This window comes from Schistocerca piceifrons, chromosome X (genome assembly GCF_021461385.2).
Source record: "Schistocerca piceifrons isolate TAMUIC-IGC-003096 chromosome X, iqSchPice1.1, whole genome shotgun sequence".
Lineage (NCBI taxonomy): Eukaryota > Metazoa > Arthropoda > Insecta > Orthoptera > Acrididae > Schistocerca > Schistocerca piceifrons.
In genome coordinates this window covers 671238608-671310696 of record NC_060149.1, presented here as the reverse complement: position 1 = coordinate 671310696, position 72089 = coordinate 671238608, and the positions used below count along the sequence as shown (strand labels likewise).

The window sequence follows — 72089 nt, the reverse complement described above, 5'->3', positions numbered from 1 at the left end:
CATGGGTGTGCGTGTTGTACTTAGCGTAGGTAAGTTTAAGTTAGGTTAAGTAGTGGGTAAGCCTAGGGGCCGATGACCTCAGCAGATTGGTCACATAGGAACTTACCACAAATGTCCAAATATCCCTTACTACGGCGCTGCGGCACTTAGACGTGGTACACACATTTAATATTTGATCTTAACCCGCCTCATTTATCAGTAAACATTAATTTTATACCATTAAAACACTATTTTCAAAAATCCGCGGGTTTTCCATCCCTTGCAACGCGGAAACTGTTAGTCATAGAGAAAATATGAATAGAACCTTTTCTGTAGGAAATATTTTCTCTAGAAGCCGTGGTTTCCGAACTGTTCACGAAAAATGTAAAAGAAGCCTTTAAACCAGTCCCCACCCCTTACGCTTTTAACGTTACAAGTAGCTGGTTCGATTGCCGCTGGGCGTACTGATCTGACAGGTCAGCTGTGGGCCGACGTGAATGTTTGTTGTGCCAGCCAGCTGTCGGACGCATTGTGTCTGGTCAGCTCAGCGCAGGTAAAGGTGGCTAGCAAGCCACGACGCCCAGCGATTATTGGCGTCTTCTCGGGCGGAGACAGGGGTGTGTTCCGGCGGCAAAGCGAATATGGAGGGACCGGTGACTTGGAACATAGAGTCAGTAATATAATTTTAATGAAAATACGTAAAATGCCTTACAAGCATACTAGAAAGACATCAACGACAGCTTTGGAACCATGGCAATGGGACGAGTTCATTGAACAAAAAACCATGTTTGAAGCTGTAATATTTAAAAAGTTGTAAACATTATTGCCGTCATTGCTTGTAAGAAATTGTAACAACCGAACTCATCACTAAAGTCACACTAGCAAAACATCAATCTGATGGATGGATGGGTGGATGGTGCCCAACAATATTATGAACAGAACACTTTTCTAATCAAACAAATATACAAAATGTTATTAACAATTTAATTTATTTACGTAAATAGTGCTATAGTTATGTAATCCTCCACAGAGACCCAAATGTTCTTAACAGCTTGACTTTCCTTCCTTAAAATTCCAATAACTTTCAATTTATACTTATTAATTATTGTTGCAATTTATAAAATAGGATAAGTCAGTATTTCGACTCAAGTGTCGAATATGGCGATTTATATGTTTGAGATTTGTTTAAAACTGTTGAATTAAGACATAAGTTATTTTATTAAGAGGTCTCCAACTAATCGCAGAGATTTTCTGTATGTTTTATCATAAGTATCTATATGAAATTATTGTAAAAATTATGAATGGTGGTGAGGATGATGGTAAGTGCATTGAACCGAGAATTGGTCACGTTATCGAACTTTTAAAGAAACGTGCAGGGCAGAGCTCCTGGTCTTTCGTCTGTCATCTTGAGTCTGGAGTTTTTAGTTTCATCTGGAGTCAGTAAAGTTATGAGCGGTGTGTATGATGCATATGTTACGTTCGTGTAGCGGGACTGAGAATAATTTTGGACGCGTGTGATGATTTAGAAATCTCGGGACTCTGATTTCAAACTTTAGAGGCAGTTTAGTTAGTGACGAGATCTCGCATGAGCCGACTTTAGTTTCTGTTGTATATCATTGCAGTTGTGAACATGTAAAGACATGTGGTTTAACAGATTTATATTGTGACTGACTTGAACTCATTTCGTTGCAACAGCACTAGAGACTATAAAATTGAGATTCGCTGTGAATGATAAAACTCATGCTATAGAACGTTAAGATACAGTTCAGATTTTCAAGAGTTTATTGCACTGATGTACTTTATTATTTAGCGCATGCTGCTGGGTGTAAATGCTACACCTGCACAACGTAATTCCAAAATTTTTGCTCCGCTGATAGATGCCGAACAGTTGCTCAATGAATTATTTGTATTGTAGACGAGTGTGCAAGGGCGTACAGCATTGTGATATCATCACTGAACAGACTGAAGAGTTTAGTTCTATTACTGATTTTTAGAAAACTCAAACGTCTTGCTGTTTTTGGTCAGATTAGTTCGAAGAACTTTACTTTCGAATTCATAGAACACCTCTCACATTGGTCTCCTTACGCTCATTTTGGCTTCTTTCAGCTGTTGTTTGCCAATAAGACTTCTACTTGGCCTGAAACAATAGTGAAGTTCTGTTTGGTTCAAATGGCTCTGAGCGCTATAGGACTTAACATCTGAGGTCATCAGTCCCCTAGAACTTAGAACTGCTTAAACCTAACTAACCTAAGGACATCACACACATCCATACCCGAGACAGGATTCGAACCTGCGACCGTGAAGGTCGCGCGGTTCCAGACTGTAGCGCCTAGAACCGCCCGGTCATTTCGGCCGGCGAAGTTCCGTTTGCTTCCATGGCTATTGAACTATAGAGAATCTTTCACATACCTAACAAACTTGTTCGATATGTTCTGGTCTAAGACCTATTGTAGGCAGAGCAGGCCTAAACTGCAGGTGAAACAGCGACTGTTGAAATTAAGATTTTCAGGATTGTCACAAGTCGCGCTCGGTCTCTTTGCTGGCCGGTTTTGGTCAATTTAACAAGGGCACCGTCACAGACGGTGTAATTTACAGTTCATAGTAGTTGGCTGATTAGTTTGTGCAGTGGTTTTGAATTTTATCTTGTTGTACTCTACATCTTCGTCCGCAAGTTTGCATATTTGATATTGACTGCTCACTTAATTTACCATTTGTCTTCTGATAATCTTTCGAAGTAAAAATATGTACCTACCCTTATAAACATTCCTTGTTGATAGTCACTGTTACTGTAACTGCTTTACCGTCACTTCTTTCCTATTCTTTGTCAACTGGTTCGAAAATTTCGAGTCTGTTGGTTACCAAGAACTCTAAGACATTGTTCTCACAAGTCGGTTATCTACTTAACATCTTGTCCTACTCCTCAGGAGAAAGTAGAGAACAATTTCACATGAATCCCTATCTTTGGCACCAATTTTAATCGCAAGGATCTATTGCTGCTCAATTACTCGCGATATTCTCCATGGTTTTTCGAAATCGCTCAGCTACTACTGTTCCTCAAGCATATGGTCTATAATGTCATCCGATTACCATGTTTCATCCACCGTTGATGCCTATCTTTCCCCATATCATTTCACATTCGGTATCAGTAATAACCTCAGTTAGTAAAAAATGGTTTAAATGGCTCTAAGCACAATGGGACTTAACATCTGTGGTCATCAGTCCCCTAGACATAGAACTACTTAAACCTAACTATCCTAAGGACATCACACACATCCATTCCCGAGGCAGTATTCGAGCCTGCGACCGTAGCAGCAGCGCGTTCCCGACTGAAGCGTCTAGAACCGCTCGCCCACAGCGGCCAGCCCTCAGTTAGTAGTGTGGAGATCCTAACGGGAATAACTAAAACGCCGCCATTAGTGTTTAGCATACTCTTGAGATACACATCCCAATTTTTAGTGTAGGATTTCGCTGCTATTCGCCTTCGGTTTCAGCCAGCTTTCTGTTCCTGTTGCTACGTGGATGTTATTGCCTTTTATAAGTGCGACTATTCTGAATTTTCAACATGTATGCTCCTGCAGTTTACTGGTACCACATTAAAATTTTGTCGTACTGGTCTGTAAAGTCATATGATCTTCTGCGACATTAATGTGACTGATCTTTCTCCGGTCACAGCAGGCAGCTCATCACTGAACCTACGTAGAGGTTGCTCTGATCTGAAACCCCCGCCCTTGAGTACATCACACGTATATTGATACGAGAGTAGGAGCTTCTGATAACTCTTCGGCTGCAAATCAGAAGACACGGGACCGTTTTTGGGTCAGATGCTCCAAACATTCAGCCGTGCTTCCACTCCTCCTCACCAATGCAGCCATTATTTTAAAGTAACAAGCAGGGTCTCGGATCCAGCGCGGCAGGACATCATTCGTGCAGACATAAAATACAATTTTCAGTCGGTTGAACCCAGTACGTTCATGGATAGCATTCCAAGAATCTTATCCTTCAACCTCTGCAGTATTTTAGATGTGGGAATGACTGTTTCACAGGAGACGTGGACTGACACATGAAATGTATTCCCAGTTGTGAATATGAGCGACCAGCAGCTGTATAATGGAATAACGACAGTGAAAATTTGTGTAGTTTATCGTGTAAAGGAAATTTAACGGATTTCTTTTCGTATTCATGTGGAAGATCTCACACTTTTCCTTATTCGGAGACAACTGCCACCTTTTGCACAACACAGATATTTTGTCTAAATCATTTTGCAGTTGGTTTTGATCTTCTTATGATTTCACGATATGGCAAATGGAAGCGTCATCTGCAAACAAGCTAAGAGAGCTGCTCAGATTGTGTCCTGATCGTTTATATAGATTAGGACAAGGGGCGGGTCTACAACATTTCCTTGAGGAACGCCGGATATCACTTCTGGTTTACTTCATGATTTTCCACCGATTACTGCTACAGTGACATTTCTGACAGGATATCACGCATCATATCGCCATCAGCGTTTTAGAGCTATCGAATACTGTTGAAATCAATTTTAATATTACAAAGGGTACCTGTGAAGTATTGAAGTAAAAGACTAGGTAAGGTACGTGTCCACAAATTTTCAGACCATCGTAGGAAAAACAGTTATGTAGGATATGGCAAAATTTCTTTCTGTGTTCCGATAGCACCAGCAATGAGCCACGTAAGTCTGTGGATATATATATATATATATATATATATATATATATATATATATATATATATATGTTGGGTAGTCGTGGTCGGGTGTACGTGAGCAATACGACGGTCAGACAAATAAATGAACTGAGCACGTACTTGTCATCAGTTTTTGACATTTAATAACAGGAGTACATTAGATGTTATTTTTTTTTAATTTACGCTTTTCGGGCGTGGTTCATCAGAATAGCAGAGGAAAAAACGTAATTCAGAGTACCATGTCAACTGGTACCCGTCATAACGCTGGTGCACAAAAAAAGTTTTATTTACTACGATGTGTTGTACTGTTAAATATTCTTATAGCTTTAACTATTAAGAGCGAGGTGTAAAGTAGAACAGAATATGATTTCCGGTATAGAAAATGCAACGTAGAAGAGTTACTCCCACGGCTGCGTAGACCTATTGCCCACAAATATTCCTACAGCTAAATGTACATTTTTGTTACGACTACAAAGTCATACAACGGCGGATTGGTACTACGTGTACCACTCCTATCCAAATCGCTAACAGTTCCCAGATTCAAATGGTTCAAATGGCTCTAAGCACTATGCGACTTAACATCTGAGGTCATCAGTCCCCTCGACTTAGAACTACTTAAACCTAACTAACCTAAGGGCCGGCCGCGGTGGTCTAGCGGTTCTGGCGCTCAGTCCGGAACCGCGCGACTACTACGGTCGCAGGTTCGAATCCTGCCTCGGGCATGGATGTGTGTGATGTCCTTAGGTTAGTTAGGTTTAAGTAGTTCTAAGTTCTAGGGGACTGATGACCACAGATGTTAAGTCCCATATTGCTCAGAGCCATTTGAACCATTTTGAACCTAAGGACATCACACACACCCATGCCCGAGACAGGATTCGAACCTGCGACCGTAGCAGCAGCGCGGTTCCGGACTGAAGCCCCTAAAACGGCTCGACCACAGCAGCCGGAAATAGTTTCCATGAAGTACGACTGCCGGTAAGCCTCCGTGCGGGCTCGTATTTTTCTAATTTTATCCTCATCGTGTTTTTTGCGAGGTATACATAGGAGAAAAGATTATATTTGTTGATTCTTGAAGGGAAGTATGCAGTCGGAACTTTAACAGTAAACAACACCGTGATGCGGAACGCCTCTCTTGTAGTGTCTGTCATTGAAGTTGGTTGATCATCTCTGTGACGCTTTTGTGCTTATTAAATTAACCTGTAACTATACGTGTTGCATTTCTTTGGATCTTCTCTATTTCCTCTATCTCTCACCGACCCCCCCCCCCCCCGACCCCCCAGACGAACAGTATTGATGTATTGGTTGAACGAGGGCTTTGTAAGCTACCTCCTTTTCTCATGGGCTACATTTCCTGAGCACTCTTCCAATTAATCTCATTCTGCCATTTGTCTCTTCTACCATTAGTTTTATGTGCTAGTTCCACTTAAAATCATTCTGTACGCACACTCTTGGATTTTTTAAAATATGGAGTAGCTGCTTCCAGCGGTGGTTCTACAATCGTGTATTCATAAAATAATGGGTCTTCCTCTCTATGTACGCGCAATACATGACATTTGCTTGAGAGTCAAATGCCACTCCCTGCACCAAGCTGGATCCTCTGCAGGTCTTGCTACAATCTTCTAGCGACGCGACTTCTCTGTATACACTATACGGCAGAATCAACAGCGAAAAGTCTCATGGAACTCCCGATGTTGTCTACAATGTCATTTACATATATATTGTTAAAACTAATGGACCTATTACACTCTCTTGGGGGTAGGTCCGAATTCGTTTCTACGTCTGAAGACTTCTCTCCACTGAGAATGACGTGCTGTGTTCCGTTTGTTAGAAACTCTTCAGTAAAAATCAGACAGTTGGTCTGATATCAAGTACGCTCGAACTTCGTTCATTAGGCAGCGCGGAACAGTATCGATTGCCTAACAGATGTCAAGGAACACGATATCCATCTGGACATGTACCGCCTTTTGGGTCTCGTGGACGAACAGAGGAAGCAGCTGGGTTTCACATGATCGTTGTTTTCTGAACCCATGTTCATTCCCAAAGAGGATATTTTCGGTCCCCATAAATGTCATAATACGTCAGCGTAGAACATATTCAAAAATTCTACAGCTGACAGTCGTTAGAGACATAAACCTACAGTTTCGTGCGTCTCTTTGGCCACCTTTCTTGAAAACGGGAATGTCTTGTACTTTTTCCATTCAGCGGGAGTACTTTGCTCCACACCTGCCGCACATTTCCGCTAAGATGGCCAAGTTCTTTCGCATACTCTGTTTAGGTCAGAACTGATATCCCGTCAGATCCAGTGGCCTTTCCTATGTTGAGCGATTTCAGTTGATTTCGATCCTATAGTCACTTATTTTTTCCTTCGTACGACGATTGAAAGTAGCCACCACAGTGCGATCTTCCTCCGTCAACAGTTTTGGAAAAAGACGTTTAGAATATCGGCCTTTTCTGTGTCGTCTTCCGCGTTATTGCCATTATGTCACAGTGTCTGGACACATGGCTTCGATCTGTTTCTGATTTCAAGTAAGACCAAAACTTCTTAGGGTTTCCTGTCAAGCCGGCGGACAGAATTTTACTTTTGAATTTGTGGAACGCTTCATGCATGGCTCGGGTCACGCTGACTTTAGCTTCGTTTAATTAATGTTTGTGTTTGAGGCTTTGGCTTCGTTTGAATTTGCAGTGAAGCTCTCTTTGTTTTCGTATCAGCTTTCTGACATGGCTGTCGAATCAAGGCGGGTCTTTTCCATCTCTTACAAGTTTTCTCGGTACAAACCTGTCTAAAGCGTATTTTACAAAGCTGTTGAACGGTGTTCACTGACAGTCAAATTTGTAAGTGCTGGAGAAGGAATTTCGTGTTGATCGATCAGATAATATGTTTCTTGTCGCTCTAGCTAAGCAGAAAGATCTTTCTGCCTTTCTTTGTATTCCTATTTAAAGCCGTATTCATCGATGGTGTAACGCCATTACGGTAACTGATCCCCTATTCTACGTTAACTGGTCGGAAAAAATGGTTCAAATGGCTCTGAGCACTATGGGACTTAACATCTATGGTCATCAGTCCCCTAGAACTTAGAACTACTTAAACCTAACTAACCTAAGGACAGCACACAACACCCAGCCATCACGGGGCAGAGAAAATCCCTGACCCCGCCGGGAATCGAACCCGGGAACCCGTGCGTGGGAAGCGAGAACGCTACCGCACGACCACGAGATGCGGGCAACTGGTCGGAAGTTCGGGTCTGTTTGTACCAGCAGATCTAACATGTTACCTTCACGAGTTGGTGCTCTGATTAACTACTAAAGCCAATTTTCGGATAAGGCATTTAAATCGATTACACACCATCCCTTGTCCCTGCTATCCGCCCTAATCACTTGTTTCCCACTGTCGGCTCACCCCGTCGGAGGTTCGAATCCTCCCTCAGGCATGGGTGTGTTTGTCTTGTCCTTAGCCAAATTTAAGTAGTGTGTAAGTCTAGGGACCTCAGCAGTTTGGTGCCCTAGGAACTTACCACAAATTTCCAAATTTTCTCCCACTCTGTATCTGGTAAGTTTAAATCTCCATCTAAAACTACACCACGACCAGGAAATGTTTGCGAAATATTCTCCAAGTTTATGTCCCGCCACTACTGCTCCTCAGCCATGGGATTTATAAAATCATCCGCTATTCTTATAAACCCCTGCCTATATAGACTGACATGAAAAGTTAGCAAAACGAGAAACTGATGCTATTTAGTATGTAGCACACAGCCCCACATGTGCCTCAAACTTTATTAACAACCCGTTTAGGTAGTCAAGCGTCCATTTTCAATTAGCGACGAAGCCACCGCTTCTCTGCAACGAAGTAGTGACTTCATCGCTGTTTGAAACTTGAAAATGGAGGCTTGACATCGAAACCGGTTGTTAATAAAGTTTAATGTGCATGTGACACTGCGTACTATGTAACATATTCTGCCCTGCTGTTGCAGGTCCGTATTCATGTTTTTGTTAGAATACGAATGCTATCAAGTGTTTACCCATTTCTAATTGGCTTCTGGCGTTTCTTTCCGGACGGAAATCATGTAGCGGGGTCAGTCCGGAATTCTAGCTCTTATACATGGATCCGTACTGAAATAAACTGTATATGTGATTGGAAGAAGAATACTGCCGACTATAATGTTGCAGTGGATGCAAATTACGAAAATTCGAAATTAAAAATAAGTGAATGTTGTGTAATAAATTTGATAATGACCTGACGCGAAACTTCTCATTATTATTTTCTAAATAAACAATTTGTAGCTATAAGTTCCGATGGTAAAACGCATGCAACTTCTACTAATTTTTTTAACAACATAAAATAAGTATGGCCGGCCGGAGTGGCCGAGCGGTTCTAGGCGCTACAATCTGGAACCGCGCGACCGCTACGGTCGCAGGTTCGAATCCTGCCTCGGACATGGATGTGTGTGATGTCCTTAGGTTAGTTAGGTTTAAGTAGCTCTAAGTTCTAGGGGACTGGTGACCTCAGAAGTTAAGTCCCATAGTGCTCAGAGCCATTTGAACCATTTGAACATTCCGTCGACAGAGTCGTCATTGGTGATGGATTACAAGATCGGATTACGAAAGGACGGGTAGAAATCGGCCGTGACCTTTTCAAAGGAACTATACGGTATATCCCCGGTGCGATTTAGGGCAATCACGTAAAATCTACATCTGGATGGCTGGACGATGATTTGAACAGTCGTCCTCCAGAATGCGAGTCCAGTGTGCTAACCACTGCACCACGTCGCTCGGTAACTTATAAACAGACTGATATAAATGGCGGAGGGAAGTCTAAGACGACATGGGCTGACAACTGAAGGATGTAAATGTCAAACGTTGTAAGTATCAAATCTCACGTTTGTCAGGATATTCAAAATCAATGTATCTCTGTTTGAAGATAATTTATTTGAAACCAAAAAATTAAGTGGTTATTCTGATGCCACACATAATTATCCTACTCGCCTCATCAATGCAAAAAACTATAGAAATTAGAAAACAAATAACTTACTAATCATGTACTAGACACGGCATATGTAGGTTATAGTGCACATATCTAACACCAGAAATTGATAAGACAAAGGTAATTTCAGGAACTGATAAAATAAGAAAGGTGTATTACACCTGAGGGAACTGGATGAAACCCCACCCCCTCTGTAGAGCAGCCATAGCCCAAGCAACAGAGGCAATTGCGCAAGGTTATCCAGCGAACCACCCACACCCATACCTCATCCCCTCCCCACTGTGCAAATCACACTAACTTGGGAGCCACCTTAAATAGAATTCTGGCATTTCAGAAACAGTGTTCCAGTACCAATTTGAAGACCAGTGGTACAAATAATTTAAGCACATTTGACTAACAATTATTGAACCTCGAAAAGTACCGCGTAACACCGCCTCTACCAGTAATGTTTTCGCTGTTATTGTTTTTGTTGTTGTAGTTGCTGTGTTGTCGTCCGAAGAACGCGGTACTGTGGCAAAGTTGGTACCTCACGACGAAACAACAAGCAAGCACATTCGCTGCCAGACACAGCGACGAATGAGAGACGTCGACTAGACTCACTCTCAAGAGTTCCATACGCCACTGCTGCTGAAGACTTACGTAGTTACGTCAGAGCGGAGTGCTGTTCAGACCTACCTGCAATCATCGCCGAAGACAACAGCATCGTCTCACTACAGAACCAGCAGCGTGAGAACTTTATAAGACAGAACTATGCGGCAAAGTTTTTAATCAGTTGTACATGGAGAGGAGAGACTACTATCTTGTACTGTATCAGGTAATCTGTTATTGTACAATGACAATAACAGATATACATAGACGGTCCTGTGCACACGGATTGGCTCTGAGCACTATGGGACTTAACATCTGTGGTCATCAGTCCCATAGAACTTAGAACTACTTAAATCTAACTAACCTAAGGACATCACAGACATCCACGCCCGAGGCAGGATTCGAACCTGCGACCGTAGCGGTCACGCGGTTCCAGACTGAAGCGCCTAGAACCGCACGGCCACACGGGCCGGCGCATACGGATTGTTTCAAAGCATTTTATCTTGTTCAAGTTATAACAAAGAGCTCTAATATTTTATGTATGTTGTAGTATCTGCCACCACAATGCCGACGAGTGGTTTTTCGACCGGCACAACCGTTGTTGTTGTTGTTGTTGTTGATGTTGTTGTGGTGGTGGTTCTGGTCTTCAAAGTCTGTTGATGCACCTCTCCAAGCTAGTCTACTGTAGACAAGCTTATGAGTCTCTACGTAACTGCTGCAACCTACATCCATTTGAATCTGAATGCTGTATTCAAGTCTTGGTCTCCATCTACAGTTTTAACCCTCGACACTTACTTCCATCACCAGACTGGCTGTTGCTTGGAGTCCGGATGTATTGTACCAACCGATCCATCCTCTTAGTCAAGTTGTTCCAAAAGTTTCTTTTCTCCGCATTTCGGTAAATCTCCTTATTAGTTATCCGATCTCATCATATAACCTCCAGAAATTTCTTGTAGAACCACATTTCAAATGCTTTTATTCTGTTCTTTTCTGAACTGTTTAACGTTCACTTTTCACTTCCGCGGAGGCTACACTCCAGACAAATACCTTCAGAAGAGACTTCCTAGCATTTAAATTTATATTCAACGTCAACACATTTCTCTTCTTCAGAAAAGTTTTTCTTGCAGATCACAGTATGCGTTTTATATCCTCTGTACTTTGCACGTGACCAGTTATTTTGGTGACCAAATAGCACAATTCATCTACTAGTTTTAGTGTGTCGTTTTCTAAACTAATTCCCTCAGCTTCGCCTGGTTTACATCCACTTTTGTTGATGTTTATTTTATAACCTCGTTTCAAGACGCTATACATTCCGTTCAACTGCTCTTGCAAGTCCTTTGCCGTCTCTGCGAGATATACAATGTCATTGGGAAATGCCAAAATTTTCATTTCTTCTCCTGAAATTTAATTCCCTTTCCAGTCTTTTCTTTACTGCTTCCTCGGTGTACAGATTGACTAATATGCACGATATGCTACAAACTTTTCTCACATTCTTCTTTACTACTGGCCCCCCTTCACGTCCTTCGACTCTGTAGTCTGGCCTTGAAAATAGCCTCAGTGAGCCAAGGAAGAGAGTCCACAAGTTCCTTAAAATGAAGCCCCTTATTAACAATTAGATCTGTAGAGCTACCAAATTGCAGGGACGTTGATTGCTACGTTTTAACCGCTGATCTAAGTTGCCCCAGATATTTCGTAAGGATTAAGTATATTAAGAGTGTGTGCCTGACCGACACTCGAACTCGAGAACTTTGCCTTTCGCGAGCAAGTGAGCTATCAACTGAGATGCCCGAGCACTGCTCACGACACCTCCTCACAGCTTTACTTCTGTCAGTAACTCGTTTCCTACATTCCAAACGTCACAGAAGTTCTCCTGCGAAACTAGTACGGCCGGAAGAAAGGATATTGCGGAGACATGGCTCAGCTGGTAGAGCACTTGACCGCAAGAGACAAAGGTCCCGAGTTCGACTTTCAGTCCGGTACACACGAAGTTTCCTATTAGCGCACACTCCGCTGCAGAGCGAAAAAATCGTTCTGGGAACATCGCCCAAGCTGTGGCTAAGCCATTTCTCCGCAATATCCTTTCTTCCAGAAGTGCTAGTCCCGTAAGTTTCACAGGAGAACTTCTGTGAAGTTTAAAAGGTAAGACGGAAGTGCAGATATGAGGAACGGTCTTAAGTCGTGCTTGGCTAGCTCAACTGGTAGAGCACTTACCTACAAAAGGCAAAGGTCGCGAGTTCGAGTCTTGGTACGGTACACAGTTTTAATCTGCCATAAATTTCATATCAACACACACTCCACTGCAGAGCGAAAAATTAATTTAAGTGTAGGATTATTTAGCGGAAATATCTAGGTACGACAGGGTGCCTGCTAATATTTTGTCCAGTAAGCTTACTTAGGACATCAACTGAAACAACGTAGGGTTCCAGAGGATCATCTGTGATAACCACGGCTTTGATCATTTATTTCTCAATGGCTAGTATGGTGCCACATTGTCTTTTAAATCGGTACAAATCAAGAATTTAGGAAATAATTTTTTATTGTAAAAAAACTTTCTATGCGTGGACCGGAGTTTTCAGTATACAATTACGTCACGATAAATTGGCGATATAGTATTAAAAGCTTTTTACAATATTTTTTTATTCATTTCATAAACTACATTACGATCGCGATCTCCTCCCAGACATGTCAGGCGTCACAAACTTATGAAGAAAGTCGACTGTGCCCTCAATACGAGCTACAGACCAACGTCTGACTGTCTACGACCACTATCAAATCAGAAACATTATTAGTTGTCTGGCAATGAACCTCTACTAATCAGAAGTAAGCGACTGTCTTCAGGAAGAGAGCGGAACTATCTATTTCCACACGACAATCGCTTCATCACATACGAGGCACTGTACGATGGAAGTTGAGATACAATCTTGCAAAAAACTGCTTCCCCACTGGTGAGTGCATAAAACCCCAGTAATAGCATAGGTTGTCACCATTAGAAGATCTCGCAGCTGGATACGAGGTGAGTTAGACTACATGGAAATCTATGAGCCGACATAGGACTGATGTTGCCAGATGCAGTGGAATTCTAGACGACGAGGGTTTGCTTGATGCTGCGAGTGTGGTGCTACGGAGACAGTTACAAACAAGTACTTCCGTCTTCTGTGCCCTGGGCAGTGTTCCTATAAATACCCTGTATCTGTGTTGCCCAGTGGGGTGGACTGTTTCGTCTATGAAATTGTATAGTTCTTGAACTCGTGATCATTTATTACTTGTTAGTCATTTATGAAACCTGTTGTGCAATGTATGTGAAGTTCCTAATACGTGTAACAATAAAAACTGGTAAACCGCATCAATCAAAGGACGATGAGAAGAGAGAATCGAATATTTGTAAAATAGAAGACTGAAGGAACCGAAATAAAGAAAATGGCTCCCAGACCTGAACAGAATTCAAGAACGAAGTACATTTTATCATTCAGACCGAGTGACGAAATATATAATGGAAGACCAGGAAACGTCGCACCAACTTCCTCTTTGTCCAGAAAATCGTCTACACTTGAAAGAATAAGATGGAAAAGTATTGCTCGCAAGTAAGCCACGTCTTCCCTGCTACGTAAATAATACGGACTGAGAAAAATTAGATGATGCAGCCGTAAAGGGAATGGTTAGTTGTTAAAATATAGTTCAGCCGGCTTACACAAATAATGCAAGTGCGAAGAAATAGAGACAGATGTGCTCTTGCATCACAGCACTTCATGTTTCACGCATTGTGTGTGAAGCGGATGTTGCAGACCGGCTCAGCAGTGGAAAAACCGCTTCCAGGCAGGCAGCCGCTCTACCGTCCGTGGGAATCTTGCTCCGCGTGACCGAGGCGACGAATTTTCAGTAGCAAACTAATCGCTTTGGAAGTACTTGTTTTTATTCATTTATCACACTGTAACATGTTACCTACAATTTAAGTACAGGCTGTATCCATTCGTACTGAAATTGTAACTATAAACAGTTAAATAACAAGTGAGGGTTTTCTTCTGTGAGTATTGTCCCTCGTCATTCTATCTGAAAGTGGCTTCCTCATTCCACAATATGACATTCGCAAAGTCTATATTGCGACTTAGCAACCAGGTGCCAAAGATGATTCTCGTCTGTAAATCGTGGACACTTAATGCCTGGTGAATAAAACGCGCTGTAGTTAAGAACCAAGGAAAGAGTCGACTTTTCGTCGCGATGTACAACCGAGGACGAATTATTTTCTCGTTACTTTCGTGGCTCTGCATGACGTTGGTGTTTGTTTTTCGGTGTGTGTGTGTGTGTGTGTGTGTGTGTGTGTGTGTGACGGGGGTAAGGGGTGAGGGGTAACTTCCCGTAAGCAGGGGTTATTGGGCTCGTGTAGCATGAAATGCCTTCTTCATAGCACACTACTTATCCCACTTAAAAGTACATATGTAGCTTATGTGGTTTGTGTAATGTAGCTTTGATTATTTTTTACTTAGGTTTATGACCTGATATCTCTGGACATACAGGTACGCCAGCACTAAGAATTTATACTTCATTATCGAAAGGTAACACAGTATTGTCACTCACTATAACAACTGAATATTTTTCTACAATGGGATTACCGTTGAATTACTCTGTTCCATGTTACATTAACCGCTACACTGGAAGTCTTTCAGACACAAAATCGTTTTATTTTCTCAAAATGTGAGATGTCCAGCCTGCCATCAGGAAAGTTTTCTTAGTATCAGATTCGTGGCTCCACACCGTCAGAGTGGAACATCTTCATATGACTCAGCAGGGGCCATTTCTTCTGGAACGTCTCAGGAGAATACGGCACTGGAATGACCGACCCCGACAGCTCAGTGAAGTTCTCAATAATCGTCAATTAATACAATAGCGCAGAATTCTGTGGCGTTGTTTGTGATCTTCGGCACTGTTATTTTGATACTACGTGATCAACTTCCACGCATGTTACGTCACTGAAGTCCTCTTCGAAGGCTATTTCCAGTTCCATTCCCGTAACAAACAAAATCATTTTTAATCGGAATTTTACGTGCCCGTTCGCTGTACGTGTCCCAGGTTAGTCTAGGGCGATATTCGTTTTATACATATGTATTACCAGTAACAGTACACACGGAGAATAATCAGTACTCCAACAACGACCGAGTAGTGCTGCTGCATGGCGGAAGAAGACAGCGTGGGGCTGGGCGGCAACCGCGACGGGGTGAGTTGGGCAACGACTGCTTCTGGAGTACCGATAATTCTTCCTGCTTTACTGTTCCTGTTAATACATATCGATAAAACGAATATCGCACAAGACAAAATTGGAGACCACTCTACCTAATGGGCTCTCCGCTTGAAAAATCATTTTGCTTCTACCAGGAAACAAACCGATACTTCCCGTTAACACCGGACATCGCATGAAACATGTCATGAGCAGATTTGTTTCGCACGACTACATCTACACATTGCAAAAACGCAGCTGCAGATAGCTGAAACACCAGAAACAATGTGTCTGACAACTGTCGAGACACACAACGTATGCATTAAAAAAAAGTCGGTGTCATAACTTGGGAGTGATAAATGTTAAAAATTATTTATGTACGGTACAAAATTCTTCCCATTTTCCGCTGTAACTTAGTGGGAATAGCATGCGATATATTTACTCGTTCTGAATAAATCTGGAGTGACCGGTCTTAGCTGCTTCGCCCTGCATCATAATATCTCTGTATGCTATCAGTGCACGTTAAAACAAGAGGTTTGAATGTGAGATCAAACGGCTCAGTGAAACGTTGGTGGCTGTGTTGACAAAAGCATACACTACAGTATTAAAAGTATCACAACTGTACTTCGCACTACACGTAACATGCATATTTTCGAAAATAACAGACGTTTCTTCCTAAATACACGGACCATACATTTACGCTGTTGTTTTCAACCTGGGTTTATCCTTGCGTTTCGAATCCTAAGTTCATTGCTGTTTTCCATTATAGGGCAGAAGATGGTTAATAGTCCATTCTGTAAATGCAATGAACCCATCTGATGATGAAAAAGTGCTCTAAACCAGCAATGGCAAGAAACAACAAAATGTTTAAATATATGGCTTCAATTTAGTAATTGTCTCCTGTCGTAAAAGTGTATATTTTAAATATAGTTGTTTCTGAAACGATGTTGGAGAGACTTGGTGGTGGGTGGAGAGGAAATAAATCGCCTTTTAACACGGTCTACAGGCCCTCTTTCAGAGAAGAGCTGATAGCGACTTTTTTTTTGTTACCGGAACGCGGTAATCCGTGACCTCGGGAGTTTGCCCCAACGACGTCCTGCCCCTGATAGGATTAACCCGCACTCCGCCGAGACCGCCACGCAGCATTCTAACACTTCCAGAAACAGCTGCAAAACAAAGACAGGCTTCACCTAGGTCACATCGTAACAGAAACGGAATTAACGTCCACAGACGCTATAGACACGAAGGCGGCACTGTACTGCCAGAAGAAACCATTATCTTCTATCCTGATTTTTCTAAACAAGCCCAGTCTAGATCCTCCAGTAATCTATAATATGACTTAACTTTATTCTACGACAAGTTTCGGTAGCATAATAATGATAATAATAATAATTATTATATAAAAATAATAATTATTATTATTTCTTTCCTTTCTCAGACGTTATTCCTCGTTAAAAATGGAAAGCGACGCGACCTTGATCAAGCGTACTTCCTTTTAACTGTACGGTATATGTTACATTGCATTTAGGAACTTTCGGGTAATTGAACATGTATCAATAATTACAGATTTCTGTAGTTGTATATATACGTTTGGATGTAGCTGTATTGCGTTGATGTACTGGTGGATATTGTGTGGTATGACTCCTGTAGTTGATAGTATCATTGGTATAATGTCAACTTTATCCTGATGCCACATGTCCTTGACTTCCTCAGCCAGTTGGATGTATTTTTCAATTTTTTCTCCTGCTTTCTGTAGTATATTTGTTGTATTGGGTATGGATATTTCGATTAGTTGTGTTAATTTCTTCTTTTTATTGGTGAGTATGATGTCAGGTTTGTTATGTGGTGTTGTTTTATTTGTTATAATCGTTCTGTTCCAGTGTAATTTGTATTCATCGTTCTCCAGTACATTTTGTGGCGCATACTTGTATGTGAAACGTGTTGTTTTATTAGTTTATGTTGTATGGCAAGTTGTTGATGTATTATTTTTGCTACATTGTCGTGTCTTCTGAGGTATTCTGTATTTGCTAGTATTGTTCATCCGCTTGTGATGTGGTCTACTGTTTCTATTTGTTGTTTGTAAAGTCTGCATTTATCTGTTGTATTGGGATCTTTAACAATATGCTTGCTGTAATATATGGTGTTTAGTGTTTGATCCTGTATTGCAATCATGAATACTTCCGTCTCACTGTATATATTGCCTTTTCTTAGCCATGTGTTGGATGCGTCTTGATCGATGTGTGGCTGTGTTAGATGATACGGGTGCTTGCCACGCAGTGTTTACTTTTTCCAATTTACTTTCTTCGTATCTGTTGATGTTACGTGATCTAAAGGGTTGTATAAGTGGTTATGACATTGCAATGGTGTAGCCGATGTATTTATATGAGTGATTGCTTTGTGTATTTTGCTAGTTTCTGCTTGTTCTATAAAGAATTTTCTGAAATTGCCTACCTGTACATAATGTAGGTTTTTTATGTCGATAAATCCCCTTCCTCCTTCCTTTCTGCTTAATGTGAATCTTTCTGTTGCTGAATGTATGTGATGTATTCTATATTTATGGCATTGTGATCGTGTAAGTGTATTGAGTGCTTCTACGTCTGTGTTACTCCATTTCATTTCACTACTCCAAATGAGTAGGTCAATATTGGTATAGCATAAGTATTTACAGCTTTTCTCTTGTTTCTTTCTGTCAATTCTGTTTCCAGTATTTTTGTTAGTCTTCGTCTATATTTTTCTTTTAGTTCTTCTTTAATATTTGTATTATCTATTCCTATTTTTTGGGCATCTGTTTTTTCCATCGCTTCTATGCAGTTGCTGTGGTTATCCAATAAGTAATCTTCTTGTTTAGTGTGTTTTCCCTTGACTATGCTATTTTTATTACATTTGTCTGTTCCAAAAGCCATATTTATATCTTTGCTGAATACTTCTGTTATCTTTAGTAATTGGTTGAGTTGTTGATTTGTTGCTGCCAGTAGTTTTAGATCATCCATGTATAGCAAATGTGTGATTTTGCGTTGGTACGTTCCAGTAATATTGTATCCATAATTTGTATTGTTTAGTATGTTGGATAGTAGGTTCAGAGCAAGGAAGAACTAGAAAGGACTTAGTGAGTCTCCTCGGTACATTCCACGCTTAATCTGTATTGGCTGTGATGTGATATTATTTGAATTTGTTTGGATATTAAGTGTGGTTTTCCAATTTTTCATTACCATGTTAGGGAACTGTATCAATTTAGGATCTATTTTGTATATTTCCAATATTTGTGGTAACCATGAGTGGGGTACACTATCAAAAGCTTTTTGGTAATCAATGTATGCGTAGTGTAGCGACCTTTGTTTAGTTTTGGCGTGATATGTCACCTCTGCATCTATTATCAGTTGCTCTTTACATCCTCGTGCTCCTTTGCAACTGCCGTTTTGTTCTCATTTATAATTTTGTTCTGTGTTGTAAGTGTCATGAATTTCTGTGTAATGACTGAAGTTAATATTTTGTATATTGTTGGTAGGCATGTTATGGGGCGATATTTAGCTGGGTTTGCTGTGTCTGCTTGAGAAGTTATTCCACATGTAAGTGTATCAGTGAATGTGTATGGGTCTGTAACTGTTAAATAATTTAGTTAGATGTGAATGTGTTGAGGTGAACTTCTTTAGCTAGAAATTTGCTATTTTATCTTTTCCAGGGGCTTTCCAATTGTGCATAGAATTAATTGCTCGGGTGACTTCATGTTGCAAAATTATCACTTCAGGCATTTGTGGTATCATCTTGTGTGTGTCTGTTTCTGCTTGTATCCACCGAGGATGTCTGTTATGTTGTACCAGGTTTGACCATATGTTGCTCCAGAAGTGTTCCATGTCTGTTATGTTTGGTGGATTGTCTATTTTAGTGTGTGTGTTATCTATTGTCCGGTAAAATCTCTTTTGGTTTGTGTTGAATGTTTGGTTTTGTTTCCTTCTATTTTCACTTTTTTTGTATCTTCTAAGTCGTTTGGCCAATGCTTTTAATTTCTGCTTCTTTTCATCTAATTGCTCTATCGCTTCCTGTTATGAGATTTTACCTAACCTCTTTCGTTTTTTGTCTGATATTTCATTTCTTGTAAATTGTGTTAGCTGTCCGATGTCTTTTCTCAGTTTTTCTATTCTGATCTGTAGCCTGTGTTGCCATGCTGGTTTTGTGAGTTTCTTCTGTGTTTGGTTGGTTCTGATCTCTGCCTAGCGTGTATATTTAGTGTAGTGAGTGCTCCTATATAAACCAGTAGTTGTAACTCTTCCATAGTTGTGTTTTCATTTATTTTGTTGTGTATGATTGTGTTGATAGTTTTTATTGTTGTTTCGACTTGTGGGTTATTTGGCGGTCTATGCAAGAATGGTCTAATGTCTGTATTTGCGTCTTTGTATTCTATATATGTCAGCTGAAATTTTTCTTCTATCTCTAACATGTGTGTCACTTCGTGTTCTATTTGTGCTTGTTCTGGTGGCTGTCTTAAGATTTCGTTTTCCTCTGATTGTTTAATTGATGCGTGTTGTTCTTGGTTTGTTTGCTCTGGGATGTTTGAGCCCATTACTGTATTTTCTTCTTCTTCTGACTGCACATTATTTTGTTCCAGTATTTGTTGTACTTGTTGTTTGATGTTTTGTAATTCTGACTGGGGTATCCTGTTATTTTTTATTATTACACGGATCTGATCAGCAAGTCGTTGTTCTGTTAAAAATTTTAATTCTGGGTATCTGGTAATAAATGTTGTGTGTACTTGAGATCTGTATCCAGTTGTCTTGGTTCCTAAGTTTGCTGCTTGGTAATAGTAGAACATGAGGTGTCGGTTAACTTCATCTGATCATCTCATCCTCTGTCTTTGTTTTCCTTCTAGGGTGGTTGCAGGAAGCATATCCTGCAAAACACCTCTATTTGGGTTTAAATCATTTTCCGTGTGGCCAGCAGTGTCGTTACCATTGTGGACGGGCATAGGGTACAAGCGTCGTCCCCGACCATGACAGCGCTTGTCCGAGGCTTCTTTAGTTCTGTCCTGAACCAACTAATCACACTAAAAGGGGGGTTAGCCTTATTAGTGGTTTGTTCTTTTAGTCGCCTTTTACAATTGGCAGAACATACCGGAGGCCTATTCTTTACCCGGGCCTCCACGGGGTTTATTATTATTATTATTATTATTATTATTATTATTATTATTACTATTATTATTATTATTATCTGATCATAGCTCTTAACACAACATCCTAACTTAGAAAGGATTCAAAGGGTACGTAATTGACAATACCCAAAGACATGTTGAAACTTGATGTAACAACTTTTGTCACTGAGTCTTAGTGGTTAACTACGACGAATCATTTTCATCATGTGACACAAATCATTAAATACTTTTAGAATATGTTTTAGACACGTAAAGGTTACAATTTATAAGAACTTATCCATATTTTTAAAGAAATTTCCGTCATTTGACTTAGTTGTTCATTAATTTTACAAAATCACAATTTCGGCTTTATAGCCATTCTTAAGTGCATGGTGAAATGTTAATATACGTGGGCGAGTCAAATGAAAACCTTAAATATTTTTTTAAATATTATTTATTGTGCAGAAGTGGTACAAAGCTGTATCACTTTTCAACAATCTCCCCCACGCTCAATGCAAGTCCTCCAGTGCTTACAAAGTGCATAAATTCCTTTAGAAAAAAATTCTTTTGGTAGTCCGCGCAATCATTCATGCACCGCGTGGCGTACCTCTTCATCAGAACGGAACTTCATTCCTTCCGTTGCGTTTTTTGGTGGTCCAAACATATGGAAATCACTTGGTGATGAGGAATGGCGCCATTCCTTGCTCGCTCTCTACGTTTCCGGTTGGTGGAAGTGAAGTCAGGTTTCGTCCCCAGTAACGATACTTGCAAGGAAGCCATCACCTTCTTGTTCAAAGCGCCGAAGAAGTTCTTCACTAGCATCCACACGTCGTTCTCTCATTTCAGGAGTCAGCTGCCGTGGCACCCATCTTGCAGACACTTTGTGAAACTGGAGCACATTATGCAAAATGTGGTGTGCTGACCCGTGACTAATCTGAAAGCGTGCTGCAATGTCATTCAGTGTCGCTTGGCAGTTTTCCTTCACTATGGCCTCAACTGCTGCAATGTTCAGTGGAGTCACAACTCGTTGTACCTGACCTGGAAGAGGAGCATCTTCCACTGAAGGCACACCATTTGCGAACTTCCTACTCCATTCATAGACTTGCTGCTGTGACAAACATGCATCACCGTACTGAACCTTCATTCGTTGATGAATTTCAATAGGTTTCACACCTTCACTACGCAAAAACCGAATAACAGAAGCTGTTCTTCCCTGGTGCAAGTCGCAAGTGGGGCGGCTATCTTTATATTGATACTGCGACGGTTTGTGTCCATCTGCACTATGCTGCCACCTACAGGCCATTCTGCACGCTGTTTGTAGCACTCTTACCAACTTACAGGATAACGGCGCGAAATTCAGATTTGTTATCACAAATTTAAGGTTTTCATTTTACTCACCCTCGTATGTCTGACATAGTTAAACATTTCAACAAGCACGTTCATTACATTCCCAGTAATTAGAGAGACACATAATAAAAGTTATTATTAGAGAATTTAATACACACTGCTTTCGCCTCTGCTCTGTGCTTCGACTGGTGGCATCCTGCCTGTCTTATCAGTTCTCTGCTTCCAGCTGTTAGCACCTGAATATGATCACAGGTGCGACCGGCAAGTAGGAATTCTGGGCATTCACTGGTTCCTCTCTCGATTTTTAACGGTCGTGGAGCTACTATTTCTCTCTCGCCCGGTGCTTGCGTGATGTTCAGGCGCTATGGCATCGCGGCTGCTGCAATTCTAGCTGTGGCGAGTCCGTTACTGGTGGCTAAAGGTGGCCGTGTGTCCCCCACACGATTACAATATACATCGCGCAGAAGAAGATTGCATATGCATTTTTAATTAGTTTTTGAATAAAGCGCATGTCTATCCTATCCCCAAAGTATGGCTGTGAGGAAATAGCTTACAGTGTGAATTTAACGAAGTTTTGTAGATATACATTCTCGGATTTTCCATATTTATTTACATGTATACTATAATACTATCCCGCCAGACATCTCCAAAGTTTCTTTATAGCGAAGTCACATACTAATAATGCAGCGATAATGTACCGGATGATCAAAAAGTCAGTATAAATTTGAAAACTTAATAAACCACGGAATAATGTAAATAGAGAGGTATTTGTTTAAATAACGTGTTGTGGTAGGTCAATTGTAATTATTTTTATTCTTTCTGGGGGCGCTGGCTAATGGCTGCTGCTGCTGCTGCTGCTGGCACTGATGTTGATCTTCTCCATATGGTGAACAGACCTCGAATAATACGGCCCATGAAATTGCTCTAGTAATAGAAGAGGGAGGTGGGTGCTTTATTCTTATTGGTCAAGAGACAAAGCGTCCCCAGGAGCGGGGAAGGGGTGGTACCTTGAATATATCTCACGCAGCTGCCTGAGGTGCAGAAGTTTTATCAATGGAGATCTTATCTTATCAGTGAACTTGATATAAGATCTTTATCTGCGTCTGTACCGGCACTGCCCCTCTATTCACTCTCTAAAGCAATATTTTGTGTCAATAAGTGCGGCCACATGATGAAAATGCTATCGAAACGAATCACTGGATAAAGTAACGTCACACTGCAGCACCCCGGTGGCTTAGAAACAATATAGTATCACTTGCACCAAATATATTGAATCTACTGTTTTACTGACATGACAAGTTTCAGATGCACTAGGCAATAAAGTAAAATAATGAAAGAGGAAAAGTTACATTCCATCATTATATTGTAAAATGGTATCCCACTTCAGATGTTGCTATATGTAACATACCTTATTCACCGTCGGCCGCTGTGGCCGAGCGGTTCTAGGCGGAAACGCGCTGCTGCTACGGTCGCACGTTCGAATCCTGCCTCGCGCGTGGATGTGTGTGATGTCCTTAAGTTGGTTAGGTGTAAGTAGTTAAAGTCTAGGGGACTGATGACCTCGGATGTTAAGTCCCACTGTGCGTAGAGCCATTTTTCTTATTCACCTTTTCGTTTCGTAACATATGTACCACTAACGGAGAGCTACTTGCTATTTTGTACACGATTTAGCGTCATCCATTATTGCTACAGTAGTAATGCCTCATTGCTCCCGCACATTCATCTTCACACACAACCACTGAGTCATACTCCATTTTGATGACGCCCGCCATCTAAGGCCAGTGACAGCTAACTACTTGGCAAAATTTAGATAATTATTACTTATAAATAACAATACTTATAGCTAACACGAATTATGGACAGTATTTTTTTGTTTCAATAATTTACATGTAGTTCTGACATCAACTTTCCTCAAGGAAATAACGGGTTCCAGAAGAACAAGAAGTAGAAAAACCTCATTCAACGTCATTCTGTAAAGCGATCAAGTCATTATGGTGACATCATCTTACCAAATGAAGATTTCACGTTACATATATGATTGTAAGGTGCTTTAGTTGTAAATAAAAATTATGTCTCAGGAGTGGGTTTTAGACGTTTCGAGGCTAACCCATCACTCGTCAACCGTAATATGTCCGTAAACACGAGCACAGCTGGATTCTGTTTTCTTTTTTTTTTTTTTTTTCAGTTTATTTTACCTGTGGTGGTTAGGGTCACGGGGCTTTCTGTTGCATCTAATTAGACTCCCTTCACTGGTTCCATCATCTTCAAAAATTACAGTATATAAAAAATTACAATCACAAATTTCAGATCTATAAGACACAGCTTAGTACTAACAGATTATAAATAAACAGTTCAGTTTTGCAATACCGAATTTTATATTTCGCCCACGCTTTTAAAGAAAGAAAAAATCAAAATTTCTAGTGAAAAACGTTTTCTGCTGCACCGTATAGAACCAATTAACGTAACACTTAACCTTTATTTGTAATGGAACTTCATTTTACGCTTGTGTCTTCGCATATTACAAGTGTTGATTTTTCGTAACATATCGTGGCGAGAGACTACTGGCCCCTAAATAAATCATAAATCGTTTACATTAGACATACATTTTCACATGGGTATTGCACTGCAAGTCACAGACCAGCTTCTAGTTTGCAGATGTTTTTCGAAAGAGGTTTCTCTGCAGACGAACATTTTTGCCAGCGGCTAGGACCAGACAAGAATATATAGCTTTCTACGTGCCACAAATGTTGTCGAGAAACACCTTACACCGGTTTAAAAAATAAAACAAAAACTACGAGGTAGTTACAGATTTGGTAATAAACTACAGCCTAGCTACTGTTACGTGAACAATAATGATGATAACGACTCCTACAGTGTGAGCTAACGTTTCATTAACAGAAAATATACGTTGCCATAAAAAAAAGGCAAGCACATTTTGTATTACAAAGCAGAGTAACAGTTTGTTACCAAATCTGCAATTAATTTGTGCTCTGCGCGTTAATTTTTAAGCCGCAGGAAGTTGTAATGTCTCTCGAGAACAGCCGTGACACTGTGCAAGGCGTATAGAATCTGACGCACGGACGCTGGTAGTGAAGTTTTATTCAGACTATACTCCTTCGGAAAACAACGAGTACATTTAAGGACCTGTTCTGTCTATAGAAAACACCAAAATCAAGAGTGGAAACGTGTGTACGCTGCAAACAATTTATGATTGAGTGGACGGCCAGGAGTCAACATATAGCAACGGTGGATGATCAGAAAAAAAAGCAAGAATCACGGAACACTTTTGTTTTTCTCCTCATTGTTCCCTCTTTGCAGAAATCAATGTGGGATTTGTGAGTCTGCCGACAAGTAAAACACTGGGTTTAACTCCTGCTAGTTTCGCGAGGCTTCATCTTCGCAAGGCAGTTTTCAGTGTAGAAATACATGGGATGTACAGTGAAAGATAACTTGATTTCTGATGTTGTTTTGTCGCTAATTGTTTGCTCAAGTGTTTTAACACGTTTCATTTTTAAACTGTTATATGACGTCTTTCACCTACAGTATGTCAGCTTTATAATGAGCACTTATTATGACTGTAATTTTGCGTTAATTTAATCCAAATAAAGAGATTAAGAACTTAAGACTGCAGTCTCATGTTAAGGCGAACCTTATACCTTAGTTGTCGCATGTAATTTACGTCGAACTTTTGGTAACTACATTGCATTATCGCCATTACATGAAAAAAGTAGCTACAACATGCACTGTCACTGCCTGTTTTGAACAGGAGGTCTGACGAAGGCCTGTTCGAAACGTGTTATTATGTGAGTGATACTATATTACACTACTAGCCATTAAAATTGCTACACCACGAAGATAACGTGCTAAAGACGCAAAATTTAACCGACAGGGAGAAGGTGCTGTGATATGCAAATGATTGGCTTTTCAGAGCATTCACACAAGGTTGGCGCCGGTGGCGACACCTACAACGTGCTGACATGAGGAAAGTTTCCAACCGATTTCTCATACACAAACAGCAGTTGACCGGCGTTGCCTGGTGTGGTGAAACGTTGTTGTGATGCCTTGTGTAAGGAGGAAAAATGCGTACATCACGTTTCCGACTTTGATAAAGGTCGGATTGTAGCCTATCGCGATTGCCGTATATTGTATCGAGACATTGCTGCTGGCGTTGGTCGAGATCCAATGACTGTTAGCGGAATATGGAATCGGTGGGTTCAGGAGGGTAATACGAAACACCGTGCTGGATTCCAGTGGCCTCGTATCAGTAGCAGTCGAGATGAAAGGCATCTTATCCGCATTGCTGTAACGGATCGTGCAGCCACGTCTCGATCCCTGAGTCAACAGATGGGGACGTTTTCAAGACAACAACCATCTGCACGAACAGTTCGACGACGTTTGCAGCAGCATGGACTATCAGCTCGGAGACCGTGGCTGTGGTTACCCTTGACGCTGCATCACAGACAGGAGCGCCGGCGATGGTGTACCCAACGACGAACCTGGGTGCACGAATGACAAAACGTAATTTTTTCGGATGAATCCAAGTTCTGTTTACAGCATCATGATGGTCGCATCCGTGTTTGGCGACATCGCGGTGAACGCACATTGGAAGCGTGTATTCGTCATCGCCATACTGGCGTATCACCAGGCGTGATGGTATGGGATACCATTGGTTACACCTCTCGGTCACCTCTTGTTCGCATTGACGGCACTTTGAATTGTGGACGTTACATTTCAGATGTGTTACTACCCGTGGCTCTACCCTTCATTCGATCTCTGCGAAACCCTACATTTCAGCAGGATAATGCACGAGCCCATGTTGCCGGTCCTGTACGGGCTTTTCTGGATACAGAGAATGTTCGACTGCTACCCTGGCCAGCACATTCTCCAGATCTCTCACCAACTGAAAACGTCTGGTGAATGGTGGCCGAGCAACTGTCTCTTCACAATACGCCAGTCACTACTCTTGATGAATTTTGGTGTCGTGTTGAAGCTGCAATGGCAGCTGCACCTGTACACTCCATCAAAGCTCTGTTTGACTCAATGCCCAGGCGTATCAATGCCGTTTTTACGGCCAGAGGTCGTTGTTCTGGGTACTGATTTCTCAGGATCTATGCACCCAAATTGCGTGAAAATGTAATCACATGTCAGTTCTAGTATAATATATTTGTCCAATGAATACCCGTTTATCATCTGCATTTCTTCTTAGTGTAGCAATTTTAATGGCCAGTAGTGTATAATCCTGTTAATCCCACCAGAGTGGTGAGACGTGAATCAAACATACAACATTTAGAGCAGTGTGGCCACCTGCCAGTGGAACAAAGGCTGTTGTATAGAAGCGGCATGTTACGCGACTGAGATGTCGTCAGACCTCGTGTTGGTCGTCGAGGTGCCAGTAGAGAGCAGGACCACCAAAACGCAGCAACGTCTTGGGTACACAACATGTGGGACACTCTGCTGCGAGGATACTAGACTGACATTCGGGAGGACGAGGGTTCAGATCAGAGTCCGGCCATTCAGATTTAGATTTCCGTGATTTCCCTGAATAGTTCCAGGCCGATTTCCTTCCTTGTGCTCCGTCTCCAATCACCTCGATGTCGGCAGGAGCGAAACCATAGTCTTCCTTTCTTCCTTCCCTGCTTCCTTCTACTGCGAGGACTAACATGCTACCGTGTCAAGGATCTGCCGCGAGTCCCTTGATTCGGGAAAAACGCGACTACTAGAGTCAGATGAATCATCTGACTGAGGGGATACTGTGCAGCATATCGCTGCGGCGAACGACAACTACTGTTGACCAAGCATGCCATTCAGTACAGAAGTTATTGGTCCACACCTGTCACCATGCACTGGAGCAGCAACAACAATGAATGCTCGAAGTACGGGAAGTAGGTCAACAGGATGGAAGAGCTGCAAACTACCTTGTTTCACGCAGGCAGTTGTGTGTAAGTCCATCATCACATGAAGCGATTTATTCTACTTCCCATCAGAATAGTGTTTTGGGACGAGTAGCTACCTTCGTAAGAGGTACGTTCGCATGGGATAAAACTGAATCCCTGACAGTCTACCACCATCTCCCAGTGGAATCATTCAGAATCATATTTTCTTGTTAGTTGAATACGTTTATTCGCACAAAGGAGGCAGCAGGAAACCTACCCCTAGGAAGACAATCCACATCCAGACACTTCCGTACTACACCAGAATGATTTAAAAACAGTCGACGGACATGACAATACTTGTCCCTTCTCCTCTCAGACTACATGACTTCATCTACATCTAAACCTACATGATTACTCTGCAGTTCACACTGAATTGTTTGGCAGAGGATAAACAAAATCACTTTCAGGTTATCTCTCGACCGTTCCGCTCTCGAAAAGGACGTGGGGAAAATGAACACACAAATCATTCTAGGCCAGCTCTGATTTCTACTATTTTATTAAAATGACCATTTCTCTCTATGTAGGTTAGAATCAACATGTTTTTGTATTCAGAGGAGAAAGCTGCTGATTGGAATTTCGTAAAAAATTTAGTCACGATGACAACCGCCCTTCTTTTAATGGTTGCCGTACCAACTAGCTTGTATTACGGGCAACTCAGCCATCTGAAGTAAACCGTGGAATCCTTGATTAAAGGAGCACCGTATATATGAATTAAAGGCTACAGCAATCGATTAAAAGCTATATACCGACCCAGTATAGCTTTGAGCTACCAGGCAACCAGTCAGAACGTATCGCAACGATCTATTTACAGAGTTAATGATAATTTTCAAATGAAATTTCTGTATGTAGAGCAACATTCTTGAACCTCGACAAACCTGTCACAGGCATAATATGAAACACGCTGCTGTTTTCCAGGAATTATTCTTGTCAGCGGGATTCCCAAGCATGCCATTATTTTACACGTAGAACACTGATTCAGATTTTGGCTAACGCTCTAACCCGACAGCCGTGGTGTCTCAGGCAAGAAGACGATCACAAACAGTTCTCAGCGTATTAAATTGCAGTAACATTATCTTTAAAGAGTGTTATGTGTGTTCCCAAGGTTTCGTTTATTGTCTTAGACAAATGTGTTCATGTCAGTTTGGGAGAGAACAACTCTTGTTGTTGTTGTTGCTGCTGCTGCTGCTGCTGCTGTCTTCAGTCCGACGTCCGGTTTGATACAGTTTTCCACGTTAATCTATCATTTTAAGCCTCTTCGTCCCTGCATATTTACTGCACCTAACATTCATTTGAATCTGCTTGCTGTAGTATTTCTCTGTAATTGTTTTCCCTCTAGCATATTACTCCCCCCCCCTCCCCCTGCCCTCCCACGCACATTACCTTTCATTATCAAACTAATGAGTCACTGATGCCTCAGCGTGTGCCCTGTCAATCAATCCCTTCTTTTAATTAAGTTGTGTCATAAATTTATTTTCACCTAATTGAAATCCGCACCTCTTCAATCCGACATATACATATAATGTTCAGCATTCTCCTGTAGCATCACATTAAAAAACTTCCATTCTCTCCTTCTTTGAATTGTTTATCGTACAAGTTTCATTTTCGTGCAAGACTATACTTCGCATAAATACTTTAAGAAAAGTCTTTCTAACATTTAAATTTATATTCGGAGTTACAAATTTCTCTTTTACAGAAAAGCTTTCGTGCTGTTGCCAGACTAGATTGTATATTATCTCTACAGCGGCCATTGTAAGTTACTTTTCTGCCGCAGTGGTAACACCGGATCCCGTCAGATCACCGAACTTAAGCGCTGTTGGGCTGGGCTAGCATTTGGATAGGTGACCATCCAGTCTGCCGGCCGCTGTTGGCAAGAGAGGTGCACTCAGTACTTTGCGCAAACTGAGGAGCTAGTTGATTGAGAAGTAGCGGCTCCGGTCTCGTAAACTAACATACGGCCGGGAGAGCGGTGTGCTGCCCACATGCCCTGCATATCCGCATCCAGTGATGCCTGTGGGCTGAGGATGACACGGCGGCCAGTCGGTACCGTTGGGCCTTCATGGCCGGTTTGGGTGGAGTTTAGTTTAGTTTTTGCTGGCCTGATAACAAAACTCATCTACTACTCTTAGTGTCTTAGTTCCTAATCTAATGCCCTCACAGCCTTAATTCGAAAACATGCCATTACCCTTATATTATTTTTGTTGTTATTTATCTTACTACCTGAAAAAAAATCAGCTACGCTTGTTCTTTATTTTCATTTGCTTTCTGAGAACATTCCATATCACTCGAGAACATTCGATAGCATCAAAATTAACATTCAAAAATCATAAATATGTTAGTACTTCCCGCTCAAGTACTTGCAAATCCACTTAACTCAATAATGTCGTATTGAAATGTCCTACTGGTTGCTGTGGAGTCAGATTTTAATTTTTTATATATCAGCCAGGACGATTGTTGGGTATCTAGGCCTCTAAAGAGTGTTCTAAATGTAGAGCAACACCATACTTTTTACAATGACATACACTTTCACTTCTGTTTTCTCTGCAACCGCACCTCTTCATGATGTAAATGAGTTAAGTATTACACAATGCCCTAGTTTAAAATACTCTGACACTCACCTATTCACTTCTTTGTAGAATACCGAGAACATTTCAAACATTCCAGAACTTTCGAAAACATTCATAAATATTCGAGAATGTTGAATAAAACTCTGGAAGTTTCTACAACACTACAGAACATTCCGAAACATTCAAGAACTTTCGACAACGTTAAAGACTACTCCAGAATAATTTATAACACTCAAGAGTATTCTAGAACATTAGGGAAAGTTTAAAAACTTTCATTACCATTCATGAATATCCGTAAAAGCTCGAGAACATTATATATAAATCTCTAACTTTTCCCCTTGAAATATACATTAATGCGAAATAACCACAACAACTACCACCAAAAATGGTTCAAATGGCTCTGAGCACTATGGGACTTAACATCTATGGTCATCTGTCCCCTAGAACTTAGAACCACTTAAACCTAACTAACCTAAGGGCAGCACACAACTACCACCGCACAACCACTATAATGCACAGCAAGGGTACCAAGGGTAGCACCAAACATAAAAACCAGTGATTGGGAGTGGGTCAAATCTCCTATAAACAGCAGGAGCTACCCTCGTCTCGCTCGGACAAAGCCAGCCAGCTCCTATCAAAAGTGAGCTTAAAAAATTAAATTTTAAATACAGAAATTATAATGTTAAACTAAATCATCATATTCTCATTACAGTTGTATTTAATTCAATGAAAGTAAACTCTGCTTTATTAATCCTTTATTTTATACTTAATTAAGTTATTCTATTACAACACTTTCTTATGAACTACCTTTGCCATACAGGGTGATTCAAAAAGAATACCACAACTTTAAAAATGTGTATTTAATGAAAGAAACATAATATAACCTTCTGTTATACATCATTACAAAGAGTATTTAAAAAGGTTTTTTTTCACTCAAAAACAAGTTCAGAGATGTTCAATATGGCCACCTCCCGACATTCGAGCAATATCATCCCGATACTCCAACTCGTTCCACACTCTCTGTAGCATATCAGGCGTAACAGTTTGGATAGCTGCTGTTTTTTCTCGTTTCAAATCATCAATGGTGGCTGGGAGAGGTGGCCGAAACACCATATCCTTAACATACCCCCATAAGAAAAAATCGCAGGGGGTAAGATCAGGGCTTCTTGGAGGCCAGTGATGAAGTGCTCTGTCACGGGCTGCCTGGCGGCCGATCCATTGCCTCGGGATAAGGTTTCATAACTAACCTTTTTCGTAGGACTCTCCATACAGTTGACTGTGGAATTTGCAGCTCTCTGCTAGCTCTGCGAGTCGATTTTCCTGGGCTGCGAACAAATGCTTGCTGGATGCGTGCTACATTTTCATCACTCGTTCTCGGCCGTCCAGAACTTTTCCCTTTGCACAAACACCCATTCCCTGTAAACTGTTTATACCAACGTTCAATATACCACCTATCAGGAGGTTTAACACCATACTTCGTTCGAAATGCACGCTGAACAACTGTCGTCGATTCACTTCTGCCGTACTCAATAACACAAAAAGCTTTCTGTTGAGCGGTCGCCATCTTAGCATCAACTGACGCTGACGCCTAATCAACAGCGCCTCAAGCGAACAAATGTACAACTAAATGAAACTTTATAGCTCCCTTAATTCGCCGACAGATAGTGCTTAGCTCTGCCTTTTGTCGTTGCAGAGTTTTAAATTCCTAAATTTGTGGTATTCTTTTTGAATCACCCTGTATTATTGGGTGTTTCATATAGAAATTCTTTGGTTTTATCATCCCAGAACAAGCTACATATACGTTAGTGATCGTGAGAATGCTTGATTCTGCTAATACCACAGTATCTTAAATTTCTTTCTTGTGCCTTATTTACAGTGATACTTAATGCTGATCTTACTGGAAACTGCCGTCTTTTGAACCGAAACAGCAGTTCTGTGGATATAAACAGAATCCTCGGAACAAATACTGTTTATCTTTTATCATTTCCTGACACTGATTTTCTTCCAGTTTTGTGTTTCGTAATCTGCTTCACTGTTACACGATCTTGGTAGATTTAAATTTCTCAAGAAATTAATTAGTTGTTCTGTTTTTAATCTTAACCGATTACATGCGTCAGAATTCTCAAGTGTTCTAGGAATAACATTCCGGCCAGACTCAGCCACATGGCTACTCGATTACTAGTTGCTTTACAGACCTTCCATAAGAACTCCAATGGTGCGATGCCCTCTTTTTTTCAGCTACAAATTTTAACCAAACCCCTGCAGTTCCAAATGAAACCACCATTCTGGATGTGGAATGAAGGCCTGTGATACCACATAATCGCCATGGGGCTGCAGAAGTCGGTTGTGAAGTTACGTTGGCACACACGGACAAACAACAACATTATTTATTACAAGGATTGATAACCTCGTCTTACGACACTACCCATTTCATATCGCTGATCCTCCAAGTCCTCTTCCATCTCTAACAGAATTATAATGTCGTCGGCAAACCTCAAAAGTTTCAATTTATTGAAGCTTCCTGGCAGATTAAAACTGTGTGCCGGACCGAGACTCGAACTCGGGACCTTTGCCTTTCGTGGACAAGTGCTCTGCAATCTGAGCTACCCAAGCACGACTCACGCCCCGTCTTCACATCTTTACTTCTGCCAGTATCTCGTCTCCTACCTTCCAAACTTCTTTCAATTTCTTCTCGCTGAACTTTAATTTCCTTTCCAAATTTCTTCTTGATTTCCTTCACAGCTTGATCAATGTACAAATCGATCAGAATCGTTTTTCAACTACTGATTCCCTTTCATGCCCTTCGAGTCTTAAAACTGTTGCCTGGTTTCTGTATAAGTTGTAGATAAATTTTCGTGCACTGTATTTTATCCCTGCCAACAAGCATTCGTCGTAAAATTCAAGCTAATTTTTAAGTTTCATCATGTCTTCATTTCAGGTATGAGACTGGGCACTAGGTTCGTATTTCAATTATTACATACTTACTGTTGTTACAGTATTACGAAAGCAATGTGTCTTACAGAAATGCCGAATAGTGAATCAAATGTCACATACACATACGAGCAATCGAGTTAGACACACCTGCGCAGCACCGTATGGCACCCCCTTTCTACTGCTGATTGCAGTCATTCTGTCTGAAGGAGAGATCACGATACACCGAGGGTGTCAAAGAGCCTTACTGATCCATAACGGGTCAGCCGCCATTGAGAACTAACTGAGACTGGTTGTAAATTAGTCCAAGGCGCGCAAATATCGCTCGATTGCATCCCAGATATGCTTCACAGGATGATGGAGGGCCACACAGGTACCCTGTCGCCAATTTTCTCATAAGATTCAGCAGGTATACAGTGGTTCATGGTCTTGTTGAAGGTACAGGTCACCTGCGGTATGCTATTAACGAATAAATGGGTGTACATGATCAGATATTACGTTTCCTTATCGTTCATCGATGATAGGTGAGCGCGGGACCTCAGTTCATCCCATTTAAGCATACACCACACGAGAATTCCTCGAACACTTTTTCCAACGGTATACTTTCTGCAAGCATGAAAAATCTTCTCATACAGTTTTTCACGCACTTGTATTCTGTCATCGGTGTGTAATTCCGTGAACCATAACTTATCAGTTCTGAAGACCTTTGTCTTCCTACCAGAGTCCATAGATGGTGTTCCAGCGTACACGTTAATCTCTGTGCCCTACGACGTGAGGTGATCAGAGTTACACACATTGGGCGATAGCTTCTGTACTACGTTATGAGATGGCAGTGGGTGGTTTAACAGGTCATAAAGTGTTGTCCTACAAAGAATTTGGGAGTCATATGGTCTACTGTCACCCATCTATCCTTGCTGCAATCCGCAGGAGTATTCGGTGATCCATGTCATTATCACGTTGTGACATCCCTGCGCTCATGAGAAACGACCACTAACTGACAGAGAAAACGAGTAAGGTGCTGAAGTAGCACACACTCCACTCTCATTCTGTAAGCGGCGGTATAAATCCCCATTCGACCCTCCTACATAGGTTTGCTATGCTTTCCCGAAATCGCTTAAGGAAAATACTGGGATGGTTCCTTTGAAAAGGACACGGCCAGTTTCCTTCCCTGCTCTTCCCCAGCCCGAGCTTGTACTGCGCCTTTACTGATCTCGTCGGCTGCGGAACAAAACTCGTAATTTGTAGTCACACTGTTTAAACAGGAGACAGGTGTGAAGACAGTAGCTACTTCGGTACTGTCGGAAATTTCACACAGTCTAATAAGGAAATAAACACTTGAATTTTGTGAAAAACTGTCAGGATATTTTCACGCCTGACTAGTACATGTGAAAAAATAGCTGTCAGAAAATATTACCTTAAAATCATAATAAATGTACACCACCTTCATGTAGTGATTCACTGCTGAATCGTTTAAAAGCAAGTTTGAATCTTGTGGGACTAGCTGCGGAGGATATGCAGGTTTCCTGTATGGCAGTTACTCACAGACATTACTGGAGCCAAGTTGCCCCTTTCGCGGACTCATTTATCATTGAAAAAACCGGTAGTGTCCTTGAAGCGAAAGAAATCAGCGTACAACCAGAGGTTTGCCTTACAAACTGCGGAACGTAACGGTCCTACTAATTTAAAACACACACACAAACAAACTTCTCAAAGAAACCGGAACAGAAGCTGCCACCCTGATAACCAACCACTGATGAATTGACGGGACTTAACCTTCCGACTGAAATTTAATTCAGTTTCCTGTTATATACAAGCAGGCAACTGTGCAAGTTGTTCTTCCACTCTTGGCCTTTACTAATTTTTCACTAATTTAACTGCAACAAAAAGAAAGAAAATGACTAACTATATCAATATATTAGTTTGAAAAATAGACAGACTGTGGTGTCACCGACAGACACTACACTTGCTAGGTGGTAGCCCTTAAATTGGCCGCGGTCCGTTAGTATACGTCGGACCCGCGTGTCGCCACTGTCAGTGATTGCAGACCAAGCGCCGCCACACGGCAGGTCTAGAGAGACGTCCTAGCACTCGCCCCAGTTGTACAGCCGACTTTGCTAGCGATGGTTCACTGACAAATTACGCTCTCATTTGCCGAGACGATAGTTAGCATAGCCTTCAGCTACGTCATTTGCTACGACCTAGCAAGGCGCCATTATCAATTGCTATTTATCTTGTGATGCATGTACCGTCAGACCGATGTTCACCAATTATGGATTAAAGTTAAGTATTCCAGAAGCTACGTACTATTTTTGCTACTATAAAGACCTTGTCCTGTTCCAGACCTCACGCCATCCTGCGTGAGCTTAAACGCGTGCCCTTCGGCCTCCCGTCCTAGTGGATTGGCTGTCTTGCCAGTCCACAAAACAGACATTGTATTGACACTAAATAATTATAAGGTCACTAACAAGCACTTTTAATTTCATCATAACAACTTCACTCAATATCAGCGTTTTTGTAAACATGAAGGTAGTATCAATAAGGATTCCAAGTGCACACTCTCCCGTTAAAGGATAAGTTTTATGAATGCCGATTGACACCAATTAGCAAAAGTTCAAACACAACATACGTTTCCTGTGCTAGAGACACCGGATGGTCACAGGTGTCACAATGCAGTCGTACATGTGGTCTATGATTTCCAAATTATTCTTCTTCCACGAGCATTAATTTTTAATTCACCAGTTAAACAACATTAGTGCTATTTATGCGACACAATAAAAAAAGAGAATTTTCATCACATGTTGAAGACTGTAATGATAGAATCGATACACGAAGGGCATGCGCGTCTTTACTCTTCCTGAATCTGCTTATGATATTATATCTTGCTGCGTAGAACTTTAAACGGGCTCTTGAAGTTTTCGGCAAATTACATAAAAAAATGGTTCAAATGGCTCTGAGCACTATGGGACTTAACTTCTGAGGTCATCAGTCCCATAGAACTTAGAACTACTTAAACCTAACTAACCTAAGGACATCACACACATCCATGCCCGAGGCAGGATTTGAACCTGCGACCGTAGAGGTCACGCGGTTCCAAACTAAAGCGCTTAGAACCGCACGGCCACACTGGCCAGCGAAATTACATCAATACAGCTGCTGACCATAAAGGCGGGAATCCATAAAATATGGTCATCAATGCACATGACTGATAACAGAAGACAAAGCTAACCATAGTACAGACGAACGCAACACAGATTTATATCAGTACTCACAATCGTAGCCTGGTTCGAACAAGCGCCCCTTTGTTAGATAGATGTACGCATTAGTGAGCACGCTAAACGCTGTGCCAGGGAGTCAGGAGCCTTAAATTAGGAAACGTCGGAGGTGGGACGAGTTCCTTCTCTCTCAGGGATGCTCAAGAAATTTCAAGTGCTAGTATTCATGAAGTATTCCGGAATAATTAATTCGCTCTCATCGTATCTGCTGGATTATAACCGTAATGAAAATTTGTGAGAAGCAAGTGAAAGCTAGGGGCTTTTTCGCTACTTGCCAATCTAAAAATAGTTTACAGAGTATTTCTAAATTCCCCTTGCAAACGCCTAGTATGTTTACAGAGACTGACACAAACTGTTGCTTTGTTGGAGGGAAAGAGGTGTACAATAAGAGGTTTCGCATCCCTGCCACCATCTACTCCATGAAGCAGCGGTCGCAGTTCACCGAGACATATAATTTTTAAATTTTCAATGGTATCAGTAACGTAGTAATATTGTTAAGATACGGACCATCAGCAGAATGAGACACCGTTTGTCTAATTTGATGCTTGATTGCTGTACCATTTTGCCGGATATTGTGTCTACATTTGTTAATTGGATAAAAAGATTATCAGCTATCAAGATTACGGTGCATTTCTCTCGGGCGTGGTGGTATAGTGGTAAAACGCGTGCCTGGAAACCAAGAGGTTGCCAGACCAAACCCGGTCGGACCGCGGAAATTTTCAGTCTGCTTTTAATCTAGCCTTCAGCACTCAACGACGTGAGGAGTCGCCACGAATGACACATGGTTTTGATTTCAAGTTAAACGGTAAGTCCCTTTTCCTCGGTTGGATAACTGGAGTAGCTTAGGAACACACACTTCGCAGAAGTGGCGTCCAACTGAAACACTTGCACCAAACCACTGAGACACACACTGTAAGTTATAGCATGCTTTCATTCAGCAGGTCCTGCAGTGTAGAAAAAAACGTACACTCTTGCTCTTGTATCACTTAAATGGTTCTGCGCTCAGGAGCCCAGGAGATACGTTAGAGTCTAATAATTTCTAAGAGGAATTGGTGAAGAAACAACAAATAAAATAATGATCTTTATTGGTGCCTTTGACGTCGTTGTCGGGGTGGCGCTTTCCTAGGCGGCAGTATCCGGATCGCGAACCTCTAGCCTCCACGGCATGGCATCCGGGCTGTCGACGACCGCACTTCCCACGCTCAGACAATAGCCTTGTACTCTTCCGTCTTAATGACTCTGCGGTATAACCCTTCTACAGGTTACGGTGACCGCAAGTATAAGGGAGACTCGTCATCTTCACTATGAAAATAGCAGACTATCAACTGCTTCTTCAGTTAGCAAGAGAGCTTTGGGTGATTCTACGTACGCCTATAAATCGGTGACTCAAGCGTCAGATCATCTTTATTTTAACAGTAGAGTTTTCAGTACCTTTAGCGAGCAATATTGTTCTTTGTCTTATTCTAATCATGTCATAGTTCCTCGCTTTTACATGGAGCAACCAGAGAGAGACAATGCTGTGGAGAGGCTACCCAACCATGCCAGCGAAGACAGTTGAAATACGTTTCGCTATTTTTTATTTAGTAGAAAAAATGAGTAGAACAAGTAAAATCAGAAGCTGATAAGGCCCGTTAATTTTTAGCAAGCACAGACAGGTACGAAGTTATCTCTGCTTGCAGTGGAAGAACACTTCATGCCGTGAACAAGTGAGCAGCGACAATAACGAAGCTCCTCTCAACGAATAAGGAGACAGAAGTCTCTGCTAAAATCACGTTTCGGGGAAATACGAGTCAAGTAAATGTGAAAGTGACATTACATAAAAATGGCGAGCAAAAGGTGTAATCAATAGTAGCAGTAAGAGATACCCACCAGAGATACACAACAGGACGAAAAATCTAACGTTCAAAACACTATCCACGAAAATTTAGGCTTCAAAAATGCACAAATTTCTTCATGATCGATTTGCACATAGGGCATGCTGTCAAGCTGACAAAAATGGTACAAAAACCGATCTGTAAAAATGGATTTTCACTGGCAATGTAACTTAGAGGCGTGCAATCGAAACAGATTAAACAAAATATATGTTTGATTTTTTGGCCTGAAATAAATAAATGATTATAAATTTTGTGTCATACCTTACAGCAATAAACTTAACGCACAGAAGATGGCACACAGGTGTCGAAACAGGTGTGGGTGAATAAAAAGGAACAGTGTTTCGCATAAAGCGGATTTCAAAAAACGCAAATGGCCATTTCTTCTGTTTCATCTTAAGGGGAATGTTAGGTTTAGATGATGCGCTAGCTGACGACTAGAGTGAGCAAGGGCCCCGTCATACCGGAATACACCCATCCATGCAGGCAGAGTAACCTCTTACAACAATGCTGAAAGGTCGTTTTCAAGAAAGAATGGATAAGGGGCCCCCTAAGGTGATGCGATAATACAACATGACCAATCGACTGATTGTCTATCGTGCCACACCATATACATACAGAGAAGCGTTCCTGAAAATGTCTCCACACAGGCATGTCGCGTTTCGTCACCCCACCGATGTGAGTTACAAGTGTTAATGATTCCGTCACGTGTGAATGTGGCTTCATCAACAAACAGTGTTCACGGGATTACTCATCAGTTTACCATTAACTAAAACCAATTGTCTCCCTTCATCTCCTTCTCAAAGATGTTAAATCCGCTGTAAATGTTAGAAAAGAGGTCTTGAATACGTCAGTCCACCAATTTCTTGAATGTGGAGCACCAATACGTGTAGAAATTCTGAGCATGCGTGTTGAAAAAAGGACTTCAATCTATCAACTCAATAACGTCTTCAACTTCGTCGCACGTTCAGATGAAATAAGACTGCCGCGCACTGCACCTTTCTAAGGCAGTTTAGTGAAAACATGAGTAAACATTACTGGTACTTGGACCCTACATTTAAAACGTCTACTGTATTCTCTACAAGCAGAAGCAGTGTTTCCATTACAAAACCTGTTCACAAATCCTAATCAGAATTTGTAAATACGTTGTAAGGTGGCTATAATTTCGCACCTTACAAGCACTCATACACATACTTTGCCGTGAACTACAACCACAATTAGGTATCATTTGATAAGTTGTACATCGTATATATGAATATTTAAAGGAGACTGACATTGTCACGTACGCCTTGTAAATAATTGTTAACGCTTATTGCATGAAAGGTGACGGATTTTCTTTATTATCAGAAGAGCGTAATGAATGATTGCCTACACTAGTAAAGGTTGAAACGCCAGTGGAGATGGAACGGTAGGCAGAACTCAAGCTCTGGGTGGAAGGCCCGCACAGGTGTTGGTCCAGCTTAAAAGCAGGAAGTAGCTAGATGGACGTCGTGGCACCTGAGCTCTACATCTACATCTACATGACTACTCTGCAATTCACATTTAAGTGGTTGGCAGAGGGTTCGTCGAACAACAATCATACTATCTCTCTACCATTCCACTCCCGAACAGCGCGCGGGAAAAACGAACACCTAAACCTTTCTGTTAGAGCTCTGATTTCTCTTATTTTATTTTGATGGTCATTTCTACCTATGTAGGTTGGGCTCAACAAAATATTTTCGCATTCGGAAGAGAAAGTTGGTGACTGAAATTTCGTAAATAGATCTCGCCGCGACGAAAAACGTCTTTGCTGTAATGACTTCCATCCCAATTCGAGTATCATATCTGCCACACTCTCTCCCCTACTACGTGATAATACAAAACGAGCTGCCCTTTTTTGCACCCTTTCGATGTCCTCCGTCAATCCCACCTGGTAAGGATCCCACACCGCGCAGCAATATTCTAACAGAGGACGAACGAGTGTAGTGTAAGCTGTCTCTTTGTGGACTTGTTGCATCTTCTAAGTGTCCTGCCAATGGAACGCAACCTTTGGCTCGCCTTCCCCACAATATTATCTATGTGGTCTTTCCAACTGAAGTTGTTCGTATTTTTAACACCCAGGTACTTAGTTGAATTGATAGCCTTGAGAATTGTACTATTTATCGGGTAATCGAATTCCAACGGATTTCTTTTGGAACTCATGTGGATCACCTCACACTTCTCGTTATTTAGCGTCAACTGCCACCTGCCACACCATACAACAATCTTTTCTAAATCGCCTTGCAACTGATATTGGTCTTCCGATGACCTTACTAGACGGTAAATTACAACATCATCTGCGAACAACCTAAGAGAACTGCTCAGATTGTCACCCAGGTCATTTATATAGATCAGGAACAGCAGAGGTCCCAGGACGCTTCCCTGGGGAACACCTGATATCACTTCAGTTTTACTCGATGATTTGCCGTCTATTACTACGAACTGCGACCTTCCTGACAGGAAATCACGAATCCAGTCGCACAACTGAGACGATACCCCATAGGCCCGCAGCTTGATTAGAAATCGCTTGTGAGGAACGGTGTCAAAAGCTTTCCGGAAATCTAGAAATACGGAATCAACTTGAGATCCCCTGTCGATAGCGGCCATTACTTCGTGCGAATAAAGAGCTAGCTGCGTTGCACAAGAACGATGTTTTCTGAAACCATGCTGATTACGTATCAATAGATCGTTCCCTTCGAGGTGATTCATAATGTTTGAATACAGTATATGCTCCAAAACCCTACTGCAAACCGACGTCAATGATATAGGTCTTTAGTTAGATGGATTACTCCTACTACCCTTCTTAAACACTGGTGCGACCTGCGCAATTTTCCAATCTGTAGGTACAGATCTATCGGTGAGCGAGCGGCTGTATATGAGTGCTAAGTAGGGAGCTATTGTATCAGCGTAATCTGAAAGGAACCTAATCGGTATACAATCTGGACCTGAAGACTTGCCCGTATCAAGCGATTTGAGTTGCTTCGCAACCCCTAAGGTATCTACTTCTAAGAAACTCATGCTAGCAGCTGTTCGTGTTTCAAATTCTGGAATATTCCATTCATCTTCCCTGGTGAAGAAATTTCGGAAAACTGAGTTCAATAACTCCGCTTTAGCGGCACAGTCGTCGGTAACAGTACTATCGGCACTGCGCAGCGAAGGTGTTGACTGCGTCTTGCCGCTTGTGTACTTTACATACGACCAGAATTTCTTCGGATTTTCTACCAAATTTCGAGACAATGTTTCGTTGTGGAACCTATTAAAGGCATCTCGCACTGAAGTCCGTGCCAAATTTCGCGCGTCTGTAAATTTTAGCCAATCTTCGGGATTTCGCGTTCTTTGAACTTCGCATGCTTTTTCCGTTGCCTCTGCAGCAGAGTTCAGACCTGTTTTGTGTACCACCGGGGATCAGTTCCATCTCTTACCAGTTTATGAGGTATGAATCTCTCAATTGCTGTTGCTACTATATCTTTGAATTTGAGCCACATCTCGTCTACATTTGCATAGTCAGTTCGGAAGGAATGGAGATTGTCTCTTAGGAAGGCTTCTAGTGACACTGTATCCGCTTTTTTAAATAAAATTATTTTGCGTTTGTTTCTGGTGGATTTGGAAGAAACAGTATTGAGCCTAGCTACAACGACCTTGTGATCACTAATCCCTGTATCAGTCATGATGCTCTCTATCAGCTCTGGATTGTTTGTGGCTAAGAGGTCAAGTGTGTTTGCGCAACCATTTACAATTCGCGTGGGTTCGTGGACTAACTGCTCGAAATAATTTTCGGAGAAAGCATTTAGGACAATCTCGGAAGATGTTTTCTGCCTACCACCGGTTTTGAACAAGTATTTTTGCCAACATATCGAGGGAAGGTTGAAGTCCCCACCAACTATAACCGCATGAGTGTGGTATTTATTTGTTACGAGACTCAAATTTTCTCTGAACTGTCCCGCAACTATATCATCGGAGTCTGGGGGTCGGTAGAAGGAGCCAATTATTAACTTAGTTCGGCTGTTAAGTATAACCTCCACCCATACCAATTCGCACGGAGTATCTACTTCGACTTCACTACAAGATAAACCACTACTGACAGACACAAACACTCCACCACCAATTCTGCCTACTCTGGAACACAATAGGGCGACGGCTGGCCGCTATTGTAGCAGGACCGGAGATATAGCTGAGAACTCTGCAAATCTTGGATGCGGGTGAGAGGAACGAAGAAGCGACACCTCGTAAACCACGCAGGCTGGGTTATTTCCAAGGATTTTCACTCAGAAGCATACCATTGTACGACTATAGATCGTTCCTTGCAAACTTTCCGCACTGGACGACGAAAGACTAAAATATGGTTGGTTGGCGTTCGGAAGAATCTGTAGATAGGGAGAATATTCCGTGGTTTCGGGAATATGATTCGTTTTCGGAATTACGAGGGTGGGGAGCCGTGCCTTGCTGGGAAGCCAGCGGTGGAGAGACGAGGTCTTCCGTTGTGAGCGCCCGTGTGTGACGGTCGCTCGGTATCAGCTTTGTTGGTACAGACGGACTTGCTGTCTTTGCTATGAGGAGAGTTTATAGTTAGAACGGTTAGGCACTATACTGTTGCGAACCTATACGATTCTGGACTTCAACTCTGGGTTGGGAGTCGTCGTTGAGTACGCAGCGTTCAGTAATTGAGAGCACTTCTTCAGCCTATACTTATGTTGAAACGTTATCTGAACACCGTCCTTGTGGCTGGGAGTTCGCGTTTCTCGTCTGTAGAACACAGACAGGAGAAGACAGTATTAAAGTATATTAGTCAGAAGACCGCCTTCTGCCGTCCTAGTGTTTGAAAGCGTTTATTTGTGGCTGGAGTTCTTCCGTCGTCGCAGACGAGTACAAGAACCATCACTTCGACGCACCAGACGCAGTACATACACCGATATCGAAAATTGCTTCGCCTTATTAGGGCTATAAAGCTAAACAGCTATGATCACGTTAGTTTATTTCCACTGAGGTTCCACACCACCGTAGATCATCTTTGAAAGTAGTGTCTTCTAGTGTTTGGTACGTAGATGATGTCAGTCATTTCGCGTTAGTGATATTAGACTGCGCAGTCATAATAAGGGGCAGTGTTGGGCAATTGATTAATAATTTTAGTTAGGAAGTATAGACAACTGTACTTAAAGGGTTCATTTTAATCTATAATAAATATATATTGAACAACAACGTTTATCATTTAGTAGTATTAGTTGCCTTCATCATTCCTTTACGTTTAGATTGTAATTTATATGTTACAAAGAGCATTAAGAAATCCTAAGATCTGTTTCAGGGGGTAGTCAGACAGGGCCAAATCATAATTTTAGCATTTATTATTTTCTGTTGCGCTCATTCAGTTTTACACCCGTCTGGAGTAGCATCTTGGAACGTGATGTATGCTCAAACGCTATAGTAGAACTGGTCAACAAATCACAGCCACAGATGAAAAACTCAGTTATGTGAACTCAAGCACAACTTCACAACTTGAACTTCAAAAACAAAAATGACAATCTATAAATGTCTGAAACATAAAAATATTTCGTTTTTAACAGTAGGTTGGCCACACCAATATCAAACTAACACAGAATTACCAACCATAGATGCGGTACAGCTGAGGGTGTAGATGCCGCTTTTTGGCAGATCCCACAACCAATTAGGTGAATGCCAGACTAGAAACCCATTCCCGCCTCAGAAACACAACGCTCAAAAATATGAATAACGAAAATACCCTGCATAAAGTTGACACGAACGTTCTGGTCCTTGCAATACAGGGTAACGACAGAAGTAATAAAAATGTGTTTTATTCTAAATCTGTATCCATTAACATACTCCGCAACCCACCATACGATGCAAGGCGGAGGGTCCTTTAAATCACTGCTAGTCATTTCCTTTTGTATTCCATTCGCAAATGGAGTGAGGGGAAAAACTATTTATTACCGTACGAGCTCTTATTTCACTTACCTTATCTTCGCAGTCCTTGATCGATATGTATTTTGGCGGCAGTAGTATCGTTCTGCAGGCTGTCAAATATGCAGGTTCTCGAAAGTTTCACAACGGTGTTTCGCTTCCTCCCTCGAGGGATTCCCACTAGGTCACGAAGCATTCCCTCAATATTCACGTGCCGATTGAGCTTATCGGTAATACATTTAGCAGCAAGCCTTTGGACTGATTCGATGTCTTCCTTTCATCCGACCTGGTAGGGGTCCCGAACACTGAGTCAGTACTCAATAATGGATCGTACAATTGTTCTGTAAGCTGTCTCGTCTAAAGATGAGCTACGCTTTCCTAGAATCCTCCCAAGAAGCCGAAGTCGCCCATTCACCATCCATACAACCGACCTTACGTGTTTTTTTCCATTTCATGTCGCTTATCAACGTTAAGATATTTAATCTAAGCGACTGTGTCAAGAAACACACTGCGGTGTAATTGTGGGAGTGTGGTTCTGCCTTGAGCAAACGCAAGTTCCTTCTGTTTAACACACACTACACCACAAATGCTATATTCCAAATTTACAGTACTGTTTGCCGTACTCATAAACATTAACTTACATTTTTTCCACATTTAAAGCAAACTGTCATCCACCATCCCAACAGAAATTCTCTCCCAGCGATCCTATATCCATCTACAGTCACTCAACGACGATATTTTTCCCGTACACTACAGCTTCATCAGCAAAAACATTAGCATGTTGGTGCCTACCCTATTCGTCATATATTTTATGTTTATTGTGTATTGAACCGAGGACCTAGAAACGATGGAGAGGCTTCGTCCCACCGTAGTTCACAACCCCACAACAGGCCACAGCAATCCACCCACCCCACCACCGCCCCACACCGAAACCAGGGTTGTTGTGCGGTTCGGTTCCCAGTGAACACCCCCCCCCCCCCCCCCTTCCACCCGGGAACGTCTCATACCAGACAAGTGTAACCCCAAATATTTGGGTGGTAGAGTAATTATGGTGTACGGGTACGTGGAGACAGTGTTTGCGCAGCAATCGCCGACATAGTGTAACTAAGGCGGAATAACGGGAACCAGGACGCATTCGCCGAGGCAGATAGAAAACCGTCTTAAAAAACATCCACAGACTGGCCGGCACACCGGACCTCGACAGACATTAATCTGCACATATTTTATGTAGGTAGACAACAAGAGCTGTCATATCGCACTTCCTTGGGGCACTTGCCAGGTAAAGGATTGGTGAGTGCAGTGCCGGCCGGTGTGGCCGAGCGGTTCTAGGCGATTCAGTGTGGAACCGCGCGACCGTTACGGTCGCAGGTTCGAATCCTGCCTCGGGCATGGATGTGTGTCATGTTCTTAGGTTGGTTGGGTTTAAGTACATCTACATCTACATCTACATTGATACTCCGCAAGCCACCCAACGGTGTGTGGCGGAGGGCACTTTACGTGCCACTGTCATTACCTCCCTTTCCTGTTCCAGTCGCTTATGGTTCGCGGGAAGAACGACTGTCTGAAAGCCTCCGTGCGCGCTCTAATCTCTCTAATTTTACATTCGTGATCTCCTCGGGAGGTATAAGTAGGGGGAAGCAATATATTCGATACCTCATCCAGAAGCGCACCCTCTCGAAACCTGGCGAGCAAGCTACACCGCGATGCAGAGCGCCTCTCTTGCAGAGTCTGCCACTTGAGTTTATTAAACATCTCCGTAACGCTATCACGGTTACCAAATAACCCAGTGACGAAACGCGCCGCTCTTCTTTGGATCTTCTCTATCTCCTCCGTCAGTTCTAAGTTCTAAGGGACTGATGACGTCAGATGTTAAGTCCCATAGTGCTCAGAGCCATTTGAACCATTTGATGAGTGCAGTAATCTGTATGGGAAGACAAATGAAAAAACAAAAATCCCGTGACAAAATAGTGTTTCGCGATATATTTGCCCACGATGGTGGCACGTTCGACCAAAACACAGCAACAGCTACTTCCACACACTTTGCGAAGTGGCGTACATGTTATGTCACTGGATGTGCAGGATTGTAGTCCCTGTAGAACCATCTTAATTCACATTGTCCTTGGTTTCCCGAAATCGCTTCACTCAATATTAAATGACAATTTTGCATCCTCTTCCTAAACGAGCTTGTGCTCTGTCCATAGTGACATAGTCGTCGAATGCAGGTTAAACCCTAATCCTCCTCCTTTATTTCTATCTGGGCAACATTATCAGAAAATTTATGGAATTGTGAGACATACTGCATCTGAACTCGAACGAATGAAAAATCTCAAAGGAATGGGTGGCGCTTATGCTGAATGTTCACAGTTAATTAGTCGGTATGCTGCATTTCGTAAGCTGGAGCTGTCAATCAACGACGTTTCAGTTAGCATGCCGATGCGGTCTCCGCGCGGCTTACCACAACTGTCCAAATGCACTCCTAGCTGGCAGCGCTTTTCTGCCTCTGATACTCGCTATACAAACCTCTAAAACACACGCGCTTCGCACACGGTCACAGTAACACGTACTGAGAGAATAAGCTGCTGAAATGACTGATTTAATCAAGGATACTGGTTGATCTCGTCACTTTTTAGCAAAATAGTGGAAATGCATATGTCTTTCATCATGCCCTTGAATTAGTTACATTCATGCTCACTTTCACAAACGTGTGGTAGCAACCACGCATACAGAGACAGAAATACAAGTACATGTAAATTGAAAGTGGAGGGGTGGAGAAAGGAAACGAAAGGTGAGGGATCACTGCTGTCAGCTACACTGGGTCATTACATGGAATCGGCGGTGACGAGTGAAAATGTGTACCGGACAGGGATTCGAACCCGTCGTGTCTTGCTTACTAGGAGGATGCGGTAACCACTGCGCCATCCGGGACACAGTGTTATCGCAGCTGCACAGACTGTCTCAGCTCGCCTCACAGCCGATCTACACTCCCATCGTTCGCCACCTATCCGCGGCCCCCGTCCATTTCCCCCAAATTCACTCTTCCGTGATTCGGACGTATTTCTGCATCCGCACTGAAGAAGATGGATTCATTGCCCAGATAGGCCTATAAAATTACATGAATGTGTTGCGTGTCCGAAAGAACAGACACCACAGTCAAGGTAACTCTGTAAGTTTACAACCTCAGGGAATGACCTTCCGACTGGTAGAGCAACAGTCAGAATTGCAGGACACTTGCACGACATATCACGGTGACGCAAAACTTATACCGATGTTTGGATGTTATTGTTTTAGATTATACTGTCTTACTTCAAAAGCTGGCCACGTCCAGTGATTTTGGGATGGCCTTGTGTAGACCCTTCGTAGTGCAGGTGTTTGAACACAACTCACACTACAGGGGGTGGCTGGTAGTCTGCAGTCAAACTGAATCTGTTCGTAAACGAGCCCCCCTCCCCCCGCCCACCCCCCTCCAGCTGCTTTCTTTGGACCCTGCAACATCACAGCACAGTCGGTTGATAGACTTCCAGGTCGTTCACGTTTCGATGTGGCTTAGAGGAAGTGCTTCTGCGGGTGTTGTCCTATCACTGAGATACGCAGTTCTTCCTTTCCACTGGTGCCGCATTGTCTGTTGTGGCGTAATATTGATGCCTTGTGTTGTACACATGCAGATTTTCTTACATTGAGGGACACGATAGAAGTCTGTACGTGGCTTTCCCTGATAACGTATTGTGCCGGCGAATTCTCTCACACCAGGAAAATCAGATAAAACTTACAAGAATGGCTCTGAAAGTAGTAATCAGTTAGTACTTATGCTTCTTTGGGGCGTATCATGAGAAAAGGGAATTTTGATGCCTCATCAGCAATGAAATGGAAGTATAAACGGCTTGTTCACTATGTTGCAGTAGGATGGTAAAAAGAAAATTAGTACCGTTGTAGGAACTAGCCCAACATTCTAATCAAATTGTTTAGAAAACCACGAACTGAAAATCTGGATGGTGGAATACGAATTCGAATTTCGAACATTCAGAATACACCGCCCAGTCACATTAATGTGGTCATAGCCGGTGTGGTGTCACAAGGCTTAGGCCTGTCCCACCCCTCATTAAATCGACCAAGACTTATATGAATAATTGTAAGAACAGTTATTATTATTATGTTCTTTAAGTTTGTTTTTGGGTTTTCAGAAATACTATGGGAAGAAAGTTTATTTATGCTGCAGATAACGTGGAAGACGTTGCCCAACGATCACCACGAAAGTTCGACGTAGCGGCAAGTGGGCAAGGAATAAAACGAATGCTGCAAACTACCGCGAGCCATGGAAGAGCCTGGGCCGCGAGGGCGTCAAGCTTCCTAGGTTGTTGTTGGACAACGTCAAAGGAAGAGATGTTCTGCTTTCTCTTCGATCGAGTCTTGAAAGGTTCATGTAAAACGTATAGGCGGGTGACGCATTAGGTGGGACCCGATACCTGTAATACTTCCAAAGTTATTAAAAAGTTGTTAAACGGCAAAACCAATAGTTCATCATTTATATAGATAAAAAGTAGTAAAGATGTAGGAAAGGAAGAGTTGCGGCGTCAGAACGAAAAGTGATACATCGCTCAGCAACGAAGAAGGGCGTAAACAGCGGGCGTTACGTGGTGAAAACAAATCAACTGATAAAATAGTAAGTCTGTAATTAAGCATAAAGCCACGTAACACCGCACCGGCTTCAACGTGCGACGGCAGGTGACAGCATTAGCAGTGGAGGGTAAATAAACCTAATCGGGGGACACGGAAAACAGTGCAGTCTTTGTCGCATTAAAGAAACAGAGCAATTTATCTGACGTCCAAAAGCGCGTGATCATTGGCTTTCCGTCCAGGGGTGGAAGCATATCTGAAACGGTAAAGTTTCTAAACTGTTCGCGTGGCGCTATGGTAAAAATATACCAAGCATCGAAAAGGGCGCTATCCAAAACCGGAGCCGAGCCAACTGTAGTGCACCACGGCCCATAGATAAGGGGGCCGAAGAATGGCTGCGTAGATGTGTACGGCGGAATAGACGTGCAACTTTTGAGCAATTGACCACACACATGAACTAAGGGGCTACCAACAGTCTCTCCTCAAAGACCATTCAGCGAACGTTGCTGCGTATGGGCCTCCGCAGCAGGCGCCTGGATCATGCACCCATGGTGAACGCTGTTCATCGGCGACGAAGGCTGGGATTTGCACGCCAGTACCGCAACTGGACGACCACTGAGTGAATCGCGTTTTATGCTCCTTCGGACGGAAAGCAAACTCTACAACAATCGTCAGAAAGGTCCAGGCCGGGGGAGAGAGCGTTATGCCTGGGGAATGTTTTCGTGGCGTTCCCCAGGTGATTTCGTCGTTGTGGAAGGCGCAATGGATCAACAGACGTATGCATCTATCCCTGGAGGCCATGTCCACCAATGCACGCATTTTGCTCTTCGCCGGCACGATGGCATCTACCAGCAGGACAATGCAACAAGTCACACAGCTCGCAGAGTACCTGCATGGTTCAAAGAGCACTAGGATGAGTCTACCGAACTTCCCTGGCCGATAAACGATAATTTGTAATCTGTGGGACCACCTCGATCGGGCCGGTCGCGCCATGCATCCTCAACAGAGGGTATCTTCCACTTCAGTGACACTCTTCCACCAAGTCTTGCGGCGGTTCGCGCTGCAAAAGTCAGTTACCTAGGCTTTTTAACAGGCGGTGGCAATAATTTAACTCGACAGTGTATTAGTCAGTTCTCTTAAACACGACTTAAACTTCGCTCTTAGAGAAGAGAACGGCTTTATACTGGAAAGACTGAAGGAACAAGGTATTTATAAATCAGCTATTAACCATACAGCTGATGTGATGTTTAAACAATCGGAGTGTTGCATGCTTGTGTTAGTTTATAACATGTCAATTTTGTAAATGGATTCATCAAATTTAGAAGTGCGGCAATGCATCACTGAAAGTTATTTCTGATTTTTTGCTGTCATTCTGACTACAGTGAAAACAACTTTAAATAACAACGCATGAAAGTGAAATGAAGTGTCCGTCTACACAAAATAAATATATTTTACTGAGAGATATGCTGGGATATAAACTACCACAGTTTTTTTTTTGGGTTGGGGGGGGGGGGTGAGGGGAAGGGGGGGACGTGTGTAAAGTATACTGTATAATTCAGCAGCGTTGAGATATGACGATGAAGCAGTTTTGTAGCGCAATCTCTGGCTGTACGATAAAAACAGCTTCAGAATCACTTTTTAGTGCTACTGAGCCATATTCTTTACACAGGCTCGGAAAAAAGATTATTGTAATTTAAGTGACCCGTCATCTATTTACTACAGAAAATATACCCTGTAAATAGCAATGTATTTAATTTTCATCCCTGTACCTCACATCCAGCGCTATGTTACCGTGGATGTCTATATTGTGTTCTCGCTACGCCAGTTATCGGATACTTACGAAGAATTTGTTGTCTCTTAGAATCCTGTTTTGTCAGTTACGTGTATCTTGAGCATTTGAACCTGTCACTAGATCAGTATTACCGAAGCGTCAGTGCAATAAATAATGGTAGCAAACTACTGGTACGAATTATCTACAGAAGAATGGGACACATGATAGAAGACGATCTGGGGGACGATCATTTTAGCGTCTGGAGAAATGCAGGAATACGCGAAGTAAGATGGGCCTTACAACATATTTTACAAGCTACGTTCTAGAAAAACCTACATTAACAGCACTTGTAATCTGAAAGAGAGATTTTTAAAAATGTTGACTGGACTACAATCTCTGGAATTCTGACAATAACACGGATAACATATAGTGAGCGAAAAACTTGTACAGAAATCGGACTGCAGTACAAGAGTCGTAGAACATGAAAGAGAGGCAGTAATTGAGAAGGTAATGAGACACGGCGCTAATAGCCTAGCCCCCACGTTATTTTATCTTTACATAGTGTCAGTAGTAAAAAAGACAGAAGACAACTCTGGAAAACAATTGAAGTTCAATGAGAAGAAATAAAAACAGTAAGTTTGTAGATGGTATAGTACTTCTGTCACATGCAGGAAAGAACTGGAAAGATTATTTGAACGGAATGGATGGCGTCTTAAACAAGTTATAAGAGGACCATAAGAAAGTAAAATAAGGATAATAAAGTGTACTCGAATTAAATCAGGACACGCTGAAGGGCTTAAATTGAGAAAAGAGACACAAAGGTAGAGGATGGGTTTTACAGTTTGGACAGTAATAATGACGATTACGTCAGAAGTAAAGTCGATACAAAAATAAGACTGAAAATGAAAAGAAAAGCTTTCCTGAATAAGAAAAATATGTGAGACTCGAATATAAATTTAGGTATTACACATTATTTTTCTCTTTTTTAGAGTGTTTGGAGTGTATTATTACACGAAAGTGAATCGTGAGAGCGAAACATTACAGAGAAAGGAAAAGAAGGTTTTGGAATGTAATGCCACAGAAAAGTGTTGAGGGTTAGATGGGTATACCGAGTTAAAAGTGTAAAGGTTAGTGAATCGAGCTATCTAGGAAGGGCTTTGTAGCGCAACTTAACAAACGCATCGACACGGTTGAGAAGAAAAATCCTGAGGCACCAAGCATCAGCTAATTTGGTAATGGAGGGAAGTGTGGATGGTAAGATTTGTAGAGGGAGATTAATGGACCTGGCTATAGTAAGCATCTTCAAGTGGGTGTATGTTGCACTAAGTACATAGAGATAGGGAGGCCTGTACACGGTAGGCTAGCGTGGAGAGCTACATCAAATCAGTCTTCCGACTGAAGACCGCAACAACAACACATCCTAATACCAAATTAAAAGAAAAATATAAGAAAAAGACACTATCCCCTGTGCCTCCAGAAGCTGCAAGGGACTTGGTGGCTTTCAAGAGTAATAACGACGTTACAACTGTGGTAAGTTAGCAGATTTGAAGACAGGACGTAGCTGGAAGAGTGTTGGGTGTTTGAGCCCGGCAGACTGGCCTTTGGCGCGGAGGATCCGCTATTGATTCCGGGGGCGACCGCGGCCACGGCCAGCCATCCTAGTTCCTGTTGCGTATTTTCCTCAGCCTCCCAGTCGTATCCTGTTGCCGGATCACACGCCCCGCCGATGAAGACTCAGACAGGCAGCAACTTGCAGGATGTTGCTTCTCGGTTACCTGTTCTATTACCGCTGCAAATGCGAGGTCACAAACAGATGGCGAGCAGGAAGCGTGTCTTGTCCGTATGAGCGTGCGCAAGTAATGCAGGAACCTTGGGTCAACTTTCTTTCGAAACTGAAATAAGGTACGTTATCTTCTATGTCGTTCTTTGCTATCATATTCGTTCGAATACTTTATTCCCGTTGACTTCCGAGAAGATTATGGTCCTTGATGCCGAATGCCTCAAAACGCAATAACACAACGTCTTCCTCTTAGGGGTAGAGGGCATCATATTTCGTTTAGTAACCCTTCTAGTACTGTGAGTTGTCTTGGTATTTTTAATATTTCTCATCCGAAAAATGGATAATATTAAAGGAAGATTTGGTAATAATGCCCCACTGATGACGATGTCACTGAAGACAGAGCACATCCTCGGATTGGAAAAGCTCCTTCTGTTGGTTCCGTCGGGCCATTCAGTACCGAACGGCCGCCGAGTCATCCTCTACCACCGGCGTAATTTGAATCCGGCACGGAGGGGCATGGAGTAAGCACACCGGTCTCCCGGCCATTCTCAGCTTCCCAAGTCTTGGAGCCACTACTTCTCACTCAAGTAGCTATTCAATTGGCATTACTAGGCTGAGTGTGTCCCGGTGCAGTGCTCCCACCAAGGAAAGTGTCCCTGGCAGTACCGAGAATGAAACCCTTGTCCTCCGCGTAGCAGTCAGGGGCGCTGACCACTGAGCAACAAAAACAGACCGGACTGGACTCGGATTGTACGGAAATGGGCCGTGTGCCCCCTAAGGAACCACACGGGAACTCGCTGCAAACGATTTTGTGGAAACTACGTAAAACTTTAACCTGGCTGGCTAGATAAGAAATTAAATGTGAGTGTAGTGTGTTGATTACGGAAACGCTTTTCTCGGTGTACAAACTAGGCGATGTCTATCGGGTGCCGTCTCATCCTCTGCCAACGTCATTTCTCATTTTGATGTGGTGTGGAGGGCTATGGGGATCAGCACACGTTCTCCCAGCTGCCGTCAACTTTTCAAACTTTGGAACCGCTACTTCTCATTCTGACAGCCCCTCAATGGACAGCGCAAGCCTGAGTAACACCCCGTTTCAGTCCTTCCATCAGGAAAAATTACTAACTGTATCAGGATTTGAACCCGGAACTTCAGCATGGCAGCAGACGTGCTAGTTACTCAGCTACATAGGCGAAAGCTTTATTTAATAGGAGATATTTAAATCGCAGTAATGTAAATAAACGATCAAAATCGAGCGAGGTACTGCAGTGGTCAGTACACTGGAGTCGCTATCGGGAGGACAGCGGTTGAAACTTGCGTCTGGCCATCCCGATTTAAGTTTTCCATGATTTCTCTACACCGTTTTAGGCGAATCCCAGGATGGTTCCTTTGAAAGGGCATGACCAACTTCCTTCCCCATCCTCCCCTAACCCGATTGGACCGATGACCTCGCTGTTTCGTCCCCTCCCCAAAATCAACCAACCAAACGAGCAATACGGAGCTTCAAAATTACTCGCCGCTTGTGAAACCCTCCAGCACTGTTATAAGAGAACACGGAATTATGCACTCCGTCTCCAGGCCACAAGTTGCCCATCAGGACCATCCGACCGCCGTGTCATTCTCAGCTGAGGAGGCGGATAGGAGGGGTGTGTGGTCAGCACCAGAGCCGCTACTATTCGGTCGAGTAGCTACTCAATTGGCATCACGAGGCTGAGTGCACCCAGAAAAATGGCAACAGCGCATGTCGACCCGGATGGTCACCCATCCAAGTGCCGGCCACGCCCGACAGCGCTTAACTTCGGTGATCTGACGGGAACCGGGATATCCACTGCGGCAAGGCCGTTGCCACGGAATTATGAAATGAAATGAAGTGTCATGTGGCTAGGGCCTCCCGTCGAGTAGACCAGTCGCCTGGCATTATCATTCATGTAAACTGTGTGAAATTCATGTTTCTCCACACTTCCACAATGCATGCATGTATAGAGCAATCTTAATATAGATGAAATATTCTTGGGAAAAGACATGTCCATAGAGAAAGCTATAACCAGAAATGGTACAAACGCCAAAACAGGTAAATGTGGCTAACGGTCCATTTAAAGAAAACAGTCATTGTGACATTAAGGGCGAGGTGTCCGCTATGTGTGGTATGTATATGCAGAATATTTGATTGAGTGATGTGTAGCTGGCAAGTTTCCGTGATGTGGCTGGGCAAGGTTGTGTCATAGAGGTCGTAAACGGATGAATACGAGGCTAATGTTCGGCTTGTAGACTTCACAAATCAAGGCGTCGCTGTTACATCAGTGCTAACGGGCTTCGATCATTCCCACTATAGTTTCCCAAGTATGACGAGTCTGAAAACTGCCGTCGCTTTGTACTGGTCGACTCGTTCTCTCTTACTGAGCCCTGCAGGAGTGTAAGGCTAGTCGCGACTTATGGTTAGTATTGAAGAATAGTACAAGACCTTTCTGCTGTAAAGTAGCACTGACAAGGCAAAATGACCGATTGTGGGGTTCAGATAGCCTTTAACGAAGCTGTGTTTTGTGAAACTGTGGAGGGTGTAATTAATTGATGCATAGTACACAACAGTAAATGTGTTCTCTTAGAGCAGGAGTGATATCTGGAATAAGTTTCACGCTTACAATGATAAACATACAAACTTCGTCAAGCGAAAACAAAATTGCTGTATTCCTGGTAATTCCACCTCGACCATGAGGAAACATATGTGCTGCGTCAAATGAAAGCTGGGGACATAGCGACGTCACTGTTATACACCTGCGACAGAAAAGAGCGGTATTTCTGTATTCATTTGGCCATGGCAACTTGCATCTATGGGCTATCAGCGAGTTGTGCAGATTATCATTCATTTCTGTAACTTATTTTACCAATTAATGTCCATTTCGAGATTGCACTTCATCCTCATTTCATATTTTCTAGTACTGTCATTACACACTCGGTAACGCGTCGATAGTGTGTACAGATATATGACAACATAATTGTTAGTCATTCTCTCAGTACGTTACATATATATATATATATATATATATATATATATATATATATATATATATATTCACTGCTAACCCATCATCGTTATATTGGTATATAACTTGCTTCTGTCATTCAGGCAGGTCTGAAATTTTGTGACATTTCAACTTACACTTGAGAATGGCTATAATGACGAAATCATGATTGTATGAAATAAATTAATAATAATTTCCAGTCCAATGCCGGAAATTTCTTTCAAAGAGGTGGGGTATGTAGTGGGAATGGTACAAGTCCGCTGTTGTACTTGAGAACTCTCCTTTCTGAGCGAGTAGGGTCCACTCGTACACGACAACAAATTCAGGAGACGAGTGGGTTGCGATGGAGACTCACGAGTCGAGTCTACGAGCACACGGAGACGGCGGGTTCGGAGATGACGTTACAGGACTCGCTAGAGTGTATGGAGCTTATTTATGATTTCTATCAAGTCAAGGCTTGGCGCTGGGCAGAACAACCAGGCTATTGCAGTGAGCCGTGGGCGGCCGGAGGCTGCTCGGTTACAGCGACTTAGCGACTTCGTAATTCAACGGGGAGAGGGGGGTGGGGATGAGGGAGAGAGTGCCGCCGTCTGCTTGAGGAAGCGTGGCAAGATCCCCACGAACTGAGTATGTTAAAACTGAAACCTAATATATTAACTGAAAATACCAGAACTGTTTATGGACATACTACGAAAAATCTATACACAGCCTCTCATTGCGATACTGAGATGAGCACACTAAAATTATTACCGTATCTGCATACAATTATTATTAACAAAGGTACGAAAATGTTAACGCTAAAATTGTTTTAAAAATTATACAGACACTCTGTACGCATGTCATGCGCCATTAAGTGGTTCTTGATGTCAGCTAAGGGATGAACAAGTTTATAATATTGTTAAACAAATAAGTAAATAGTTGTAAATTGGTCCACGAATAATCTGAAAAGGAGTGTCAAAACCATGACTTCTCCACAAGTACACGATTGATTATTGGTAGTGTGAGATTCTCACTGTATTATCCTATCAGTTCATATCACTCCATATGTTTCGCTAATGAGATTTTGGTAACGGTCGTCCTATATATATGATGACCGTTCGGCTACTGTAGGGCTGCAATGCCGATATGTAAAGATGTTGCATTGCTTAGTGTAGCTGCAGCTCTAGAAATGACAAAAAAAGATGATTTTTGGTGCCAAGTATAGAGAGAGTATTGCAAAACGAAATCATAAAGAATTAAATGTGAATATTTTCAGTTGTGCAAATATTGTAATGCGTCTCATTTCATGAATGATGGTGAGGATGAGAGACTGTAGAGTGACTCAAGTGTTGGTCATGTGACCAAGATTTAACAAGCATGGAAGCCAGAGTGAGGGGTCTCTTTTTCAGTGCGTAGTCGGACTTGTAAGATTTCTGGAAGGTACTGTGAGGCCACAGAGTCGCATGGGTTTATGTACAGTAGTTCTGACTTAGAAATTTTTGGGTGTCTACCAGTTTGGGACGAGGAATAACATTTGAACTCTAAATGATGGTAAACTTACAAGGATACTACACGGAAATCGCATTATATAAGTTTTTATATTTATGGTACACGAAGTTCAGAACTCAAATATCAATATGCCTACACGGTCACAAGCAACTCTCAAAAATTCTCGAGAAGATCGACTTTGAAGTTTTCCGAGAATCTTTAACTAACTAAAACTAGTTAGCTTACGCCGTGTGCCACATGGCTCTGTGGTAAATTTCTCATCTGTCTTGTGGGTGACCCAATTTCGATTACCGTCTGACGCAAATTTTTAAACAAAGGTGCTTGTTTTACGAGTCTTTCTGTGAAATGTTAAAAATACATAACGTTGAAAGCATAATATTTATTTTTTTCAATTTAAACAATCATTATTAACAATATTTTATAGAAGAGAGCTGTACCTAATTAATAATTTACATTTGCAACGAAAACTGGGATTTTGAGTGTGGTGCAATTCGAAATAATAAGACTCGCATTTCTAATAGTAAATGACGATTAGATATGTGTTGATTATCATATACTTGAAAAAATGTGATATTTCAATGACTTTGGTATTCTAGCCGAACGAAAAATTCAGAAATAAACAATGATCAAGAAAAGACTCAAACCAGCGATTACCAGTCTCGAGAGCCACCGATTTCTTTTTTTCTCATCGTTACGTATTTTACACTTCACGGAAATGCTCACTGAATATACACATTTGCTTGAAAATTTACATCGGCAACGAATCAAACCTGCGCTGCCCACATGGCCAGCAAGCATTCTGTCACAGCCCACGTGGTCAAGCGAAAATATCCTTTTAGCTTTAGGGAATTAAAAATACTCGGAAAACTTCAAAATCGATTCCTTAGAGAAATTTTTAGAGTTGCATAGAACTGCTGTTGACGATTGATACTTGTGTTGTGAGAATCTCTTACCATAAACATAAAAATTATAAAAACTGACTGTAATGTGGTCTCCTTATACAGTCACAGGCTGGTTATCAGTGACTGAATAATCCTAACCAAAGTAAAATTTCTTAATGTTTAAAGACTACTGTACAACTGTTGGACTTCGTGATTATCGTTGCAAATTTGTCTGATTTTGTTGCTTGGCTCGTGCACTTAATATGCAGTGCTACTGACTGTGAAATGCTCTGTTTGCACTACAAATTAAAAATTAATCATTCAGTGGTATTTGGATTTAATTATTTTGAGTTTACAGGCTGCGCGAGGCTAACATTCTGGTTAACACATTGATATCAAAAAAATGGTTCAAATGGCTCTGAGCACTATGAAACTTAATATCTGTGGTCATCAGTCCCCTAGAACTTAGAACTACTTAACGCTAACTAACCTAAGGACATCACACACATCCATGCCCGAGGCAGGATTCGAACCTGCGACCGGAGCAGCCTCGCGGTTCCGGACTGAGCGCCTAGAACCGCTAGACAACCGCGGCCGGCGTTTGATATCATTATATGAATAAACATATAGTCAAGGGTCTGTTGTACCCCACATTATTATGTTAAGGGATCTTTTCTTAATTTTTTGCTTTTAGTAATTACTATTATTTATTTATTTAATTATTTCACTCCTGTCTTTGTTAATTAAGGTGCTTCATGAATAACCTTTGCTCATAAGAGGGTTTAAAACAACAGTGCATGACCGAACCACTTTTGACCGGATGAGTCAAATTAAAAGCTAACTTCGTGTGCTCGTCCTCTGCTCCTTAGGTAGCAATGAACTAATACTGATGGAGTTAATTTCACATTATGTTTGCTGAAACCGCAGTGGAGTTTTATCATCTACAAGCTCAATGGTTTCTTGAGTGGACATTAATGCAGATGAATATTAGCAATATCTACAATATTCTGTGACAAAAATATTGCACGTGGAATGCAATACATATGAGACAGGTGAAATACCTTCAGATTCAAGAAGAGTCCAATACTTCCAGTTCCAAAGTAGGCAGGTGCTTCAGTATAAAAAGTGCAGGTAGCAAAATACTAACATGAACTATTTACACAAGAATGGTTCAAAAAATGGCTCTGAGCACTATGGGACTCAACATCTCAGGTCATAAGTCCCCTAGAACTTAGAACTACTTAAACCTAACTAACCTAAGGACATCACACACACCCATGCCCGAGGCAGGATTCGAACCTGCGACCGTAGCAGTCCCGCAGTTCCGGACTGCAGCGCCAGAACCGCACGGCCACCGCGGCCGGCTACACAAGAATGGATAGACTTATCTTAGAACAGCGGCGATCACGGCGTGCAGAATTTCACTCATGCACGATGTGTTGATCGCTTGCGGAATCATTTTTATAGGCACGACTTTCTTCAGTTCGGCAGAATCGTGACATAAGCGCTGTTATACTCTGCTATTTACCGTGGTATACAGGAAGCTCACAGGTCCAGGGGCTGTTTGTGCAAAAAGTTCAAAACGGTTCAAATGGCTCTGAGCACTATGCGACTTAACTTCTGAGATCATCAGTCGCCTAGTACTTAGAACTAATTAAACCTAACTAACCTAAGGACATCACAAACATCCATGCCCGAGGCAGGATTCGAACCTGCGACCGTAGCGGTCGCTCGGTTCCAGACTGTAGCGCTTAGAACCGCACGGCCACTCCGCCGGCCAACAAAAAGTGGCAATCTAACGATCTACCGCCGCAGTACTTTAAAAATGAATGGGAACCACACAGGAGAAGGATGAGCACTCTCTAGCTGCATAATCCACGGGTACCACAAATTTGCTACGAAATGGCATTGCAACACCGCGCAGAAAGAATTTGAAGATTTCGTTGACGATGAGAGAGCTAAAAATTATAACAATCTATGGAATTCATTGTTTTATACATGAAGAAGCACTTTGTGTTAGACATGCAGTCATGGAATACGTGACAGAATTGGTGTTGCGAATAGTAAATTTTCTGAAGTCGCGCCCATTATTACTTCGTCAGTTGCAACCGTCTTTGATGGAACTAAACAGAGAGTATGGAGACGCTATATAATACTGCAAAGTACGCTGGCTAAGTCCAACGACATGCATGTAACGCGTTTTCTATTTAAGACCCACTATTGATGAATTTATGAAGGCAAAAGTAAAGCAAGAACGATAATTAGAAGATCCGGATTGGATTGCAGACCTTACATTTTAAATAGACTTTTCTGCAGACTGCCCTCAGTAATACAGTGCAAGGTGAGAAGAAAATTATTCCTGATTTCATGGCAAAAGTTGATGCATTTAAAATGAGAATCGCGTAGTGGATGAGATAGTTTCTGACAAGAAACACTGCCCATTTCCCTAAGCACACTGGCATTAAAAAAAAAAAAAAAAAAAAAAAAAAAACGCGAATTTTGAACAATCGATTATGACGCTGAAAGAATTGCAGGTATAACTTTCTAAGGTTTGAGGAAACTCCCAATCTTACATTTGTTTTTGAGACCGTTTGCCATTTCAGTTGAAGGCGATCCTGTGCATCAAATGGTTCAAATGGCTCTGAGCACTATGGGACTCAACTGCTGAGGTCATCAGTCCCCTAGAACTTAGAACTACTTAAACCTAACTAACCTAAGGACATCACACTCATTCATGCCCGAGGCAGGATTCAAACCTGCGACCGTAGCGTTCGCGCGGTTCCAGACTGTAGCGCCTAGAACCACTCGGCAACCCCGGCCGGCTCCTGTGCATCTTCAGATGGAAATGGGTGATCTACAATTTAATTTTCCTTCGGAAGAGAAATTCTTTAACGTTAAAACTGTCCAGGAGTTCTACGTTGTTTCCCTTCGAAAGATTTTCCACTTCTGAATAATGAGGTTACTTGCGTAATATCAATATTTTGATCAACATATTTGCGAAAAAGTCTTTTTTTGATTATGAACTATATATGTTACTATTACGCTGCAACCTAGGTGAAGAAAATCTGCGAAACTGTCAGCGTCCGTCGCTATGCTGACAGTTTGTGCCAGACATAAAGTTCACTTTATCTTCAGCGCCCCAAAAATAATTAAATAATATCAGAAATTTGTTTTGCAGGTGATATATGGTGTTGAGAAATATGAATTATGAAGCAGACCCACATTCCGCATGTGGTGCTTCCACAGTTTCCGCTCTTCCCGCACCCACAACGTGGCGATGTAGAGAGTAAGTACGCACGTCGGAGAGAGAGATTCGCATGCGTGCATGAGCACCACACGCGAGCCAAGAAGACAGACTGAAGACAGGCAAACACACAGCAGACATGTTTTAGCAAGAAAAGTGTTCCCGAAAAAGAGAAATATTTTAAATTCGAATACAAAACTGTAATGATAGAAAATATTTTCTAAAAGGGCTTGTATGGCATGTAGCCTGATATAGAAGTGAAAAATGGACGGTACATACAGGAAGCGAACAGAAGTTTTCGAAATGAGATGTTGTCCAAGAACGCTAAAGATTAGGTGGCTCGAAGGGATAACTTATGAGGAGAGACTGAAGCGAACTAAGGAGAAAAGAAATGTATGGCACAACTTGACTAAAAGAAGGGATAGCGTGATAGGTGACGTCTTGAGGAATCAAGGAATAGTCAATATGGAAATGTGGGAGGTAAAAGTTGTAGAGGGAGACCAAGGCTTGACTACAGTAAACGGGTTCATACGAATGAAGGTTGCAGTAATTACGCAGCAATGAAGTGGCTTGCACAGGCTAGACTAGCATGGAGAGCTGCATCAAACCAGTCTCCGAACTGAAGATCACAAGAACCAAAACAACGAAGACAGTATTAGTCAATGTCATAAACCTTGTACTCAAGGTAAGGAGCTGGACTCGTAGTGATGAGGAGCGGTGTTTTAACCTACCTCTGGCTTCCTAGATCACATCAGGCAAATGTCCTGATGGTTCCTTTGCAAAGGCTGCAGACGAAATCCTGCCCCATCTTTGTCTACTCTAAGTTTACGCTTTGTGTCTTCATTGTCGTCATTATCACAATCATCATCATCATCATCATCATCATCATCAGCCTCATCATCTATTGCATTAATTGGTCTTTAACGCTTATGGCCGAAAACAGGAAATGATCACACTATAAAAGGAGGAAAACAACACTCTATAAAATGTTATAAAAGAACACATTACAAAAAGCACAGTAAAAAGGAGATAATTCGGTCACAACAAGGAGATATCTACTCCAGATAGTAGTCCATCGTTGTCGGTCTCCAACTTTGTCTTCCACTGTTGTCGGCTGCACTTCTTTAGGCGTTGTTAACACTCGATCCTTCCATCGCGCCCTTGGACGCCCACTTGAGCGTTTCCCAGCAGGTTGAGAATGGAGGACGCGGTATGGGAGGAATTCGTCAGCTCGAAGGATGTGGCCAAACCACTGTAGCCTCTTGTGCCCTAATATTAGGCCAACATTTGGCTTTCCATAACGCTCTTACTTTCCTTGATACTGCACGCCGCCCATAGATCTTTCCAAGTACCTTCCTCTCGAAGCCACAGATCGTTTTCCCAGTTGTTGCTAATGCCGCCCAGGTTTCACAACCATATAAAAGTGTCGGCAGTACTAGTGTCATACCGAGCGAGATGGCGCAGTGGTTGGCACACTGGACTCGCGTTTGGAAGGATGACGCTTCAAATCCGCATCCGGCTATCCTGATTTAGGTTTCCCATGAATTCTCTAAATCGCTTCTGGCAAATACCGGGACGGTTACTTTGAAAGAGCACGGCCTATTTCCTTCACCATCCTTCCCTAATCCGAGATTGTGCTCCGTCTCTAATGACCTCGTTGTCGACGGGGCGTTAAACACTAGTCTCCCCTCCACCAATGGCCGGCCGGAGTGGCCGAGCGGTTCTAGGCGCTACAGTGTGGAACCGCGCGACCGTTACGATCGCAGTAGGTTAGTTAGGTTTAAGTAGTTCTAAGTTCTAGGGGACTGATGACCTCAGAAGTCAAGTCCCATAGTGCTCAGAGCGATTTGAACCTCTAATTTGAACCACTAATGTTATGTACAGCTGGTTCTGTTTCTTCTATGATATCAATCTTGACTTGAATAAATTTTTCAGACTAAAGAACTTGCGATTGTCATTTGTCATTCGTTGATACACTTCTTTCGCCACTTCATTTTTATTAATCGACAGGGAAGCAAGGTACGTGAATTCTTACGAGCTTTTTATCGACGGGACTTAAAAAGCTGACTCTTTTCTATCCTCTGCTTAATATATCACACGATAAGATTGGTGACCCACTTACTTCCCTGTTTTCTTGTGAGAAGGTGAATGAACTGAAGTTATTAAGGCGATTCGGCCAGAGAGATTAACGTCAGTTCCCAAAGCTTCCCGAATCCACGATTTTATTCTTACATACACAATCCAAAATTTGATCGATGTGATAAATAATGATACACACATCCACAGTTTACAGATTCATAGTGATACTCTCTTCTTCTTAGTTTCAGCTGGTTCTGATGCGCAAAATGACAGAGGACGAAGAGAAGTTGGTTTTTTGCTTTAGAAATAGAGCTCCTGCTCAGATGTACAAGGATGGTGGGGGCAGCCGGTCGCGGCATTGTGGAAGCAATCGTCCTAGAATTCGTTAGAAATTATTCACGTGGGAATCGCAAATTTTCATCACCATAACCTCACGACGATTAGAACCCTGCCCATCTCGACTACGAACCTGTTGTAGTAACCAGTGCATCCTTTTCTTGGGTCGCACGGCGTCTGAGATCTCTAGCACTCAGAAGCTATAATTCGTAAATTAAATAAAAAAATTGCTCCGTCTATTGTCGACGCCCAACTATGAGAGAAAATGGATTAAAAAAATGAAAAAAGCTGTTTGCTTCACAAAAACATCTAGTAATAAAGAAACGTCTAAATCAGCGTGTTCTCACACTGTGTATTGGATCTAGAGACATTGGTCCATTTTTTTCTAAAAGGATTGAATACCTCAAGTATACAATCGAAATGGATTTTTTTTGGAGGGGGGAGGAGAGGTTTCAGCCTTCATCTGTCTGTGCAGACTAGAACAACAGAATGAATCCTTCGATTGAAGTAGGATTCGTAAGTATATCAGATTTATTTATTATTTTCTACACCACTGACAGCTCAGTTTTCATTAAATCAACTGACGTTATAAAACTTGTTAGTAAATGCTGTTGTAGTTTGGCTACCTGAGACGCAATGCTAATGTTAAAGGATATGGAAATTATCTGCCATGAAAATTTTCCTGCAGTTGAAAGAAAGACCATATTAATATTATCCATCTTAAAAGTTGGAGGCAGCGGTTGTGAAGTCAATCGCTATTGTTATTTAGCTTACGTCAGGCAAATGTGAGGAATGTTGCCCGCAGCTATGTGTTTTTGGAGTAAATCTCCCATCATCTGGCTGCCTGCATTCAACTCTTCATACACCTCCACTTGGAAGAGCACAACTTAATCTTGAAATAAAATAAGTCTTACTTCAAAATCGGCGACGTCTGATTCGCTTCTTTATACCACCGCCGTAGCCAAAGTGCTCCTTGTTTATCGTGTTAACACTGATCGCATCTACTTAAAGTCGCACCACTTGCGTTTATGTACACTAGCCCGTCCTACAAACAGATATACAGCTCCAGTAGCGGACCAAATAGAGAACGGGCCCAATGATTTATGGCCCTTCTGTAAACAAACCACACCTGTCACTTCTCCCTCCACCATCCCTCCTGTCCCAGTCGGTCATTTGGAGTATTATTCTGTATCTATTTGCGATCTACTTTTGTGGTGTTCTTCTAGTAAATGTTAGTGTTTATTTTCGATTTAATTTATTACGTATTTACTTATACTTATCATGACAAGATGGCGGTATGTGTATTTATGTCACTCTTACATTCATCGCCATAACTTATGATGCAATTTGCTCACCAGATATTCATCTACATCTACATTTATACTCCGCAAGCCACCCAACGGTGTGTGGCGGAGGGCACTTTACGTGCCACTGTCATTGCCTCCCTTTCCTGTTCCAGTCGCGTATGGTTCGCGGGAAGAACGACTGTCTGAAAGCCTCCGTGCGCGCTCTAATCTCTCTAATTTTACATTCGTGATCTCCTGGGGAGGTATAAGTAGGGGGAAGCAATATATTCGATACCTCATCCAGAAACGCACCCTCTCGAAACCTGGACAGCAAGCTACACCGCGATGCAGAGCGCCTCTCTTGCAGAGTCTGCCACTTGAGTTTGTTAAACATCTCCGTAACGCTATCACGGTTACCAAATAACCCTGTGACGAAACGCGCCGCTCTTCTTTGGATCTTCTCTATCTCCTCCGTCAACCCGATCTGGTACGGATCCCACACTGATGAGCAATACTCAAGTATTCCCACTTATCTTAATAAGAATAATTTATGAGAAAATATGGGCAACAAACTATGTCATCGCCATCATACTGTCCAAGGTAAATCAGACACTATGTCAAGGACATGTAAAAATGGATGGAAATTAAAAAAAATCCAAGTGATGTGGCATGGTCTATAAATATATCTACTTTTATTATGTTAAAAAATTCTTGCCACAGGCGTCGCCAACACTGTGTTATGTATAAAATGGCATGAAATGCGTTGTGTAACAACTGTCTAGAGTCATTAATCGTGAATGAGTAACTTTTAATAAACGTATCCACTGTAAGGAACTTGTTCTCACACCAGACAACATTACCAGTACTCATTTTAGGATCGTCATCCAAAGACACACATGGATTATCGTAAATACGAAACTTTAAATTTTTAGGCAATTACGGCTACACGCGTGTTGCAGCATAGGATTTGGTATGAACGTTTATATATGTAAACAAATACTTTACAAGGAGGGCCCCACCAGTACTGCTGCCGCTGAGCCGCGTGTCATTAGAGATCTGCGGAGTGTGTAACACTTCGCGCTGGGCCACAGCCATTGCTGCTGCCGCTTGGCCTCCTGCCAGCGATAGCTCATGCCATCCACCACCGCCTCTGATTGACTGGACGTCCAGTGTGTGGATGAATTTAATAGCGTGGCCAGAGGGACCGCAAGGTTGGGATGTGGCCAGCGAACATGCATAAACATAATGCCCGCCCCATCACGCAGGAGGAAGAGAGAAACGTCGAGTTAGCCACTGCCAGCCTCAGGGAGCGAGATAACAACTGCATATAGGGAACTGTTGCCAGTCTTACACTTAAACACCCTCTAATTGAATAACTGGACGGTTTAGGTTTCTTACTTGTCTGAGATATTTCCACGATTGTGACGTTATTATTAGCATTACATCACCCTGACGTGCTATCTCTAGCATTGTTCTGCTATATTGAGCACCACTTACAGTTTAATCAGAAACTCTAAAAAGTATTAAACTCCTGTAGAGTAACCCAACAGGGGCTGGAGCGACCACATACTTATTCTTTTGATCTATGATCGATCTCTGCAATATACAGGTTGATTCAAAAAGAATACGACAACTTTAAAAATGTGTATTTAATGAAAGAAACATAATATAACCTTCTGTTATACATCATTACAAAGAGTATTTAAAAAGGTTTTTTTTTACTCAAAAACAAGTTCAGAGATGTTCAATATGGCCCCCTCCAGACACTCGAGCAATATCAACCCGATACTCCAACTCGTTCCACACTCTCTGGAGATGTTAGAGAATTGGCTGTTCCCTCAGCTCGAACAAGAAGCACAACAATTCATATTCCAGCAGGATGGAGCGCCACCACATTGGCACTTATCTGTCCGTAACTACCTGAACGTCAACTACCCGAGGCGATGGATCGGCCGCCAGGCAGCCCGTGACAGAGCACATCATCACTGGCCTCCAAGAAGCCCTGATCTTACCCCCTGCGATTTTTTCTTATGGGGGTATGTTAAGGATATGGTGTTTCGGCCACCTCTCCCAGCCACCATTGATGATTTGAAACGAGAAATAACAGCAGCTATCCAAACTGTTACGCCTGATATGCTACAGAGAGTGTGGAACGAGTTGGAGTATCGGATTGATATTGCTCGAGTGTCTGGAGGGGGCCATATTGAACATCTCTGAACTTGTTTTTGAGTGAAAAAAAACCTTTTTAAATACTCTTTGTAATGATGTATAACAGAAGGTTATATTATGTTTCTTTCATTAAATACACATTTTGAAAGTTGTGGTATTCTTTTTGAATCACCCTGTATATAAGATTCTAGAATGTCATTCCCCCATTGAAGTAAGGATATGTGATGTCACCTACCTCTCATTAACTGCAGTGTTATCTTATTTGATGGCATACGCGTATATTATTGATTTCATCCATACTCTATATAAGTCGATGTGTAATGCATCTACAGTTGTTATGTAGTCCTTATTTTTAAAAAAAAGAAAATCGTGATTGGCAGTAGAAAAAAGTTATTTTATAAACTAGTCCATTACTTACATCTCGTTCTGAAGACGGAACAAAGTCTTACTGATTAAGAAGTTGTGGATTCGAGCCTCTAAATGACTTGCTACGGGTTTTGCGATCATTTGCCTTGTACATTGAAAATTTGCCTCTTGCTGTCACATTGTTGCTCCCCTGTAGCAGAAATGGTACTTTTGTCTTCACACCACGTCTTTAGAATTTTCCATCTTTTCTCTGTTAAAATACACATACGTGACTCAAAAAAAAAAAAAAAAAAAAAAATTGTTCAAATGGCTCTGAGCACTATGGGACTTAACATCTGAGGTCATCAGTCCCCTAGAGCTTAGAACTACTTAAACCTAACCAACCTTAGGACATCACACACATCCATGCCAGAGGCAGGACTCGAACCTGCGACCGTAGCGGCCACGCGGTTCCAGACTGAAGTGCCTAGAACCGCTCGGCCCCACCAGCCGGCATACGTGACTCATTTCCCTGTTATGCCTAGTGCTTGAATTATAGTCATGCAGCTTCTGTTGCGAATTCCGATTATGTTCTTGCTTGCTTGTTGTAAGAGTACCTATAAATCAGTGTAATATTACTAAAGTGAGAAATGTAAAAGATTCTGACACATAGGTGTAGGCACGAACTATATAACTGTTATGTTACAGAGTGCTTTTGTGGCATCAGAATCGGATAATGTCATGTTATACATCCAGCTACTGCTTCAAGTCATAAGTGTGTAAGTTCACTCTGGCATGCTACTCCCACATCGCAAAGCACTTGTTACCTAATAATATTGAGCTGTGTAGCACAGGTCAAAATGTCTTCAAAATAATACTCTGCAGGGAATAAATTGATCTTTTTAATCCTGTGGAAGATTGTCGACATCGACAAATGCTGGTAATTCTACGTTTTGACAGTAAAACCATGATTCTTTGATTACGGTCAGTTTTTTCAGAGGAAGTGTCTAGATCACAGTGTAATCATAGCCATCATATTGAGAACTAATTTACCTAGATATTATCTGCCTCAATGTCGAATGCTGATGCACAGAATATCATCTGGAAAAGAAACTACATTCTTTCGTGTGTATATATGTATAATTAAAGAGCATTTTGTTAACTCTACCGTAGGATTTGTGACAGTGTATCTCTAATGCAATGTAAATTACGCGGAATATCCAAAACGGCTCTTAACTTCCAAATCTTTCATGTCTTAAGTATGATGTAAACTATATGTTACAAAAGTACCACGTTTTACTACTGGAACACATAGAAGTTAAGAAAGGTGTACTAAAGGAATGGCATACATTATGCGTGCCAATAACAGAGACAATTCTGGGGTTTTTTCTTTTTACTTTCTGAATTTCTTAAGCAGACTTAGGATGGACGTTCATAAACAGATTTTTTTTCGAGTATTCTCTAATGTAGTTAACACCACTGAACCCATCATTTTTGACAAGTACACCAACGTATGATCAACTCTGCATTAGTATTTACAGTAAATGCATGTATCTTGCATTCCCCATTGGAATCTGGAATTTTTCCATGTTTTGTGTGTAAATGCAAATGTAGTAATTAATAACGACTTTCATACTCGAATATTTGTATTCTTATTAGTTACCGTGCTAGGTCCAACTTGGTTCCTTTACCATCCAACAGTGATTCGGGTTGCTCCAGCCAACCAGGGTATCTACAAATTGTTTGCCGGAACATTTATTATTCTTTTTCCAATTATATACCCAGAAAAAACTTCTGTGAATGCAATATCAGCCGTCAAATCCACCCCTGGACTATTTTGTGCTTTTTTAAGAGCATGTTTACGAAAGGTTGACACAGACAGCCAGATGATGGAAGTTTCATTCCCGAAACGCATAGGTGTGGGTAAAATTCCTCATGTTTGTGAATCTGGTGCTAAATAACGATGACGAAGGAGGTCATAGTTCTACATCTCTTTGGCATCGTCAGAGACGATGGAAAAATCTGGACTGGACACAGATGGCAAAGACATTTGGGCGTGTCAAAGGTAAAGAAAACAACTTGACTGTCGCCTAAAATTCTTCGTGTAAAACATAGAAAATTTAAATCTGTACTGTCAGACAGACAGCTCCTCCCAATTACTAATCACAGCATCATCTCGCTCTGCCGCAATGACATTCTGGACAAGGGATGCGCCAGTGCAGTACACTCGTATAGTATATAACCTGTATCACCGGTAACTACTGCTAGTACAAGCGTGTGGTAAGGTACCAGCAGTAAGCGTCTGTGGGATTTGGTGCACAAATCCGTGGTTCTGCGAATATTTGGATAACAAACACGCCACACAATCGCTGCTTAGTTCAAGTGACTTCTAACCAGTTACCTATTTCTGTAGCTACTATTTACTACCACGTAGATAATTTTCATCTGCTAACGGTCAATTACAATGTCTGTATCAAATAGTTTAGAACTTTGCAATCCTAATTAAACGCACACAGCGATGATTCCTTTTTGGAAAGACCAATCGGTAGTCTATTATTATTAAGCGAACATAGATCTAGAGGAAGTAAATGAGGTGTCGATTGAGAATTTAAAGTTCAACGTTGAACTTGGAATTTTAAAGAGTTCTCGAAGATAAAAAAAGTGTATGAATTCCTAAGGGACCAAATTGCTGAGTTAATCGGTCCCTAAACTTACACACTATTTAAACTAATTTATGTTAAGAACAACACAAACACCCATGCCCGAGGGAGGACTCGAAGCTCCGGCGGGAGGAGCCGCGCAGTCAGTGACATGACGCCTCAAACCACGCTGCCACGCATCGCGGTTCTACTCGAGGATATCTGTCGTGGATTTTTCTTCATTACCTTGATTACGTTGAAGTAGTTAAATCTCTTCCAGAATGAATTTCCTCTCTCAGCAGAGCGTGCACTGATTTGAAACTTGCTGCCAGATGGAACTCCAATAGGAGAACTTAGTCTTTCGTGGACATGTGCTCTGCCAACTTGGGAATCAAGACTGACTTATGACCTGCCCTCGCCAGTACGTCTTCTCCTACCTTCAATACTGTATCCTTTCTTCCAGAAGTGCTAGTCCCAAAACATACGTAGGAGCACTTCTGTGAACTCTGGAAGGTAGGAAATGAGGTCTTGACGAAAGTAAAGCTATGAGACCGGATAGTGGGCCGTGCTTGGATAGCTCAAGTCTACCGGTAACGGTGGTGGTGTGCGGCCGTCTGCGGAGCCGTGCGGCCAGCCTTGATGGTTCAAATGGTTCAAATGGCTCTGAGCACTACGGGACTTTACATCTGAGGTCATGGGTCCCCTAGAACTTAGAACTACTTAAACCTAACTAATCTAAGGACATCACACACATCCATGCCCGAGGCAGGATTCGAACCTGCGACCGTAGTGGTCGCGCGGTTCCAGACTGAAGCGCCTAGAACCGCTCGGCCGCACCGGCCGGCCCAGCCTTGATCGCGGCTTGGCGAGTTCGTGCGCTTTGCAGCTTACAGTTGCAGTTTCTGAAGTATTTTGGATAGAAGACAATGCCGTGATGTCTCAACCAATTAAGAAAGACACATTGAAGCTCACTTTCGATGAAACCTGTGTTAGATTTCCTTCCTTTGAGGTACAAAAGTTTCTTGCAGAAGAACTGAAACTGAGTTTCTATGACATTTTTTTTTGAATCTGTATGTCGATTATCAATTATGTTTAATCTTATGAAACTGGTAAATGCAGAACTTTGTAACATAATAGAATAATGTGAAGATAGTTTAAAATTTAAGCATTTGGATGGCAATATAGGTGATATTACTGTTTCACAGGTCAGATTCTGTATCAGAACTGTCACAATTTTTTGAGCTTCGTCTCAGGTGCCTGCTGAATATATTATTGTGGTAATCTCGATTAGTAAGTAATACTACCGACGAATGGTCCAATGCTTACATGTTCCCTGTGTTGAATGGCGCGTGGCAGATAAAAGTTTATTTACAACGACATATTCCACCTTACATTAATGGGTGTGGATATCGAGCCACAGTGATCTCTGATGCACAGCCCCGAACATGCGCAGAGAGCAGTGCAACAGGTGAATGCGCATCTATTGCATACAGAGGCACGTCGAGCTACTGCCAGTTGGCGAAACAGTTAAGACCCCCGCCTATATCCACTACAATGCTGACTGATATCCCGCGGTTTCCCTAAATTATTTCAGACAAACGCCGGGATGGCTCCTACTCTAAAACCACGGCCGTCTACCTGCCCCATCCTTGTTATTCTAGACCTGTAAGTCTGTAAATGTCTGTGAATTCGTTTATTTTGGTTATTCTTAAATGTTAATACCAAGACATGTCCAATATCCGTGTAAAAGAGATATATAGATAAATAAAACAACAACAGCCGCTGACATTAGACAGAACCCCTGTGTCACAGTTATGGCAACGATATCGAATTGCACCTTCAGTGAAGGAGACACACCAGTGGAGACAACTATCACTGAGAAAGCGTTCTTAATCAGATCGCAGCTGACAGAAATTTTGACGAACGCCCGAATCACCAATGCAGCAGAAATCACTAATGTATCGGCTGCCACTGGTCAGGAACAATGCACCTCTATTTCGGCAACGATCCCGAA

The 72089-nt window shown here is 42.0% G+C and overlaps 1 pseudogene; it reads right to left on the bottom strand.

Annotated features, from left to right (window-relative positions):
- Positions 1-54317: 54317 nt before the first annotated feature.
- LOC124723663 lies at positions 54318-54435 on the bottom strand (annotated as a pseudogene).
- Positions 54436-72089: the final 17654 nt, after the last annotated feature.